Below are 72,089 nucleotides of genomic sequence, written 5' to 3'. Positions count from 1 at the left end.
TCAAATATGTCTTTTCTAATTATGTAAGTGCACCAATATGGACCAAAGTGGATGAAAAGGAAACAAATGGACCGAATTAGGCTAAACTGGATAAAATGGACCAAATAGAACCAAGTGGACCGAAGTGGACTGATTAGGACCAAAGTGGACAGAATAGGACCGAAGTGGACTGAATATGACCAAAGTGGACTAAATAACAGCATGGACCGAATAAAAATGAAGTGGACCAAATAAAACCGAATGGACTAAATATGACCAATGTGCACCGACTAGGACTGAATAGAACGAAAGTGGACTGAATAAGACCGAATAGGACCAAATTGGACTGTATACATTCTAGCTTCTGTGTGTAGCCCTTCTTTCTTTTACAATAATGTTTCTCAAATATTTCAAGAAAGAGTTTAGAGAGAATTTTAGTCAACACTTAGGGTACAATAGAAGTACCACAATCCCTAAGACACCATTTGTCAATTTTATAATTTCATTGGAGTTCTGGTATTTTGATAGTTTAGTATAAGCAGTGGAAGAATCTAATAAGGAAACATAATAGGCTAGTAGCTAAAATGCCCCAAGTGTTGCTTCATTAAAAACCCTCCTCATATTCCATTGGCATTAGTGTAGTGTAGCTATCAAACATAATGCAAAGTTATTCATAAATTATGGATAAAACCATAACCAAAATTGAAAGAATTAAAACAACACAATCTAATAAACAAATTATAAAATAACCCATGTCCTCACTAATTATATAAAAACCATAGAAGATACTCTAACTAGCTTACTTAAAATTTACATCCTTTAAAATGTTACAAAAATGACACAAAATTGAGATCAAGGCTGGTGACCAAGAAGATATGGTCTGTAAACAGCATGGGTTTGTGCAATCTCAATACGGTCCCGAGGATCATTCATGGTCTCATCCCTTAATGCCTGAAGAATTGCCTGACATGGAAATTCCCTGAAAATGCATATAAATGGGAAGCAGCAAATATCAGTTTGTAGAATTGGTATATAATGAGGGTTCAATTATATTATATCTGAAAAGCATCAAAATATGCTTTCAGGGTCTAGATAAATTAAACTCTATAAATTCATGAAGTACTGAACGAAATGCTTGAGCCTTACTAATTCATCAGTTAAAACCCAAGAAACAAACACACCCCTCTTAATAAAACCCATAACTAAGACCCAAAAGCCTTAGTCCCAAAACTATAACGCTGGCGTCATGGATCCTCAATAATATGTATTCTTCTCCACCATTCTATATTATCCGAATTCATACTGTCAGTCACCTCCTTAATTAACATGTCCTTTTCTACTAATTCAATTAGCCTATATATATATATATATATATACTCAGTATCAGAATAATTTCATGAAGCACTAAATGCAATGCTTGAACCTTACTAATTCATCAGTTAAAACCCAAGAAACAAACACACCCCACTTAATAAAACCCACAAACCAAGTTACCTTTTTAGTTTTCAGTTTTTACCTACTTGTTTTTCCCTCCACATTAACCAGAAAAAAAATCTAACCACAACCCAGAAACCAAAAAGGCCAGGGTGCAATAAGTTATAGCAAAGTACAAACACCCAACATTGTAAAAAAAATCAAAATCAAAATCTTTCACTTTTCTGACATTTTCTCAGCAACCACACAGCTCAAAACATCCAAAAAAAAAACCTTTCTTTTAAGTGAAAAATGGGAAATTTATGAAAATAGAGAACCCTAAAACCGTGAATTAATTTAGGGGTTTTGTAATGTAAAGAAAAAGATATAAAAATATAGGAGAAAAAAAATTGGAGAAATTACTGGTTGTGAGGATTGGGGTTTGGGAGTTGTTGAGGTTCGTCTTCGTCTTCTTCTTCGTGTTCTTCTTGTTGTTGTTCTTCTTCTGCAGATACATCGTCGTCTGATGAAGAAGCATAGTCTACTAGAGACATCTCTCTCTCTCTCTCTCTCTCTCTCTCTCTCTCTCTCTCCTCTCTCTGAACTTTTGCTCTTTTCTGCACAGCTACGCTGATTCCTGATGAGATGAAGCGATGTCGCTTGACTTGCTTCTCTCATCATGGCTCATACCAAACTATAAAGTCCAAACTACGAGGCCCAAAAATGTAGCAAACTTTTTTAATTGGGCCACACTAAAAAAAATAAAGGAAAAAATTAATTAGGCCACATTATCAAATTTTGAAAATTTTTAGATCCAGCTGATACTAGCCCAAATTTCAAGGAATTGTATTTACCACAAAAATAATAATAATGCTAGTACTTGTAATTTAAAAAAAAAAAATGCAAAAATGATAGTAATGTTAAATCTAAGAGCATCCACAGCACTGGAGCTAAAATTTAGCTTTTTAACTCCACCAAAAGTTATTTTTATCTATTTTACCTACATACATGCTACAGCAGTGGATCTATTTTAGCTTTCAACACAATAAAATAATAAAACATCACAATAAAATAATATAATCACTACAATAAAATAATATATTCCACTACCAAAAAACATCCATAGCCACAACCACCTCTACCATCAGCCACACCCACAACCACCACCACCACCGCAATAGTCCACAGCAGGCAAAAAAAAAAAAAAAAAAAAAAAAAACCCAAATCTCCAAGTCAGGTACCCAATATCCATGAGCAAGCACTCCGATCGACGGCGTGGGTCTAAGGTTGATTGGTGGCAACACCCACACCCACCACCACGAAACCCACCCGAGCCACCCACTGATGCCGATGAAATCAGCCACAGCCCACTGATGTCGACGAACTCGGCCACCCACCGATGCCGACCTACCCACACAACCACAACCACCACCACACCACAGCCCACAGTAGGAAAAAAAAAAAACACAACAACTAAGTAAGGACGAGGTCTGCGGCGTGGATTGGAGGGCGGGGTGGATCGAAAGGCGGGGTCTGCAGCGTGGATCAAAGGGCGAGGTCTACGGCGTGGATTGGAGGGCGGGGTTTGCGGCGTGAATCGACGGCGAAGTCTGCGGTATAAGCCGGCGGCAGGGTCTGCAGTGTAAGCCGACGGTGGATCTGCGGTGTGAGCCGGTGGCGTGGGGGTGGGCTAGTAGTTGTGAGAGGAAGTTGAGAGAGAGCTAAGAGAGTTGAGAGAGAGAAAGGTGAGAGTTGAGAGATGATCAGAGCTGAGAGAGAGGTAATATTTTAATGGGGGCAGGGAATAAAAAATTATTATTATTTTTAGCTCTCATGAACAGTGCACATCTATTTATAGATGTGCATTGTAGCAATGGAGCTAAAAAAAATAGATTTAGCTCCACTGCTACAGCTTGGTTTTAGTGTTTGAGGAGCTAAAATATTGCTATATAGCAATATAGCACTACTGCTGTGAGTGCTGGTGAAACTTGTACCAACCTTTCGTAAAAGTAATGATATATATTGCTTGGAGGTATAATTAAATTCATATATTTCATTTAAAAGTAATGACATTAAAATAAATGAATAATTGTCCCAAAAATTACAATTGTATATTCATAGGCTTCATGTTGAGAAAAACTTTTACTTAAATTTAGTCAAACCAAAGTGAATTGAAATTCTATATTAATGTGGCTTAACAAGAGTATAATAACAATAAATACTATGCATAAGATTTTAGATATTACGAGTTTGAGATCTATATATATATATATATTTTTTTTTTTTTAATAAATTTGGATTTAGAATAGGTGCTCTTAACTCAAATATGTCTTTTCTAATTATGTAAGTGCACCAATATGGACCAAAGTGGATGAAAAGGAAACAAATGAACCGAATTAGGCTAAACTGGATAAAATGGACCAAATAGAACCAAATGGACCGAAGTGGACTGAATAGGACCAAAGTGGACAGAATAGGACCGAAGTGGACTGAATATGACTAAAGTGGACTAAATAGGATCAAAGTGGACCGAATAAACTGAATATGACCAAAGTGGACTAAATAGGACCATATAGGTCAGTCCAATAGAATCAGCTGAATAGGACCTAAGTGGACCGAATAGGACTAAAGTGGACTGAATGGACCGAATATAACCAAATTGGACCGAAGTTAACAGCATGGACCGAATAAAAATGAAGTGGACCAAATAAAACCGAATGGACTAAATATGACCAATGTGCACCGACTAGGACCGAATAGAACGAAAGTGGACTGAATAAGACCGAATAGGACCAAATTGGACTGTATACATTCTAGCTTCTGTGTGTAGCCCTTCTTTCTTTTACAATAATGTTTCTCAAATATTTCAAGAAAGAGTTTAGAGAGAATTTTAGTCAACACTTAGGGTACAATAGAAGTACCACAATCCATAAGACACCATTTGTCAATTTTATAATTTCATTGGAGTTCTGGTATGTTGATAGTTTAGTATAAGCAGTGGAAGAATCTAATAAGGAAACATAATAGGCTAGTAGCTAAAATGCCCCAAGTGTTGCTTCATTAAAAACCCTCCTCATATTACATTGGCATTAGTGTAGTGTAGCTATCAAACATAATGCAAAGTTATTCATAAATTATGGATAAAACCATAACCAAAATTGAAAGAATAAAACAACACAATCTAATAAACAAATTATAAAATAACCCATGTCCTCACTAATTATATAAAAACCATAGAAGATACTCTATCTAGCTTACTTAAAATTTACATCCTTTAAAATGTTACAAAAATGACACAAAATTGAGATCAAGGCTGGTGACCAAGAAGATATGGTCTGTAAACAGCATGGGTTTGTGCAATCTCAATACGGTCCCGAGGATCATTCATGGTCTCATCCCTTAATGCCTGAAGAATTGCCTGACATGGAAATTCCCTGAAAATGCATATAAATGGGAAGCAGCAAATATCAGTTTGTAGAATTGGTATATAATGAGGGTTCAATTATATTATATCTGAAAAGCATCAAAATATGCTTTCAGGGTCTAGATAAATTAAACTCGTGGAAATAATTCATATGCACGTTCACATGCATAATGATAATGATGAAAAATAGTTGAATACCTTATTATCAGTATTTTATATAATGTCTTCAAAATGGGGCAAAGCTCAACAGGAGCAACATGCTTGTTTTCTTCAGGATGTAGAACACTTAAGCTTGATTGACAGAGCAGCTCGTAAAATGCCTTAACAGCAGAGACCCCCTGCAAAGTACAAAGCAGTGGCAAGATTTGGGAAAGTTAGGGAGATGAAGGAAAAAGTAAAAGTAATGTGTACACCCTAAATAAATTGCAAAACTTTCAAGTGGTTATCAATGACCAGAAAGAGTACTAGTTTTGGTATTATTCAATGGTCATTGACAGCAAAGAAAATATGAGACTCATATAGGGGCTTGTAAATCATATGTTTATGTAAGCTTAACATTATATTTTAGCAATGATGGGAAACAAACAGGATTATGCCCAGATGAAATTAAGGACATACTAGAAATCAGTTGGATTGATAAAGAGAAATAGTAAACTTATCACAAACATGTATGAACATGTATTTAGTCTTTTTGACTTTGTAGCTAAATCAGACCGACTTTCAATAAAATTCAAGATCATCTTTTGGAGTCTGTTTTTTATCCAGCCTGTCAAATTATTAAGATCCATACCTGAATCATCCCTTTGCCCTTGATGCTATCACCCATTTCAAGGCTCAGTTCTCCTTTGGCCAAATTTTGTCCATACCATGCATTACGGCCTTTTAAAAGTGTTACATAAGTGTCAGCCAACAAAGGCCCTGCAAGTCTCTCTGGTTCTTCGGACAAGAGATGAGTGATAAATATCATCTCTGATGTACAGTGTGCAAAGTATACTGATTTGCTGGTGGCACTCTCATTGGTTAGAGCTGCTACCATTCCTGTGGAATCCAGAGAGTAAAAGTTAAAAGAGAATAATTCATCAAACCATTATAATGTAAGAAAGTCACCATTTCCTTCAAATCAATAAAATACCATACCATCTTACCAGGAAAAAATGATATCAAACTTGAGTGCATATATGCTTTGAGTGTAATATTTTCATGAGCATAGATGTGTCCCATGTCTAGATTAAGAAGTTGCACGAACCCCCAATAGTTATATTGGAATTTTTTTTTTTTTTTGGGATAAGTTATATTGGTCAAGTTTTTGTCCAAACTACCAAGACCAAAGCAAACAAATTATATGGATAACACAAATCACACCCTCAATAATTAAGGACATTTTCCAAAGTTCTAAAATAAAACTGAATACCATTTAGAATTTCGTCTTTGTAGATAATGAACTAATCACAGCATAGATATAGAACGCATTCTTCCATTTTATACTTCATTTTATTATGCGCTATCAGGCATTTAAGAGCAAATGAGGTCAGATTCCTGAAATTTTCCTTCAGAGAAGTTTCCCATTACTCAAATCATAATAAATTTTTAACAATATTGTCACTATTTTGAAGCTGCATCCAACTTATACTCATCAAGCCTGAAGCCCAACTAGGAATGGTTGATATAAAAAGGGAATATATTAACATACATGGAAAAAAAAAATCAATAGTTGTGGCTCCTGATAAATACATTTTTTTTGTTTCCTATTGTCCAAGCACCATTAAGAAACTGAATCTTACCAGCTCCAATGGCATAGACATTCTTTAAGCCTCCCATAACTTCATGAGTAACAAGGTCACCATTGTCCCACACTATAAAGTGTGGCTGCCTCAAAAACATTGCCAATGGTCTCCTCCACTTTGCAGCTCCACATATTCGAGCATTAGCATATTCCTTGTTGTAGATCTCTGCCGCTATATTAGGTCCTCCCAGGTAAAGAATGTTCTCTACGGGAACACCAGCTGCAAAGCACCATATATTATCAGTGTGTCATAGGGAACAAAGCATTCATTATTAAGAGAGGGGAAAACCATGCAAATACCAAAAGAAACAAAGAAACACCATCAAATTCACTGCTTAGTGAGACAGGAAGTAGCAATATTGACAGCAAACCTAATTTTCCTTAATATGGGAGAGTCAATTCTACTTTTCTGTTTATCTTTTAGCTGTCCATGAGTTAGAATATTCCAAGAAAGCATGGGCATAGTTTTAGATAAAAAAGTGGAATAGGCAAGCAACTGGGAAACCCAGGTAGGAAGCTAATTTCCATTATACAAGGGAAAGACAGAGTGGTCAAATGAACTTGAATTGTATAAGGGACTTGCACAGAAACTACAGGTAAAGATCTGAAATGAAAAATATGCACACATACATTTGTCTATGTTGCAAACTTAAGAGCATAAGTAACGGAAGTGTGAAAGAAAGTCTGAGGATTGCTTGTGGGTACTTCAAAAAAGAATATGGAAAACATGATCCACACAAATTTTCATCAGATCCTTGAGAATTTCATGCTCAACAAGAGAGTAAAAATTTGATCCAAAATTCAATCTAAAGCAAAGAAGACAAGCTAAGAGCTAGATGACAAACAGAAACTAGAATATTGCCAAAAAGAACAGACTACCAGAAAAGGGGAAGCATTGCATGAAGGAAAATATTTATCAAAAAACTTTGCCGCTGCATCAATACTTTCAATCATATTCTTAATGATTTACTGTTGGTAGCATTCAACTGTGACCACGGATCACATTAACATGTTAAACATCTGTATTCCAACAACTACAATCATGGTAATCAAATTCTTAGCCTCAAGGCATGATACTTGAAAATATTGCAAACAAATAGGACCAATTGGTAGTAAGCCATTTTTCCAGAGAAAGAGAGAACTAAAATTGCTAAATAAAATGCAGATTCAACCAGGCATTCTTGTTTTAGAAAAGCAAATAACAATATTCAAGAAAAATGGAAGGAATCTTACTTGCTCGATTGATCATTTGAGTGGGAGTCACTATGCGTGGTTCAGGCTCCAATTCAGCCTCCACACCCTTTGCCAAAGAAATGATGACTGGTGCTGTTATTCTCTCTTTCCAATACCTACTAATTTCTTCAAATACAGCACGTGTTTCTGTTGATGGCAAGCCATTTACCACAATATCGGCATCCCACACAGCCTCCTGCAAGTTAGTGACAACCTTCAAAGGGCAGAGAGGGGTATCAATCATATTCAAACAAAACCCATCTTTCAAAATCTCATCAGCATTAAGTGTTCGATCGCCTAATCTTGCCTCGACATACTTCAAGTATGCACACCGCCTAATCAGTCTCCTCAGCACATCCTCCCTTGAATTGATCACCTCAAACAAGTGTTCAGCCGTGGCTCTATCAACAGTTCTACCAGCTCTTCTCCATATCCTAATCTGAACCTTCTCTCTCAAGTGACCATAGCCATCTTGCAACATAGCTGCAAAAACACTACCCCAAGCACCTGCCCCAACACCAACAATCCTCAATGGATCACCCTCAGCCTTTCCCATAAGGCGACGAAGCTCATCAACCTTCTCTTCAAAAACATCATTTGAATTATGAATTGCCCCATTGGAATCCTCATTATGGTTCATTACTTCAGTGGTTCCAACCATCTTCTTCTCCCAATAACACTAACCTCAAGCTATTCAACTTTCAAAGACAAATGCAATGGGTAAACAAAAACTAACGCTCACACAAACACACAAAACCTTTCTGGGAAATTTCTGTCAACCTTCAAACTCAAATTACAAGCCTTTAAACCTCTGATTCTTAAATCAATTTCTACAAATTCAGACACAACCCACTTCTGATTATCATATAAGTTTTGCACCCCAGCTACCACACAAGCTATAACCAACAAATCACCTGCTCAAAAACTACTAAAGAAACGATTTTGTAGGTGGGGTTTTCACCAAATTCAAAACCAGCCCCTCTATTTGAATTTCCAGCCACCAAAGACCCAACAAAACTGAAATTCTAGAACATAAAAAGAAGATCCAAAAGGGTCTTACTACATGGGTTTTAACCTTTTTCTATTCAATCAGCAAATATCTATCAAATATACAAACAAAAAAAAAGCATTGAAAACTCAAACTTTAACTTGGGTCATCTACCCCACCAAAACCAACAAAGTTTTAAATCAAAAAAAGCTAATAAAAGGAAGGGAAAGCAAAAACAAGCTGTACTGTACTTGTCGGCTGAGAGTCTTCAAACGCGGTGACAATAATAGATGTGGGATTTGTTTCCTTGTGCCCCTAAGATATTTCAAACATTGGTCATGAAATTCAAAGAATGTGTAACAAAAGAAAAAACAAAGAAATGGGTTTGTGTTGCGTGAACTGTAAGGGAAGGTTCAACTGTAACTTATGAGCTGCGTGTGCGGCTCTCTCTTGTATAGTTTAAGTAAGAATAAGAGGATCGGATAGGAAGAGGCGGTTCGTCAGTTTCAACGAGCAAGCACCTCGTTGTTAACGTTGTCATTTGTTACAACTCACACATTTCGTAAATCCCAATAACACTAACACAATGCTTTTTTTTTTTTACCTTCAAAAAAAAAAAAAAATTTTGTTTCCTTGTGCCCCTAAGATATTTCAAACATTGGTCATGAAATTCAAAGAATGTGTAACAAAAGAAAAAACAAAGAAATGGGTTTGTGTTGCGTGAACTGTAAGGGAAGGTTCAACTGTAACTTATGAGCTGCGTGTGCGGCTCTCTCTTGTATAGTTTAAGTAAGAATAAGAGGATCGGATAGGAAGAGGCGGTTCGTCAGTTTCGACGAGCAAGCACCTCGTTGTTAACGTTGTCATTTGTCACAACTCACACATTTCGTAAATCCCAATAACACTAACACAATGCTTTTTTTTTTTACCTTCAAAAAAAAAAAAACACACACACACACACACAACGCATTTTTTAAGCTATGGCCGAATTTTACACACAACATTTCCTTTTCATGGAATATTAGTAAGATATGCTTCTACGATTAAAAAAAACTGCAATAGATCAGTTTATAAAGTTTTTTTTTTTTTTTTTCAATCATCTTTACTAAAAGAAAAAATTGATATCTTTAGTTCAATAAATCAAATAATATAAGTTCAAATAGGGATTGACTCAAGATTTTAAGCTAGCGGGAATGGGAGTATAAAAAAAAAAAAACTTCAAATAGGCATCTATATAGTATTAGAAAATTATAAATATACAAAACCGTTATTTTTAAATACATTAAGATGCAATCATCTACCAATAAAAACAAAAACAAAAACAAAATTATAATTATAATGCTTTAAAAAAAACTAATTTATCTATTTTACCACCCCAGTTTACAAAACACCCAATACTAAGCGTTCTACTTTTTTTTTTATCACTTCATTTAAAATAATATATACAACTTATTAAAAGAATGAAAAAAGAGAGAATTTGAGTTTTTAAGTTGAAGGTAACAACTTGCTACAGTCAATTAGTATTTATACCAGTTTACTGTGATTACAAAAAATTTAGTTTTAACTTCTCCAATAACACATGACTTTTTGGTTCTTTGGTGGTAAAATACTTTTTTTACTAAAATATAATCAGTATTATGAATGTTTTTATTATTTTTGTTAAGTTTTTGAGTTTGATAGTTGCTATTTGGGTTAGGCTAGCTAAGCTGATTAGGAAGAATGGGAGCCTAAGGTTTTGGAAGGGGGACCCAAGTATAAAAAAGAAATATTTAATATCTATATAAAAAAAAAAAATTGGACCTAGGGGGGGTCAGGGACCCCTTGGGCCCCTACTTGGATCCATCCCTAAGTTCAAATCTATGTATCAACAATAGTTATCAATTTTGTTTTGGTAATCATTTCAGTTTATTGGAATAGAATATTATTTTTAGTACCCGGAACATTTTCAGAATTATCTGTGAAGTTATATTTTTTAATTCAAATATATATATATATATATATCTAGCTTATAGGGTTTTGAAGAAAAAAAAATTGAGAATATGAACATCACGGGAACAACATATGGAAGTATATCTAGTATGCTTTAATCATAAATCATCTCATATGTTCGTTGGTATAAGTTTTTGAACTAAATAAAACAATCAAACATGATTACACACTCAAAAGGACAAGAAATTCTACCTCTATGCACAAGGCCTGATGATTGATTTGGATTTGGTTGGGAATTCCTAACACTACAACTTTGTTAAAGAAATTTGGGCAGAGTTTTGTAGATTTTTGAGTTTCCAAGCTAGAGTCTAGAAGTGTGTTGCAATTAAAGACATGGTTGCGTTCTAAATGAAGGATCATTGACAACTTTATGACTCTGCTTTTGAAACTTCCTCTAAAGCTCTAGGGAACTGGTGTGCTTTGTGCTGTGAATCCCTCTTTATTTAAGAGGGAGGAAGCCTTATGATAGTATTAGGATGAGTTTTGGACTATCCAAAGCTATTAAATTGGATGATTTCTACCTCCATAAATTAACTATATAAGAATTGGAATAAGAAAATTTTGATTAAATAGTTGCATATTCAAGTTGACATGTTTAGTGTTTTGACCATTATTCTTTACTAAAAATGGGATTGAAGTGACGTTAGTGTCATTTGAAAGATCATTCGAACTGCAATGACTTTCACAAAAATGGAATTTTCAAAATTTACACATCTATAATGCCAAAATGGCACTCGCAGTGTGAATCTAAAAATTGTTTCTAGCTTTTTTTTTTTTTTTTTTTTTGCAAATATAGAAAATTTATTTAATTTAAAAATTATCTTTAAAATATTTAATTAAAATATAAAGCTGGGATTATTTATCCATTATATGTAACTAGAAGATCCTATGTTTGGCCTTAATCATTGTGATGCGTATTAATCGTTAAAATTTGAGTAAGATATAACTTTTAATTTTGTGGTCCAATTGAAGCATATGATATGTTGTTTAGATTGTTATAAATTCTATAGTTTTTTTTCGAAATTAGGATGTTATCATTAGGTTGTGAAATGACAATTTGGCCCTTGGTGAGGTTGAACAAATTAAAGTTACAATATGAGGTGTCTACAAAAACCAATTGTTTAGACATTTTAATCACATATTTAGTTGTCATTAATTGGACAATCACCAATATCTCTACAAGGAATGTAACTTCAACTTTGAATCTATCTAATAGAAAAACACATTTTGTAACAAAATAGTTGGAAAAAAAATGCTCTAACACTCCCTGAACTTTAAGTTGAAGGTAGTGGCCACTACACCTCTTGAACTTTTATTTTGGCCAATTCACTCTTAAAACTTCTCACATGTGCCAAATTAATACCTCAATTAGTCTTCTGTTACTATACTAACAGAAAATGCATGTGATACACACACATGAAGTTTAAATTAGCAAATTGAAGCCTATGAAACAGATGGAAAGAACAAAATAAATGTGAAAGAGACGATCTAAAAAAATCACAGCAACATCCCTTCCTTCACTGCTTGATTTCTTTGACTTGACATTGATCTCGCCATCCATGGTCTCGATGGTGCCCTTCTTGGTTCAACTGCATCATTCAATTGTGGACAAGAGAGGACATTTTGGTGAGGTGTTGAGTTTGTTTGATGGGTTTAAGGATCCTAATTATGTGACGACTCACTAGCGTTTGGCCTCTTTCTCTTATTGATTGTTTTGGCTTGGGTGTCCATTTGTGGAAAGGAAATTATACATCGTTGCTGGTAGGTTTTTAGATCTAGTTTGTGTGTTGTGGCAGTTGGTTCATTGATTAATGCCATTGTGATTTAGAGTCACAATTGGTTTATGCTTTTATGTTTCCCAATGTTTGGTTTATCCTTTTGATTTTGAGTTATAGGAACTAGGAAAGGCCATTGGGTTATTGTGTAACTTGTATTTGAATCTGGATAATTAGTTCAAGTTCTTCAACTTTTTGGATTTGATGGTTTCTGTATTTCACTATTTTATGCCAATCAAGTATAATTTAAAATTGGGGATGAACGATTTCTACCACTTGAATTTTGAACTAATTATCTGTTGTAGAAAAATGGGGTTGAACTCTCTTTCTCTAGACCCATGTTTTTCTTTCTTCCTTCCATCGGTTTAGAGGATTCAATTTGGTATTTTCAAATTTAAATGCATCTCATATGCCTTTTTTGTTAGTCTATTAATGGAAGACTAACTAGTTAAGGTATTAATATGGCACATGTGTGAAGTTCAAAGATTAAATTTGCCAAAACAAAAGTTCGGGGAGTATAATGTTCAACTACTCTAAAGTTCAAGGGTGTTAGGGCATTTTTCTCAAAATAGTTATCAAAATTCATATTAGAATTGTCTGAGTGTCCTTTTAATTTATGGTAAAGATATTAAGGTTCATGGTTTAGATGATTTCATCAACGTTATCCTAATTTTGGATATCCAATTAACAAAAAAAAAAAAAAAAATTTGATTTGGATTTGGTTGGGAATTCCTAACACTACAACTTTGTTAAAGAAATTTGGGCAGAGTTTTGTAGATTTTTGAGTTTCCAAGCTAGAGTCTAGAAGTGTGTTGCAATTAAAGACATGGTTGCGTTCTAAATGAAGGATCATTGACAACTTTATGACTCTGCTTTTGAAACTTCCTCTAAAGCTCTAGGGAACTGGTGTGCTTTGTGCTGTGAATCCCCTCTTTATTTAAGAGGGAGGGAAGGCCTTATGATAGTATTAGGATGAGTTTTGGACTATCCAAAGCTATTAAATTTGGATGATTTCTACCTCCATAAATTAACTATATAAGAATTGGAATAAGAAAATTTTGATTAAATAGCTGCATATTCAAGTTTGAACATGTTTTAGTGTTTTGATCATTATTTTTTACTAGAAAATGGGATTGAAGTGACGTTAGTGTCATTTGAAAGATCATTCGAACTACAATGACTTTCACAAAAATGGAATTTTCAAAATTTACACGTCTATAATGCCAAAATGGCACTCGCAGTGTGAATCTAAAAATTGTTTCTAGTTTTTTTTTTTTTTTTTACAAATATAGAATAAATTTATTTTAATTTAAAAATTATCTTTTAAAATATAAAGCTGGGATTATTTATCCATTATATGTAACTAGAAGATCCTGTGTCTGGCCTTAATCATTGTGATGCGTATTAATCGTTAAAATTTGAGTAAGATATAACTTTTAATTTTGTGGTCCAATTGAAGCATATGATATGTTGTTTAGATTGTTATAAATTCTATAGTTTTTTTTCGAAATTAGGATGTTATCATTAGGTTGTGAAATGACAATTTGGCCCTTGGTGAGGTTGAACAAATTAAAGTTACAATATGGGGTGTCTACAAAAACCAATTGTTTAGACATTTTAATCACATATTTAGTTGTCATTAACTGGAAAATCACCAATATCTCTACAAGGAATGTAACTTCAACTTTGAATCTATCTAATAGAAAAACACATTTTGTGACAAAATAGTTGGAAAAAAAATGCCCTAACACTCCCTAAACTTTAAGTTTAAGGTAGTGGCCACTACACCTCTTGAACTTTTATTTTGGCCAATTCACTCTTTAAACTTCTCACATGTGCCAAATTGATACCTCAATTAGTCTTCTGTTACTATACTAACGGAAAATGCATGTGATACACACATGAAGTTTAAATTAGCAAATTGAAGCCTATGAAACCGATGGAAAGAACAAAATAAATGTGAAAGAGACGATCTAAAAAAATCACAGCAACATCCCTTCCTTCATTGCTTGAGTTCTTTGACTTGACATTGATCTCGCCATCCATGGTCTCGATGGTGCCCTTCTTGGTTCAACTGCGTCATTCAATTGTGGACAAGAGAGGACATTTTGGTGAGGTGTTGAGTTTGTTTGATGGGTTTAAGGATCCTAATTATGTGACGACTCACTAGCGTTTGGCCTCTTTCTCTTATTGATTGTTTTGGCTTGGGTGTCCATTTGTGGAAAGGAAATAATACATCGTTGCTGGTAGGTTTTTAAATCTAGTTTGTGTGTTGTGGCAGTTGGTTCATTGATTAATGCCATTGTGATTTAGAGTCACAAATGGTTTATGCTTTTATGTTTCCCAATGTTTGGTTTATCCTTTTGATTTTGAGTTATAGGAACTAGGAAAGGCCATTGGGTTATTGTGTAACTTGTGTTTGAATCGGGATAATTAGTTCAAGTTCTTCAACTTTTTGGATTTGATGGTTTCTGTATTTCACTATTTTATGCCAATCAAGTATAATTTAAAATTGGGGTTGAACGATTTCTACCACTTGAATTTTGAACTAATTATCTGTTGTAGAAAAATGGGGCATGGTTCTCAGAACCGGACCGGACCAAAAGGTCAGACCGTGAGAACCAAGAACCGGAATAAAAACCGATTTTTTAAGCCTAAAGAACCGGATTTTTTGTTAATTCCGTGAACCCCTAAAACCGGAGTTGGACCACACGAACCAGTGAGAATCGTGCGGTCCAACCCCTTAGCAATTTTTTTTTAATAAAAACAACTTAACACAATTTTATTCTACTTAATTAAATTATCCATCTCTTACAAGGAATAAAAAAAATTATAATTAAAATCCTTCAAAGATATTCAACTTTACTTCAAAAATTAATCATAAATTTTAATACTTTCGTGGTTATTATTTTATTTTGTTAACTTTCTTATTTAATTATTAAATATATGCTTGAAAATCATTAAATTTCCCTTACATATATAGATATATTAGTCAATTTTGCTAGTTTTATAAATTTAATATCTATATTTAGGCTTTAATTTAACACAATTTTATTCTACTTAATTAAATTATCCATCTCTTACAAGGAATAAAAAAAATTATAATTAAAATCCTTCAAAGATATTCAACTTTACTTCAAAAATTAATCATAAATTTTAATACTTTCGTGGTTATTATTTTATTTTGTTAACTTTCTTATTTAATTATTAAATATATGCTTGAAAATCATTAAATTTCCCTTACATATATAGATATATTAGTCAATTTTGCTAGTTTTATAAATTTAATATCTATATTTAGGCTTTAATTAATTATTAAATTAATTATGACGTCATCACGGTTCGATCCCGGTTCGACCTCAAAAACCTTGAACCTCTCTCTTTTACGGTTCAATGAACGGTCTGGGTCTGAAAACCTTGAAATGGTGTTGAACTCTCTTTCTCTATACCCATGTTTTTCTTTCTTCCTTCCATCAGTTTAGAGGATTCAATTTGGTATTTTCAAATTTAAATGCATCTCACATGCCTTTTTTGTTAGTCTATTAACGGAAGACTAACTAGTTAAGGTATTAATATGGCACATGTGTGAAGTTTAAAGATTAAATTTGCCAAAACAAAAGTTCGGGGAGTATAATGTTCAACTACTCTAAAGTTCAAGGGTGTTAGGGCATTTTTCCCAAAATAGTTATTAATATTCATATTAGAATTGTCTGAGTGTCCTTTTAATTTATGGTAAAGATATTAAGGTTCATGGTTTAGATGATTTCATCAACGTTATCCAAATTTTGGATATCCAATTAACAAAAAAAAAAAGAAAAAAAGAAAAGAAAAGAAAGATTAGATTAGTAAAATATAAGAAAAATGGAACGGAAAAAAGAAAAGAAACACTTATTCAATTGTCATTATACTTTTTTTTGTACTTTTTATAATAGGGTCATTATAATTGTTGTTATTGTTCTTTATTTTATTATTTATTAAAGATGTTTATTAATATTGTTTATATAATGTTTATGTTATGTTCGTGTGGTAGTATTTATAGAAATGGTTGATAATTTTCCTTTTGACATGTGCATGTTTCAAATGATTGACACATCATCATTACTAATTTTGTAAGGGTTAAAGGATTACGATTTATGAGTCTACCATTTCACGTTTGCAAAGGTCATCCATAGTTTCAACAAAACATTCATAAATTTAAACCTACAACAATTAAGAAAAAATTTGGGCCAATATTTAACTCATGTCATTCACTTTAAATTTATCATTTACAAGATAATTAAAAATAATTTTACACATGAGAATGCACAAGTTTGTTGTCGTAGTTTCAAAAGTTTTGTCACATTCAAAACAACGTGATTTATGTGTGTTTACAGAAAAGTGGGTATTTCAAAAAATAAATGATAATATACTATCATTAGTTTAGATAAATTTCTTGTTGATTGATCATTCTCTAGATCTCTTAAAATTAAGAAAAGGCTAATTCTACAGGTCCTTTTGGAATCATTGACAATATTATACACCTACAACTTTGAAACTATTCAATAGAATACAAATATTGTTGAAAGATAGTGATTAAAATTAAAATTAGAATTGCTTGATTATCCTTTTAACTTTATGGTAAAAATATTAGGTTACATGGTTAAGATACTTTTATCAAGTTTATAGAATACTTGTGATATATTAATTTTCATATTGTTTTTATAAATTTTTTTTTGATAATTCGATAGTTACAAAACTTTGAATCTTGAACGACTCCGTTAAAAATACCAAGAGATACAGTTGAGTTATAAGGCTCTTGATGATTTTCGAAAATATTTATACTTTTGTTTACTGATATGTATAACCTTTTTGTGATATTTTTCATTCAAATTAAAGACAATCCACTGAGCAAAAAAAAAAGATATTAATTAAAATACAAGTTAATTCATGTAAATTTAGTAAAATGGTGGGAAAAAGAGAGAGAGAAGAGGCAAGGTTTTTACTGTCAATATTATTGTTGTTATTGTTATTATATGTTTATTTGTTAGTGATGATTATGTTTCATTATTATTGTGTTTACTATGTTTATGTTTATATTAGTTTATATTCTAAATAAAAAAAGATTAGATTAGTTTGTTTTGACAAAAGGATTAATTTACTATTCTCCCATCATAAGAGCTTAGTTTTGCATATTTATATCATTATTAGAAAGTAGTATTAATTCATCGAATTTATTAAAAAAAAAATTGGTCTTGCTCAATCATCTTCATAAAATAAAAAATAAAACCAAATGGTATCTTTTATTATCATAAAACAAATAACATAAATTCAAAGCTATGTAACATCAAAAGTAGTTAATTTTGTTTTGGTAGTCGCTTCAATTTATTTATTGGAAGTTTTGGAACATAATATTTTAGTACTAGTATATTATGACATAACATTTCGGAATTACTGCTAAAGTTATAATATATATAACCTATTATTGTTTCTTGAAAATGACCTATTATTGGATTTGGGGGTTTTATTTTGAATTTTAGCTTGATGGTTTGATCAATTTACTTTGTTGAGAGAAAATAAAATATAATTTGTATGAAATTACTATCAAGCCCTTATTAGCAATAATTTTTGCTTACTATAGAAGAAGTAAATTCTTACATTATTAGTTTCTCAAAAAACAAATTCTTACATTATTATATAAAAAATTATATTAATAAAATGACATCTCATAAAAGTGAAAAATAATATTTATTATATCAATTTATTTTCTTTATTCTTCCGGTTTATATATAATGAAAAAATACTTTGATTACTTGAATTAGTTAAATTGACACATGCTAAACACAAAATATTATTTGGATATGGTTTGGGTTCGCTTCTATGCATTGGACCCAATACAATGTAAACATATATCCAAAATTTGTCACAAGTCTACATCATGTCGAGTTTTGTGTACATAAATACAAGACCCAATCCTTGGTATTTATTATATTAGGGAGTGCAATAATCTTGAAGAGATAAAAGGCAATCTGATGTTAAAAAATTTTCTTAAATTCATAAGAAATCATTTTTAAAAACTATAATAAAAAAAAGCCATAACACATTTTTTGTCTCTTTTATTTTATTTTATTTTATTTTTTTAATTTTGGAAAAATTATATCTAAACCCACCCTTTTTCTTCCACACAACCAAATGGATGAAAGGCAATTCCATCCCAAAAATCACACTTATTAAGTTTTCATGAAGAAAACTCCATAATTAAGAATATTCTATAAAGAATTAGACATGTTTTTATTGTCTTAAAGAATGTTGAGATAATAATTGCAGACAGCCCAAAATCTCTCCCTCAAAAGTCTTGTACTCTACAAAGTACAAACAATCTACACAGAGTACCATCTGGCCTGCTAGGGCTTCTACTTCTGCATTATTCCAACACTGCCTAATCAATCTCCTCAACACATCCTCCCTTGAATTGATAACCTCAAACAACCTTTTCTCTCAAATGACCATAGCTATCTTGCAACATAGCTGCAAAAACACTACCCCAAGCACCTGCCACAACACCAACAATCCTCAATGGATCACCTTCAGCCTTTCCTATAAGGTGACGAAGCTTGTCAACCTTCTCTTCAAAAACACCATTTGAATTATGATGCGGGATACGAAAGTGTCAAGAAGCAGAACATGTCTACTTCTAGAAAACAAGAAACAAAACACATTTACTTCTGAAAATAACTTCAAATCCACAAGGGGTTCCTTGAATCCACAAGGAGAAAGGGTCTGGAATCCATTAGAAAATAGAAAGACAAAAGGCTGAATTTTATTGATTGAATAATTGTTTTAAAAAACGTGTACAGACTTAGAAGCCTATTTAAGGGCTTCGTAAAACTTGACAAACAAGAAAATATATTCTAAAATAACTCCTAATTAATATCTAACCATAACGGGAACCAAATTTGACCTAAAAAAACATTAAAATGGCCTAAAAACAAGGAAATACATCACCTAAACCTAAAATAACGTTTTTACATAAAAATATCAAAATTAAATAATTACAAAAATTAAATTGTAGATTATGTCCTACATCAGAACCCTCCACTTGAAACAAACTCATCCTCGAGTTCATCTTTGAAATTTGAAATCTTCCATGCCAAGAGAACAAATACTTTGAACACTTCATCTTTCTTGTCTTCTTGCCAAACTTGAAAGTCATCAACTGAGCAACTTGAACTTCTTGTCCCTTGAATATTCATCAAATAAGAGTCTATAATCAAATCAAATTTTTCCACCCCAATAAAATCAATATACTTTGTTTCAGTGCCTCCTACCAAAATAATAGGAGCTTGAACGTTGCAATCATCTAACTTGACTTCATCAAGATCGTTGACAATTTCTTCTACAATTTCTTTTTTAATGGTCTCTACTATCTCAACCTCAAGATCTTTCTCTATAATAGGGTCTTCATTAATCTCCTCGACAATCTTGATTTCAAGTTCTTCTAAAACAAGACCTTCACTAATTTTCTCAAAAATCTCTATATTTTCTTCTTTAATTTCTACATATTCTTCAATAAAAGTATTTTCTTCAACATGTAATTCTTCTCTTAGTGGTGGAATATATGGCTCTTTAAAATAATTTAAGTATGAACTTCTTGGCCAATAATAATCTTGTATTGTATACGACAAGATTTTTTCACAGTCCAAAGGATAAAATTTGATAGCAAGCATCTTTTTCATCATTGGTCATGAACGAATTTTGTCTTTACCTTGTCGGATTCTATCAAATTATACTCATTCCCACCAACATAAGGCATACTCACTATGTTTATACAAAGCAAGTCCACTTTTTCTCTCGTAACAAATATTCTCATAGTTAAATAAATCTTCTAGATCAAGTAACCAATTAAGAAAATCATTTTTTTTTTTTAAATAACCATTAAAACTTGCAATTTTCTTGTAATGCCTATATGAAATTTGCTTACCAATAGGTTGTCCATGAGTTATGTCTCCATGACAGTTATCCATATTATTTCCATGCTCCAACGACGGCATCCTAGCAAAGATATTTGTGAGTGCTAGCTGTACGTCACGTAATACTTGCTAAGTTTTGTGTCACCGGAATTGCTACTATCTCATACATCAGCCACCAGACCAAGATAGTCGCTAACTCATGCAATGCATGAAAAAACTATTGACTAAAAAAAAAAAAAAAAAAATCCAACAATGAGTAAATAGACATTTTGCTAGTTAATATTTTTAAAAAATGAAGAAGTATTTAACTTCTATACTTTTCCATAATTTAGAAGTGTTGTCTAACATAGAACGTTATTGAGTTGCAAGTGCATAGTTACCGGAACCTACAAAGTAATTTATAATTCTTAAATTAATAAAGCAAAACTCTCAATAGTTATATATATATACACACACACACACACACACACTCAAAACTAATATAAACTGCAAAGATATAAACAAAGACCATGATATGAGAAAGACACACCAAGCTTCAAATTTGAGTAGCAATATGACTTTTTCGTAGTAATAATAATATAAACAATTCAAAATATGGAACAATATCAAAATTATAATATCTAATTCCATTATCTTTTATGTTGAATCCCAATAGTTATATATATATATATATATATACACATATACATATACATATACGTGAGTCTTTTTTTTTTTTTTTTTTGAGTCCTATCAAAGTTTTTGTTTTCTTTTTATTTAAATAATGCTGATGTCTAAAAAAAGTCAAAGGCTTCGATTATATATAAGAAACAATTAAGCTCATCCTTTAAAAATTTATCTCTTGTAGTTTGTATGCTATGGTAATTTTCATTCAAACTTTAAAATAGATTATGTCTTACCTTACTGTTTTCCTTGTGGTGAGGACAAATAGAATGAAATAGGTGCTTCATGCTAAAAAACTTTCTTCTAGTCAAATACCAAACCTGATAAAATTTCAGTGAAAATGAAAAACTCATCAAGAGTAAGAGAGAAAGAAATTACTCAATGAAAAACCACAATGAATGAAGAAAAGATTTCAAATTTGAACTTCCAAAGAATAGCATAAATTTCAGCCATAGGTTCAAAATGCCAAGTTAAACTTGTTGCTGAAAACCTAGCAAATACAACCAAGAAATATAACTTTATTAATCTCAATGGTAGTGATCTAATTCATGAACCCTAAACTGCAATTTTTGAATTAGATCACAAACGAAATATATAACTTTATTATAACGAAATAAGATCACTACCTAGCAAATATAGCCAAGAAATATAACCTTATTAATCTCGATTAGTTGAATTTGAACACAAACGAAAACCTAGCAAATATATTTTCTTTTTCTTTTTTTCTTTCAAGGATCTAATAAGCAAAAGATGGATTGCAAAATACTTACCATGTGTATGAGGGTGTGTGGTAAATCTTGAAACCATAATTGGGTGATGCTACAGAGCGTTTTTCCTACGTTTGGAGAGAGAGTTTGCAGGAATGATCGGTTTATTTTTTGAGAGAGTAATAGGTTTGCTAGGGTTTTGAGGTGAGAAGAAAGGAGTTATAACGTGAGTCTCTCTCTCTCTCTTCTTTTTTGAATCCTAACGTAAGTCTTTTTAATGATTATAGTCTAATTGATGATTATTTGAGTTATTATTATTATTATTGTAGATTAATTTGTGAAACCAAGTCTAGCCATCAAATACAAGAGACTTGTAACTTGTAATAGAAGGAAAAAAAGAAGCAAAAAAAGAAGCAAAAAGAAGAGTTGTAGGGTAGTACCTCATGTGAGAATTAGTTTGGGCCGTTGGACTTGGGAGCAATGGAGTAAATATTAATGTTTGCTTGTACACAAGGCAGCTCCAAGCACCTAAAGCATATATGTAAGGCTTATTGCAAAAAAAAGATGAAAAACCAAATACAGTAAAATGGCAAACGTTCCTTCTTCTTCGTTTTTTTTTTTCTTCCCTGTCATGGGATGACATTTTGAGCCGCAAAGTTTAGTATTACAACCTAATTAAAGACCAAATAATTTATGTAAATTATATATTGAAGTGGCCTTTTTGTAATCATGTGTTAGGACAGAAAGCTGTAAAGGCAAAAACTATCACACATGGAAGAGGTGTTGAATTCAATCCCATGGAAGAATCGACATTTGATTAGAGGATTACAATAATCTTTGGATGGATAGATTATTATAATCACTAACCAATAGAAGGACAAAAAAAAAAAAAAAAAAAAAAAAAAAAAAAGGATATTCCATACTATCACACCATAGTGCTCTAGCGTGTGAAGTATGATAGCAATGTATTATGACTGTAAAATATAAATAAATCAATAAACAAAATGGTAGATGCGTACAACCCTTAAACTATTCCAATTTTATGGAAGTTGAAGCTTTGAAGCATATTTCTTTATGCTCAAATGTATACTTCCCATCCTTGGAAGCCAATTAATAGGACAACATAGGTTGCTTGAATCAAAAATCGCATGTTAATCATGACCAAGAAAGCACAGACGCGGCTGGGAGGGTGCCGCACCCGAGTTCGACGCGGCTTGATGCGGGACGTGGCATCCGACGCGGTTGACCGCGCGTCGGTGCCACGTCTAAGTTTTTTTCTTTTTTCTTTTTCTCGGATTTGTGCTAACTCGGCTCAATTGGTGCCGACGCGACTCAATTCGGCCAGAATCGGCTTCAATTCAGCCAGAATTGGGCCATATCGGGTCATATCAACAGGCGACTGATACTGCCGATACGGCCGAAACATGCTGGAAACGGCCGAAACAAGCCGATATCGGCCTTGAAACTTGCCGGAACAGACGAAATTTAGACCTCAAAGGCATAGTAATGTGTTTCTTGCCTTCTTCTTTCTTTGTTTTATGAATCAAGGCATAGCAATGTGTTTTTTAGGAATATTTTAATAGTAAAAATATATAGAAAATATAAATAAAAATATTTTAATAATTTTTTAATCGCCGAGTCCCGCTGCACCCGCACCCTACTTTTTCAAAAATTGCCGAGTCCTACACCCGAGTCCCGAAACGCACCTGTGCTTCATAGATCATGACACGAGGAATTATAAAACTGAAACTTTGTGAGAGATCAAATGGAAGAACCAAAAACCATTTAGAAATTCAAAGACAAACATCTTATTGGTTTTAACTCAAATTGCCTGTAAAAATGGAGAATGGAAAGAAGAGGCTAGCTGTTTTGGTAGGTTGCAATTACCCCCACACCCCACATGAGTTAAATGGATGCATAAACGATGTTTTGGCCATGAGAGATGTGCTTGTTAAACGGTTTGGGTTCGATCACAGCCATATTGAGCTCTTGACTGATGCACCTGGTTCATTAGTCATGCCCACTGGTGCTAACATTAGGAAGGCACTTGATCAGATGCTCAAGAAGGCTGAACCTGGAGATGTCCTATTCTTTCAGTATAGCGGACATGGAACAAGGATTCCATCAGCCAAACCTGGGCATCCCTTTAGGCAGGATGAAGCAATTGTGCCTTGTGATTTCAATCTAATCACTGGTATGTACCATCATGATCCCTTGTCTTTCTTTTTGTATATTATCCCCAGTACTAAATTTCCAGGCTTGTTTGCTGATAAAGCTTTTGGCACTTTCAATTAGTACACTTGGACATGATGCAATTAAAGATTTTCTCATAAAACATTACTCAACTTGTTAACAATGCTTTTGCAATTCTTTCGAACTTCTTATTATCACAAGAAAGTTTTCTCATTGTCAATTTGTCATACTAAACTAAATAAAAATTAATGCCACTAAATATGTAGATGTGGACTTCCGACAATTAGTGAATTGCCTGCCAAAGGGAGCAAGCTTCACAATTCTCTCAGACTCATGCCACAGTGGAGGCCTAATTGACAAAGAGAGAGCAAATTGGACCCTCTTCTGTCACCAACGATGGCACATTGCAGCAATCATGTGGCCCCAAGACCATTCCCTTTGAATCAATTCTACAACATCTAACATCACAGACAAGCATAAACACATCTAATATTGGCACTCATTTGTTAGAATTATTTGGAGACGATGCGAGCCATAAGTTTCATTTACATCCACATGAGCTGGACTTGTCTGAGTTATTGAAGACAGACGAAGGAATTCTTCTTAGTGGGTGCCAAGCCAATGAGACTTCTGCAGACATGAACCCAATGATGACTGGAGGAAAGGCGTATGGAGCATTCAGTAAGGCTGTCCAGATGGTATTGAAGGATCATTTAGGTTCACTCAGCAACAAAGAAATTGTGCTGCTAGCTAGGAAGTCTTTAGAGGCAGGAGGCTTTGCTCAAAACCCTTGCCTCTGCTGCAGTGATGAAAATGCTGACGCTCCTTAATTCCTTATGGCAACTTCAGGGCTCAGATTTATGAGGCATTGAGTGGTTTGTGCATGCTTAGTTTGGTATATGGTTACTAATATATTGTTTCTATTGAAATTTAATAAAAATGCAATAATTAAAGTGGTACCTAATAAGGGGCTTGGGAAAAAGAAATTACTTGTACCTAATAAGAGCCTTGAAAGTCAACTAGCATCTCTTGGCACTTTCAATAGAGACATCCCCAAGTTTAAAATTCCCCACCATAACTATGTAATATATATACCAAAAAACAAAAACAAAAATTAATGTTACTCTTCAAGTTCAAGAACAATTGGAGTAAACAGGAATTTCTAGTAGCAGTCAATCACTTATTCCACCTCAATTCATACCAAAGCACAATTATCAAGCACCGGCCATCTCAAATTACTGATTGTCCCTAAAGTATAAACTTAGGAATGTAGAATTTAATTATTTAATATGATTGTATAAAAACCTATCAACATAAAGGCCTTGTCTCGCCACTGGCCTCACTGTCCACTTCTATCATCTACAGAAAAGGGTAGGCCCTGACATGTGGGCACGTAAAAATTGTCCTAGTTATTTGACTTCTTTTCATATATAACCAAAATCAGAATAACACTACAGTTCATATGACTTATACCAAGAAACTGGAACACTTACTCGGCTGCATGTCATTCAAGAGGCACAAATCATTTTCCTATATTCGAGGGCCACAATTAGAGATTGCCTTCAAAATGGTGATTTAGTTTATAAATGGGTTGTGTCTTCACTAATATATACTAGAAATTAGCAACCCATTGAAGAGGATTCTTTATTTACTGTGAAGGAATGGCTAAGCATCAAATAATTAAGGTTTAATCTGTGCACGCAGCAGAAGTTTTCATGTTTCCTAATCATCACCACGATCTCCACATGGTACAAGTGCTTGTTAATATGTGAGAACCATAAGAACGAGCACCCAGACACCCATATAGCAAGACCCTGGGTTTCTCAGTTGTTGAGAATAAGCACACACAGAATTTGAGCAAAGAATAATGGTACATACTATGAACTGTATATGCTCAATATAATTTTCTGTACCTTGAAACATAGTAAGGCCTGATTATATTTATATAGGCCATAGAACAGGAAAATCCTTGATTGAGACTAAAACCACGGACACAATAATGATCCTTAGTTTTAGCTCAATATCCGTTACATACAGGGACGGAGCCAGAAGTTCAAGTTAGGGGGGGCCGAAATTTAAATTAAAAAAAGGCACACAACAACACTAGGCACATAGCATAACACTACAATCAACAAACTTTATTAAATATTAACAACTAACCATTAAAATTTCAAATCATCTCAACTAAAAAAAACACACTAAAAGACAAGCACCACCATTAATTATTTGTTGCTCCTTTATTCATTGATATTGTTGCTCCTTTATTCATACGGGCATATGTTATAAAAAAACAAAATCGCCCATTCTTTTTTTTTTTTATTAAAAGGAAATATTATTAAAAGAACTAACTGGGTACAGTGACCAACGTTGGGCTTATCCGCCTACAAAAAGACACACCATACGTATCCATGTACAGCAAAGGAAGCAAATTAAAGAGAGGGGGGTTGATCATAAAATCACCCATTCAGCATATGGGTAGTTCATAAAAAAAATTATAAAAATAAAAAACACCCAATGGGTCCAAACTCCAAACAGTAAAAGTTAGTTAAAGTATTGATATAGAAACAGTGATTCTTTCTTTAGCAACAAAACAGGAAAAAAAAAATTAAGAGAGTGCTCCATCGTTCATTGAGAGAGAGAGAGAGAGAGAGAGAAGAGGTTCTGCCTCTGCTCAGCTAAGATGAGAAAAGGAAATACCGTGCCGGTGCTTTCTTAGTCTCTCTCAGAAGCAGATCTACTACCGACGTCGACGTGCCATGCCGCTGCATTTTTGGTCTCAGTCTTCATTCCCTTTGCCTCACGTCTCAAAACTAGTGTCTCTCTCTGCGTTAAGGTTTTTTTTTTTTTTTTTTTTTTTGGGGGGGGGGGGGCAATTTGATGGAATGATTTGATGTCAGATTGGTTTTGTTTCAAATTTTTTAAGGGCTGGGCTAATGTTTTTGGTAAATTGTCTGATTGTACTCAATTTTCTTTAGCCTTTCCATTTTGGTGATTTTGTTGTAGGCCTAATTTTTGGGTTTACCCATTTGTTTTTCTTGTGATTTTAGATTTGTAAATTTTAGTGGGCTTTTTCTTTTTGTTTAAAAGATTTTTCTTAGGGGGCAAGTGTAATTGTTTTGGGCAAAATTGCTCAAATCTGTAATATATATACATACTCCTAGAATTTTTCCAAAATTTGCCCCCCAAGTCAAAGAATAGCTCCGTCCCTGGTTACATTACATACATCCTCCTCAAACTCGAGGTGGTGGGGAGGAAGCTCTCTTGAGTTTGGAGACATCCTCCCTTATTGGAGGTGCTATCGTATTTAGTGATAATTGATATCAATGTGCTTGGTGCGCTCACAAAAATTATCATTATGAGCAATGTGAATGGCACTTCAATTGTCATTATAAATGGGACGGCAAGTGTGTTGGTTACTATTTAAAACTAGTTGCGGACCCGCATGTTGCGCATAATAGATGGTCTCAACTTGTTTGGTGAGCCTTACCAATCAAAATAGGACACGTGTACCACCTTACTACCTTAAAGTACCATAATATGTGTCCTATTTTGATTAGAAGTACTCACCAAACAAGTTGCTGACATGGAGAGAGTGTCTCATAGGATACTTTCTCTATGGTTTAGATGGTTTCATCAACATTATCCTAATTTTGGATATCTAATTAACAACAACAACAACAAAAAAGAGAGAGATTAGATTAGTAAAATGATGAGAAAAATGGAAGGAATAGAAAAAGAAACAATTATTCAACTGTCATTATAAAATTTTATTTTGTATCTTTTCTAATATGGTCATTGTTGTTGTTATTATTCTTATTTTATTATTTATTAAAGATGTTTATTAATATTGTTTATATAATGTTTATGTTTATGTTTGTGCAGTAGTATTTATAGAAATGGTTGATAATTTGCCTTTTGACATGTGCATCTTTCAAATGATTGACACATCATCATTACTAATTATGTAAGGGTTAAAGGATTATGAGTCTACCATTTCACGGGTGCCTATAAACTGAGTTGGCTGTTTGTGAAAGGTTACTCTTCGTTAGTAAAGGTTTTCTCTTCGAAAACTCTCTGCTAGGAGGTAGTACTGTCGTCCCTTCCGTGGAAGGAGTTTTCTGTTCCTTCACTAACACTGTTAGTGATAGGCTAGTGGTGGTTTCTTCATTCGGGTTTGGGAAACACAGAGTGTCCCCAGCTTCTCCTTCCCTGCACGATGGAAGATCTTACAAAACACTGGAAATCCTTATCCCTCTCGGAGAAGGAAGGCCCAGGTCTATTCTTAAAAAAGGAACAAGCTATCTCGGAGCATGCTATCGCAGCTAGGTTCCTAACTAGACGTCCCCTTAATATCGATGCCATTGCCAAAACCTTCACTCCCCTGTGGAGATCAAAGTCAGGGTTCAGGGCAAAACTCATTGAAGATCATGTCGTTCTTTTCTCCTTCGACAACAAAGCTGACGTTGATCGGATTCTCTCATCGGAACCATGGAGCTTCGACAAACATGGCATGGTTCTAGCACGATTCGATAAGGAAACCTCGGTTAAGGCTCTAGCCCTCACAAAGGTCCCATTTTGGGTCCAAGTTTACGACATTCCGCTACGGTTCAGAAACAGAGAGGTGGCAATCCAAATTTGTGAAGCCACTGGGACCATCCTCTCATCAGAAGATTCTCTTGATATCGATGGGGGCAACTTCATCAGGGTGAGAGTCCAGGTCGATATTTCTCAACCATTGTGTCGTGGCAGGCTTATCAACCTCGAAGATGGGAAAGAACACTGGGTCTCTTTCAAGTACGAACGACTCCCTAACTTATGCTACTGGTGTGGCTGTCTCACTCACGACGACAGGATTGTGAACTTTGGAANTGTTTCTACAGCCACAGGTGTCCTAATTTTCGAATTGCTAACATCTTTTCTTAAAGAATGCATCAATTGTTTTTCGTTTGCTCATAATTCTTTTAACTTTAAGAATATGACTCAAAAATTTACCTAAAAAGAAGTTAAAAAAATAAATTTTAATTAGAAATTTTTACTTAGTTATATGGATGTTATTCATACTCAAGAAAAAACAAAATTTACACTATAATTTAAACATGCAACCCATTTTTATACGACTTTAATTAATAATAACCCCTTAAACAAAAACAAAAATTAAACACACAAGTATTGGTACACAACATAAACCAAACAATTTAACAACACCCACAGCCACATGATATCTAACTAATCAAAAATAGGTAATAAATCAAAACAATTTTACCCACAGAAACTTTGTCTTCCCTTCAAGATTCATCACAAACAATCTCTCCACGCCTTCAATCATGTATTTCTCTAAAAATTATGAAAATTAAAGAGCATGTGAATATTTAGGTGTAAATAGTTGAGAAAAAAAAAAACACTAAAAAGAGATGAATGTCTAATGCTTAAGAAAGAGAAGAAAACTCACCAGTTACCAAGTAGTCACCAAGTTTCAAAACTAAAACTGACGAAGATAGAAAAATTGGTCAGGATTTTTTTTTTTTTTTTTTTTTGGGACTATGAGTACAGAGGACTGGAGTTTTGGGGGCTGATAGGTAGGCAATGGTACCAGTGCAAATGAAAGTGTATCAAAGAAGACCAAACAAAAGAATAAGAAGTAAAGAAAGGGATTCCGTGGGTCAGTGGGTGGATTTTTTGAGATGAAGAGAAATGAAGTTTTGTTTTTAGTGTTTGGACTTGGGTAGGCCAGTTTATTTTATTTGGAGTACATAAGGTGATAAGACCTAAAACTAAAGCTAGGCTTGGGAGAATATTTGAACTGGCTTGAGAGAATAGTTGAGAATTGGGCATTGGGGGGGGGGGGGGGCGCTGTCCAATATTGGGGGGGCCAAATTTTTTTTTTCTACCTACTCTAATGGGAAAAAAAAAAAAATTGCAGGGGTCGGGGCCCCCCAAGCCACTATGTGGCTCTGCCCCTGGTTTTGCATATTTATATTATTATTATTAGAGAGTAATTAGCATCAAACTTATTGTGTTAATTCATGCAAATTATAATTTTTTTTTTTTTTTTTTTTTTTTTTGTCTTGCTCAATCATCTTCACACACACACACAAAACCCAAATGGTATCTTTAATTATCATAAAACAAATAACACAAGTTCAAATCTATGTAATAGCAAAAGTTGTCAATTTTGTTTAAGTATTCGCTTCAATTTATGTATTGGAATATAGTATTTCAGTACTAGTTTGTTATGACATAACATTTGGGATTACCGCTAAAGTTATAATATATATAACCTATTATTGTTTTTTATGTGACATATTATTGTTTCTTCAATATGAAATTTTCACTTCCACACAAAAGAAAGAGGGGGGGGGGGGATACTATTGATTTGGATTTGGGGGTTTTGTTTTGAATTTTGGCTTGATGGCTTGATCCATTTATTTTTGTTGACAGGAAATAAAATGTATTTGTATGAAATTACTATTATGCCCTTATTAGCAATAATTTTTGCTTACTATATAACAAGTAAATTCTTACATTATTGTATAAAAAATTATATTAGTAAAATGACATCTCATAAAAGTGAACAAATTATATTTATTATATCAATTTATTTTCTTTATTCTTTTGATTTATATATAAGGAAAAAAAATACTTTGATTAGTTTTTTTTAAAAGAGTTTCAATTTATAATGTCTGTTCTTGATGATAGAACTTTATCATCAAACCAAGACACTAATTGATTTTTGGTGTAGGTGGGGATTGAACCTCAAATCTGTTATTTAACTATCAGAGACTTTATCAGTTGAGTTAACTGAAATCGACAGATACTTTAATTAGTTGAATTAGTTAAATTGACACATGCTAAACACAAAATATTATATGGATATGGTTTGGGTCCACTTTTGTGCATTAGACCCAATACAATGTAAATATGTGTTCAAAACTTGTCACAAGTCTACATCATGTCGAGTTCTATGTACATAAATACCAGACCAAATCCTCGACATTTATTATATTATGGAGTGCAAAAATCTTGGAGAGATAACAAGCGACACGATGTCAAAAATTTTTCTTAAATTCATAAGAAATATTTTTAAAAACTATAAAAAAAAAAGAAAAAAAAAAAAGAAAAGCATAACACATTTTTCGTCTATTTTATATTATTTTTTAGTTTTGGAAAAATAATATCTAAAGCCACCCTTTTTCTTCCACACAACCAAATGGATGAAAGGCAATTTCATCCCAAAAATCACACTTATTAAGTTTTCATGAAGAAAACTCCACAATTAAGAATATTCTATAAAGAATTAGACATGTTTTTATTGTCTTTTTAAAAATTATTTTCAGAGTATAACACAAATAAAATATTTGTAATGGTTTTGTACTTTCGTTTTTTATTTTGATTCAAAAAAAAAAAAATTGTTTTTGAAGACAAAAAGAATGTTTGAGATAATAATTGCAGACAGCCCAAGATCTTGCAGGCCCAAAATCTCTTCCTCAAAAGTCTTGTACTTTACAAAGTACAGTCAGTCTACACAGAGTACCATCTGGCCCGCTCGGGCTGCTTCTTCTGCAATAATTTCGCTCAAATTGCTTTGTTTCACATTGCATATTCCAACACCTCAAATGGGTACACTTCACTTTTCTCACTTGCTTTACAAACTGCACCAAAACCAGAATGTACATTCACAGCCAAAAAAAAGAAAAAAAGAAAAACGACCTTTGTGGAAGTGTTTGATTCATTAGATGTTTTGAAAGGTGGGGTTTTCTTCAAAATTGGACCTTTTGTTCTCCAGGTACAATATCTCATGCTCTTGCTCTCACTCTGTTTCTTGGGGGTCAATATGTATATAGCTGCTAGTTTTGTGTTAATAAAAATTTGATTCATCCAAAAAACAAAGGAAATTTATTTGGGTCAATGTTGGATGAGAGCTATTACATGGAAAGTTTGGATGTAACTGGTGCTACAATGAATTTATTTTTATAAGCAGTGTTTGGTTATTAATAATGTCTCAATTCCTTTAAGAAATATAGAATGAATAGATTTTATTTTGTGGGCACCCCTATTTTTGGAGCATTAGCATTTATCTGCATTCCACTTCTATATATTGTACTGTTTGAGTGGAACCCATTGGTATGAATTGGTAAATATCAGTTTTTATTACATAGGTGATGAGAATCATGGAGTATTTTTGGATCTGAGGAGAAAAGTATCTTTATCTCACTAGGACAATGTTAACCATGGAGTTTCTAAAAGCAGAGAGGGTGGTGTTTTGAATCTTTAGCTGGAGTGTGATTTCTTTTTTAAACCACGACCTCACTATTCACGTATTTTTGTGGGAGGAGCAAGTGGCATTTGAACTGTAGTGCTCATTGGCTTTAGTTGGGAGTATGATGGAGTGCGCTGATTGGTTGTACTTTCTTAGAGGTGAAGTGGTATTCCAGTTCCACCATGGTGTTTGTGTAGAAGCAATTTTGAATGAAAAGACATGGTTTGTTGGTCCAAGAAAGCAGTGAAGGGAGATCATTGAGTGGGATACAAAAGGATATTTTTCATATTTAAGAGGTAGGTATGATATATACTACTCTCTTGGAAGTGGTAATGTTTCTTCAGTGCAATAACTTTGTTGTGGAACTCAATGGGATAAAATGGTCAACCTAAGCATTCTGGTCCACCTATCTGGTTGTCAACCAAGTAGTGAAGTGCTGAATTGGCTTAGGTGCATTGATACTGTGCACTGAAAGCAATGTTTATAATTATTCTACAATGCTTCTTATATTGCTTATAAGAAAGGGTGGAGGGTAAGATTGCTGGTTCAAACCCACTACTAGGTGCATTTGTAAACTCACCAATAATTTAAAAAAAAAAAAAAAAAGCTTTTATATTGCTAACTAAAAATGAATTTCATTTGTAAACTCACCAATAATTTAAAAAAAAAAAAAAAAAGCTTTTATATTGCTAACTAAAAATGAATTTGAATATATAGAGATATATATCTTTATTATTATTATTATTATTATTTGAGAAACTAGAGCACAAATATCTGATTGTTTTGAGCCATTACTAATAGATACAAGAGCAAAAAAATTTCTTTTCCCCATTTTTGTCTTTTCCTCTTGCAAATTTATTCATTCCTAAACACTATATAGATGCACATTATACATCCTTGCTAGAGTTCACAATTTTCCAGACTAGCTAAGTTAGAATCCTGGCCATATTATTTTTCAGTTTTACTTTTGCCTAAAACAGAATTGGCCGGTGGTGGGGTAGATGTTTGGGCTGAATAACCCCAAGTTGTCTTTTAATCAGGGTTGTGAGAAGGTCTTTCCCAGCATCATGTTAAATATAAACATAGGAAACATCAATCTGTTCTTAAAATGTTTTTTTGTTTCTTTCTTTTTGTAAGTCACAGCATCCTGTGGGGGTCATGAACCTACAGCCACGCCATCCTCCCAGTTTTTCCTGGGGATGAGTTAATATTTGAGCTAAAGCTAATTGGTTTAGGATACATGAATTTGTTCTAAAATTAGATCAATGAAATCCAGGGAAATGGGCAACTTTCAGCCTAAATGGAATGATTTCCCTGCCTAGAATATAGTGCTCTTGCAACTTGAATTTGGTTATTTTGCTTGCATGTATTTACACGTACTTACATATTATTACAATAACTGCTCCCCCCAATTTTCTTTACTTTCATTCTTCTGTGAGAAAATCTTTATTGTTAATAAGGCGTTTTCTGAATGTCTGTAGAATGTAAAAATCCAGTTGGAGTGCACTTGCAGCCAAGTTTAGTTAAGATCTGTTAAAAAAAAGTAGGTTAGATTTCGTATGGCTTGCACAAACTAATTAACCACAAACTGGACCTTTAGCTTGTCTTACGAGCCTCCAGAGAGGCTACCAGGGTCTCTCCAATAAATTCCAAACTCCAAGTTCTAGGGTACTGTTGATGGTGATTCTGAAGAGATGGCACTAGAGAGAGGAGTAGTTTTTGGGAGCACTCATTGATTTCTCTTGTTAAGAGGAGTTTTAACTTAGGGGGGAGTTATCTACATAATTGTCTCATCCATTACTTGACATTGCTTATCAAGTCATCCTTAGTTTAAATTCAAACTTTTCTTAGTATACTAATCCATGTGGACAATCCATGGGTCGTAGGTCGGGTCCTGTATCTAACAAGATCTAATTGTATTGTTTCTGAAATGGCATTTGGTATTGGCCTAGAATATTGTACACTTACATAAAGCATTCGTAATTCTCTTGTGACTGAGTGACATTATGAAGATTTGTTTCCTTGTATGGCACTAATCATTAAGCATAGCACTAATTGCCTTTTTGCCAACTATAACATTAATAGTTTGTGATACTCTCTAATGTCATATGTTATTTTTTCAAGAATTTTCAGTTTTAATTTTTTTTACAGAAAACTTCAAACGTATACCATACTTTTCTTCATTTAACACTGCAATAAGAGCACTGCAGAACAGTGTAGAAGGTGTATTTCTCCTTTGAATAAAAATGTGCGAACATAGCCTAAACTGTTGGTGTTATCAAGGCAATCTAATAAAAATATATACAGAATCAGTAGCATCTATCAATTTATCTCTACAGAATAGCATTCCTATGTTAAAATGTTCTGTTGATATTAATTTCTTTGTTAATTCTTTCCATTTGTTGATGTATTTAAACCATCACCATGTGAGGGGAAAGAGTCAGTTGGTAGCTATTTCATAGAAACACTTGTTTTATTTATATGTTATAAAATAATGGAATGATTTTGATTGAAATGCTTCGAGTTGGTGTGTCCTTAAAAAAAAGAAAAAGGAAAGAAGACCTTATTGGGTGGAATATGGAACAAAGTTTATAAACACGTTGAATGTTTTTGCAAACTATTATTTAGTATCAGTGAGAAAAGAAAATGACTAGGAAAGATGGTAGGCTGTAAGAAGCTTCCCCTCTGTGGTTAAAATCATTGGAGGAGTTTTTATTTTTGATAACTAGTCAAGCTCCGTTTGATCTCCCAGAAATGGAAGCTGAATTAGTTTAAAAAACGTGAGTGCCTAGCACAAGCCTTATTGAAAACTCAAGTGATAAGTTTTATTAAGAAATACACGTATGTAACCCAAGTACACAGGAAGTATACAATAGGTAACTCTAAAGGTTCAATGATCAATAAAATCTAATAAGTTGGAAAATGAAAATAATCCTGCCGCTGTCATTGGTCATCCATTCAATTGTGGTTCCTCAAAACACCAATCTCAAATCTAAAGTGATCGCTTCACACCTCTCAAAGCTTCTAAATTTCCTTTCTAGACAAATGCACTGCATTAAGCAATGAGGGATTGCCTTCCAAATATCAATGTTGCAATGTCGACCAAATCGACCTTGCCAACAAGCTATTAAGTTTATTACATCTTTAGGGATCTCCCACTTAACTGTATGTGCTACCAGGTGTATAAGATTTGGTGTTAAGGCATTCTATGGATTTCCTATTACAAATTCACGAGACTAAGCTACGCATATTGATAACTTTAAGTTAGAATGAGTAGTTGAGGTATCATCCAACTATCATAGGAATCTGGACTACATACAACTTGGTGTAGGCAACTTGAACATGTTATGCTCAGCACACTAGCCATTCATACTCCATTGACCTCTGGATTGTGATGTAAGTCATGAGGTATTTTTTGCTACTTGACCCCATTGAGGGTGCCGACAGGAGTTGTGAGAATTAGAGCTGCTTTTGCCTTGTAGATTCTCAACATCAATAATTATTTCCTAGTTATGAGTGCTATTTTAGTCGATTTGGAACTGATTAAATGTTTAAATTTAAGGTTCTTTTGACAACTGACAGAAATTGACCTTTGTTTTGGTGTCTGATGTCTAACAGGCTTTGCAATTGTCACCAGAGAACCAACATTGATCAGAAAATTAGCAATGTTTTTTACACAAGACACTGTATGCTTTCTAAGGTAAGTGCAGTTCTTGGTTATTTTTAGCTCAAGATTCTGGTGTTTACGTACAAAAATGTTGCCAATTCAATGTTTGTATTGATGGATGAATCCTTCCCTTAGAATGAGAACTTCGTAGTCCTATTTAATTTCATTGAGCAAGTGGTACTTATATCATAAAAGAATATTGTTGGCAACATGAATCTTTCTTTAATTTAGCAACTGGATTGCATTCATAACCACTTAAATGTTTCTTTTATTCAGCAACTGTCATTACCCCACATAAGGTAGGCCCTTTTCTTGTAAATATAGCCGACCAAAGGTTATCAGTGTTCAGTGGATAACTGGTGCTCTGCTTTATGACGTGTTAAGTTTAGTTTTCCAAGTGTCACTGGTAGTTTGAGCTTTTCAAAAACAGAGGCAAGTATCCAAAACAGTGCATTCTGGAAATTCTGAAGGTGGCAATGCATCACATAACTTTACACCGAAAGAACAGTACAGTGATAGAAAAGGATCATGCACTGTGTGAATAATTAACACTTTCTCTAACAGATCTGACACAGAGATGCCAATCTCTTCAACAGAAAAATATGCTCCTTTCTCATACTTCTTAATTGATTTTTTTCCTTTTTTGACTTTAAGTTTGATAAAAATGGAAAGATTCATTCCACATATGAATTATGATCTGTTACTTGGAAAGGCAATGATAAGAAAATCATGGAGAATTTTTTATTAGCACGACCAGTGAAACACAACAGACCTACTCATTCCTAGAAGACTCAAAATCAAATATATTGGTACTAGTCTGAGATCCTTGTTAGGTCCCAATAGACTTCTTATCTTGCAAGTTGCAACTTTTACAAATGAATGAAAGGAATAAATAATGAAAAGAAAATAAAAAGAAAATGAGGTTGCATCAGTTCCATTTTAGCTAGATGAATTGCACTATTTTAAAAAAAAAAAATTAAACAAAAAAAGAGAAAATGTACATGAAGTTGCTTCAATTCTGTTTTAACGAGATGATTCGAGTGATAACTCAATGCTACTGGCACCCTATGTGGTGCCCATTGTTAAGGGTTCACCCCAACCTTCACAATTCCTTTTTTTCTTTTTTGTTTAATGAACGTTTTTCTAATTTTTGCTACAAACTTCTGCAAAGTAGAGTAACAGATAACTCTAATAGCTTAATAATCACATAAAACCTATTTTTATATAATCTCATTACCCTCCAGAAGGATATATTCAAAATTTTCATAAACTATTTACTCTCTAAATGCTTATGTTAAGATTCCTACTTCAAATTGAATTTTGGCCTTTATTTGCACCTGACAAAAATGAATAGCAAGCATAATTACTTGGGTCTAAAAACACTGATATAATAAACGAAATCTGTCTTTTTGATATGATTTTTAATTATGTGATTGAAACTTTGATGTATCATTAGTACACTGCCTGTGCACTTGGGTTTTATTGTATTTTTTCTTTTTATTTTCAATGAAGCATAAACTTAATTAAAAAAAGGATTTTTAATTAGGCCAAGGAGATTTAACCCAAGTACACACAAGACTTGTCCCTCGGCTATTGTGCTTAATATGCCGTAGGCAATAAAACGAAAGATAGCTTAAGTGCAAATCTATTTAATGTTATTTCACCTTGTGTGTGATCACTTCAGAAGAAGTTAATATTGGAGGCCTCTGTTGATTTTCATTCCCTTTTGAACTGTTGGAGTTGCCAGTGATTTTTTGCCCCAGTATGGTACATTTGTGCTGCTTAGGTTAACCAAAAGGTGAAGTGAAAATATTAATTTCCACCTGTTGTTTACTTAAATTGTGACTGAATTATTTTATAACGGTATTATCCACAGTTACATTAACCTCATGTTGAATTTCATTAATTGCATCAAGTGATAATTCCTTGTTGAGGTTGGGGTAAGCCCATTTTTAATTGTGTCCTTAATTTCTTTCTTTTTGTGTTGCTCTTGAATTTATGTTGGTGTAGAATGAGCTAGTCCTACATTTGTTTTGAGTATGTCATATCTCTGTGCGGGAAAATAAAAATTCTGGTCTTTTGGGACTGTGTTTCACAGAGAAAGCAATTAGAGTTTACAAAATTGATATATACATTCTTTATATGACTAGTGATGTCCATTTCCTTTCACAATGCTCGCTAATAATTCATGTAGAAATATCTGACTGTTGAGAACTTTTCTACTAGCCCCTACAGCCTCCCTCCATGTTACACTTTAAATATGTGAAAAAGGCACATGAATATCTCTATTATCAAGATATTGCTTTTATGGCTGAGGCATTTTCCCACATGTTGTAAGGGCCTCTTAAAAAAAATAGTAATCATTTTGTGAGGCCACTCTCATGAGAAGGGTATTGCTTTTTGAAAAATTCTTTGTCCAGGAGCAAGTACTGCCAATGGGTCATAAGCAGATTTTCTCTGTACAAAAATTTCCCATCGTGGACCAAAGTGGGCCCGCCACTCTTCCTGTGTAGTGTAGTGGGGCAAATATTGCTTGACCCCTAGGTGAGCCTTTTCACAGTATTCTAGAATTCTTTTGTTCTGAGTTAATATATGTTCTAATCCATCAGTTCCTGTTGAAGAGGGAACTGCAGAGGTCAGGAATGCAACTAGATAGAAAGTATCTTCCTCTGGTGTAATGGCTGAAGTTCTGTTATCCCACCTGAAATCAGAAATAAATAAGTTACTCATTTACGAAATACATAAGAATCTACAAGGTGAACTGCTTGTGTTGCGAAAGTTACTTTGATTTGTTCACTGGATAGATTAGGACAGGACCGTTGCTTGTTTCTGTAAGGATATTTCCAAAGACTTCATCAGCAAAATTATGTATTTTGCTTCTAGGGATAAAAAGATTGAGCCATGGATGTGGAACTTCCCACAAGCCTTTTGACCTTAATTTGACCTCAGACACATGAACCCTGTCCAGGAATTCGATGTACGTAATTTCTGATAGGAAAAGTGTTGATGTAATATAGCCTAATTGAGACAACAAGTGTTCAATTTCCTGCATAAGTAAAACAAATAGATGTCAGAGCATTTATATAAATAAATATATATTTGTTGATAATTTATTAGTTCGTTTATTCTATTACTTAGGAAATCTACCCTGATGGTGGGCCATTACATGCCTCACCTGATGTACTACATCACTCTTGTCTTGGTTGAAGTATTTGGCCAATTCCAGACAGAAGAGAGTCCTTCCATCCGACTTGAAGTGGCTGGCTTGAACTGGGTCTTGCGGATTAAAGGATGACCTCCAGTTATTCAGCAGACCAGTCCTGTTTATTATCACAAAACCTTCAATGTAATCGAACGTCCTTCCCAAAGATATTAGATGCTCCTGGTCTCGGGCAAATGTGGCGAAATCCGAATATAGCACTCTTATCCATTTTACCTGTTCAAAATGTAGAATTGTGTCACGACAATATCTTTGATGTACCTGAGACATTGTTTAAATGATTTTTGTCTTTAGCTTAAATGATTTTTGTTTTTACCATATCCGGTGCTGGCTCCAGTGATATTCTTGCTCGGGTTATAATGCCAAACTGGCCAAGTCCTCCAAGAACACTGTGAAAGAGGTCACTGTTATGCTTCTCCGAACAAGTTACAACGTCACCTTTTCCTGCACATATTTGGGTCCAACTCTCAGTAAGAATCTATACTATGCTAATGATAAACATTTTTATTCGTGACTGATGGCTAAGTTTCTTCATAAAAGTCTGGTCAAGTGAAGACCAACATAGTGAAGTAACCTGGTCACCTACACTTTCAGTATCATATGATATTTAAACCAAACAAATAAAGCTAAAGTTAGTGTTATTATAATTTCCCATTTCTCATTTTGTCCTTTGACCCTGGTTTATTCTTTTAGGACATGGTTAATCTATTATCAAATGATTTTTAAAAATATTTTTTTTTTCGAACCTGTTACAACCTCCAGCTGGTTGACATTACTGATCTGGGGGCCATGCTGAAATGCCTGACCACTGACCCCTGCATTAGACAGGGTACCGCCAACAGTTAGATGTAGGTAGTCTGTCCATGATTTTGGTGTTAACCCATATTTCAGGCATTCATGCAGGATATTTATCCATAACTCGCCACCAGAGACATCCACATATGGAGAATTTCCAGTGTAAACCTGCATTTCTGGGCCTTGGAGAGACTCCATACTGATCACAACTCCACGGTGTGCTTGGGACTGGCCCTGGAGTGAGTGACCATGGCCTCTAGCTGCAACTGTGAGCTCTGAATGAGAACCTATCTGCCAAATATGCTTTATAGTATTGGCAATATCAGAAACTGACTTTGGATGCAGTATTGCTGCAGGGAGGAATTGGTACCTGTTACCAAAATCTTTGGCCGCAAAGTGAACTTCATCAAAGGTGAAATGACCATCAAGGGGAAGTGCTTTTAATGTAGAAGGGATGCTTGAAAGACAAAGGTTATTTCTAAAAGCTATACAGCTTAAGAATAGGATCATGAAGACTCTTATGAAAAGAATGTTGTTTTGTCTAACAAAGCTAACTTGTGGGTATCTCATTTTTTTTGTCAGAAGAGAGGGGAGGCAAAGGTGGAAGGAGTTTTAATGCTATAGCTTTTGTTTCTTTGTGAGCAAAAGCAAAGGAGAGGTTTGGAAGAGCCAAGGAAGTGAAGGGTTAAGGAGAGAATTTATAGGGGAAGGTTTGGGTGGCTAATAAGTCAACCTATCTTCAGTTGTTAGAATCCGTATGAAGACTGCCTACTTGGGTGGAAGAGTTTTAGGATTTTCTTTTAGTTCTCCCTTCAAAGCTGTTTTCTTTATAAGAGAAGCCATCACACATATGCCAAGTTGGAGAGGAAAGTCACAAGAAAGAAAGATTGCACGAATCTTTGCACTTTTTTTAACAGTTGCAAACATAACCCCACCTTTACCATCAAGGACAACACGTCTCAAAACATTTTTTTTTTTTCTTAAACCAAGTTAAGGATATTTTTCCCTTATTTAGAAAAAAGTAGCCCCTTTGTCATAAGGCGTATTTTCCTGCCTATAATGAACGTACACACCATATCCGTGTCTTACTCATGAATGATGAGTATGTTCTTCCTGAATCTATTGTTGTCGGAATTTTAACATCGCGTATCTTCTTTCAGATCAGATGAGAGAGACTAGCTGGGGCTAGTCTTGATTCATTTCAGAGGTATAGAGATGGACCAGTGGGGTTTTAAGGGTCCACAGGGCACGTGAACATTCCAATGGATGCGTGCTTTGTGGGGGGAAGGAAGATGATTGGTTATGTTGGGGACCTTTTGGGGCCACTGTGATGGGCTAAGGTGGAGAGAGTGAACATGGGGATGATAGCATAGAGGAAGCACCGAAAGATTTCTCGTTTGCCTATTTGCTGGTATTGTTTTGATGCCTTGGTTCCCATCAATCGGACAAGCTTGAAGGATTCTCTTTGTTTATATGTTTTGTATGCAATTAAATTTACTTTAGTGCATATTTTACTTTCCCACTTTTTGTTGCAAGTTGTCTAAGAGCACCCAATGGGAAATCTGCAAATCCAAAGGGAAGCATCTCCCCCATATCTCTTTTTATGGCTATATTAATCTCACCTCCAATGGTAGGCATCTATGTTTGTATAATTCTCGTGTTCTTGAAAGTAGAACAATGTCCTGTGTAGTTTTTGCATGTGGTCCTCAAGATAGTATAAATCACATGGCACTGTATCTTCTGTACAAAATCTTCTCTAGTAGCCAGCCTTTTATGATTGCAAGAAATGGATGATAATAATGGCATTTACACCCACCTCTCATTTTGAGAAACGCATTATTGGTTTATAAGAATCTATGTAGCAGACAAACTTCTTTCAAGCTGGAAGGGTGTTATGTTATATTCAGTCAATAGAAAAGAGCATCAAAATGGAATTAGAATGCTGTGTCCTGAATATTGATGCTATAAATAGCCTCAAAAAAAACCCAATTTTCTTCTTTCGGATAAATATATTCTCACACAAAAAGCTGCTGCTTCAAAGACCTCCTATGGTGTTTAATGGGGTTCGTGCTTGTAGGGTTGCTACAACTATGAAAATAATTCAACCTTAAAAACTTTCTTATAGCAGTACAAATGGCACTATTGGTTGCAATGCCATCGCACTTCTACACCTTTTAACATTTTTTTTTTTTGGGTGGATAAATTGTTTATAGACTATAGTAGTGTGAATACACATTATTAAAAGACCTACCTAGTAGCATTTGATGGCCTCCTTATAGGTTGTAGACTGTTGTTGGCCAAACAATGGTATAGATGATTACCGTTACCCTCCTCTAAGGAAGAAAGTGAAAAATTGTTAGAAGTTGTAGTCAAAGTAGACACAATATCTTTTGAAAGATTCATTGGAATGAAAACAACATATATAATTATGGTATAAAGGCCAATAACATGATCATTAAAACCTACAGTGTGGAACTCATGGTGACCTACATTGATCTTACAAGTCAATCTTTTCTAGGATTATAAAATTAAGATTGTTGTAATATGATGTAGATCTTGCACTCACTCCCTTCCTTTATGGGGTATGATCTTCCAAGTGTGAACTCTAGTAACATTGTCTTCTCAAATTGTGGTGAATAACCTAATCCTTGATTATTACACGCTTTCTAGAAGGAGACCGACCACTACTAATGAAATGAACGCTAAGCTATATTACTAGTGTGTTAATTATGTGGGAGAACCTTTTTCTTTTTTTTGAGGAAATTTTTTGTGGGAGAACCTATTTCACCTATTATAGGAGTCCATCGTGGGCCTCTTATGTCCATTTGATGCTTCATTTATGGAATGCAAAATCTCTTTATTAGTGATAAATGTTGAATTTTGTCATGAAATTAACATGTGTAATTTAGAGATGTAAAAGTCGGCAAGAGGGGGATCCATTGCACCTTCCATGATTGTGCTCTAGTAAAATCATTGCTTAACAAAATGACACGTGGACTGCCATGTCAACGCCATCTCAAGCGTTCGATTGGCTAGTTAGAGATTGAGGACGGGCGAATGATAATGAGGTAAGTGGGAGAAGTGGCCACTCTAGGCCGTAGAAGATAGGTGGGCTTGGCACGTTGGGGTCACAGCCTTCATCATCATGCCATTGACACTAAAGAAATGTGCTTAGGGGGTTGGTAGGACACAAATATGATTTAGGATGCTCAAAACCTATGAGATTACAAATAATTATTCTTATCATGTTCCCTATCCCACTTTGATTCCACTCTAATCAATGTCTCCTTGTGTCTTCCCCCCATTAGGTAAATTCCAAAAGCTAGAATATCTACTCACTCGTTTTTTGTCGTGACATTTGTTTCATCCACCTTTTCCTAGAGGTTAAAGAGAATTCTTATCTCTTGTGCACAACTCGAAAAAGATAGTAAAGCATCAACCTTTAAAGTTTAGGATTTAAAGGGAAAAAAAAAATTGAAATGGAGTGCAAATGATGTTTAAAATACTTGAATAGTGGCATGAAATTGAATTGCACCATGTATTTTTTATGTTTAATCTGACATTTATTTTCATAAGAAAAGTATTAAAAATACTATAAATTTTAATACACAACCATTACAAATCTATATATATAATAATAGGTGAAGCAGAGAGAAACTCAAATTGCAATTTCAAATTAGAACTCTAATTTTGTGCCATGTGTCTACATCTACGTGGCGATCAATTTATAATTATCCTTCCAATTGTTCAATTAGAATTTGAAATTAAACTCCAATTTTACTATACACATGTACAATCTAATTATTATTATTATTATTTTGAGGTAAAAGATAGAAGTGTTACTGATATAGTCAAAGCTTAGAGAAAATCTAATCAGATTTCAATTAGAGTCTGATTTTGCGCCACATGTTCCACCTAACCTAAGTTTTCAAATTTTTGTGCTAAATGAGTTAATTTAGTGTAAAAATTGGACTTCGATTAAAATTTAATTTTGCACCACGTATCCCCATTAGGTTTTTTAATTTTTATACCAAGTGAGTTAATTCAATGTAGAAAATGAAGAGCCCAATATAAATAAATCATAAAAAATCTAATAATATATCTAACTCTATATATAAAATTAGAGCAAGAAAGAATTTGATTGATTTTATATTTATGAGCCATTTTCTCTGTAACTAAAAATAATTCAAATTTATAAATCATTTATATAATATACTATGACAATGTATGGTCTATTCAATTTAGGAGATGCTATTGGATCAATTTATTCTTTTATTTTGTGTTGTATTTTGTAGAATTTTACAATATATGTAGTATCCAATAATAATTTTTAAAATTATATATGTAATAGCTAGTGTGTGTAATGAGAAACTTGGTATAATCAATCTCATGAAAATTGCAAGGAAAAACCGTTTTAGTACCTTCAAATATCCTGGTCGAATTAATGTCTTATATGTTTAATAACCAAAGCTAATATTAATAACACCACTATAATTTACTATTCTCATGCATAAGCATGAATTACATACTAGTTAATATAATAATGAATGTGATTGTGAAATTTCAAAATCATAATAAATATTTGAATTTGTTTTAGTAATTAGTAACACGTTAATTTACAAAAGTGTTGTAATAAAATTTATTGTATATCTAAAACCACTCTTTTCATGGTAAGGAAAATTAGTTACCATCATATCAAATGATTCTAGCACGTAAAATGATTCTATTTGCCAACAAAAAAGTCCCAACTTAATTAGTGAATTGTTACGAATCTGGATGACTATTCAAATCCACATATTTCCCATTATTATAGTAAGCTTTTTCTGTGCTTTATCTTCTTTTTATTAATTTAGTGCATAATTTTACTGGAAAGCTGTTAAGGGAAAAAAAAAAAAATCGGCAGTACTTTTGGTGTTGCAAAGTAAAAAGAGATGAACTGTGCAGCATTGCAAACATAATCTACATCTGCAACATTTTTCACTTGCAGACAATTTTTGAATGATGTTTTGCTTAGGAAGTAATTAATCTATGGGGTAATATTTTCTTCATGAATTACATGCAAAAAAATAAAACATATATAGGGTTTTTACCTTTTGTTATAGTTGAATCCAATTGCATACATTTTCCAATTATTTGCTTAGAAGAATAATTGTTAGACTTTGCATTAAAAAAAAAAAGTTCACCTACCTTTTATATATAATTGTCACATTTTTTTCATTTGGAAATTAACCATTCATTATAAACACTAAACTCTGTCCTCGTGAAAGTGCCTTCACTGTTTTGCATTAATTAGGCTCTTTTTTAGTTACAACACCTTCCTACTCATATGACTTTAACTAACAAATGCTAGGAGAGCTTTTCACTCAAAGTTTGGTTTTATTCTCCTCTAAGAAAGTTCATTACGTATGTATCTCATAGCTATTAATTGAAATATATGCTTTACTACAAAATTGGGAATCTGGTGCTCTCTGTTGGTTTAGTTATCATGAAATTTGATTACCATGCACACACGTAACCGTTGTGCAGGACTATCAACATTTTTCAAAAATGGTTGTAATCAAGTCCTAACATATTTCAACTTGAATCTACCATGTGCTTCCCATTGGATGTGATGTGTTCTTAATTACAAGAGTCCTATTAATTTCAGAGCACATGTTAAGCATGATTTGTGACATTTTTTTTTGTTTTCTTTTTTTTTGAGAGTTGTTCAATGCTTAGGTACCAGGGACTCTTGGTGTATGGAATGGTGATTGAAAAATTAAATTAAAAAGATATTTGGAGTTGGGTAATTATTATCATACATTGATTATTGCATATATTGTACACACTCTACTATGTGGGTTAAATATATGTTTTGAAAACATGATTTAAATTAAAACTATGAAATTGGTATCACAATTTTAATTAAAATTGTGTTTTCAAAACAAGATTTTATAAAGAGTTTGTATGGAGTGTGTGCTAAAATTAGCCTTTAAAGTTCAAAATTGATAAATATATTGATGAAGCTTAATTTAGTTTCATAGTTCAGATTAATATATATTTTTTCTTAATTAAATAATCATACACTTTTAGGTTTATAACATGCATTAATCCCAATCATGAGGACCTCAAGAAAAAAAATATATTAATCCAAACTATGAAACTAATTCAATATTTCAAATTGAGAGAATCTTTTATAGGCTCCTATAGCTCATTCAACTTTATGGTTTTGGTATTTTCTTGTTCAAACAAAAAAGGTGAAAAATGCTAGCAAAAAGCATGGATAACCTTTCAAAGAAGATAGATACCTTCAATTGATAAAGAAAGAACAAGGAATGAACCATTCGATCATCAATTTAGGATCAAGGCTAAGAAAAAAAAAAGCCGACACATAGGTTATCCTTTTCAGCCGAAGTGCTTATCATTCATTTTTCTTCTGCTACCACAGCAACAACTTGATCAATTGTATGAAATCGGTATCACAATTTTAATTGAAATCGTGTTTTCAAAACAAAATTTTATAAAGAGTTTGTATGGAGTGTGTGATAAAATTAGCCTTTAAAGTTCAAAATTGATAAAGATATTGATGAAGCTTAATTTAGTTTCATAGTTCAGATTAATATATATTTTTTCTTAATTAAATAATCATACACTTTCAGGTTTATAACATGCATTAATCCCAATCATGAGGACCTCAAGAAAAAAAAATATTAATCCAAACTATGAAACTAATTCAATATTTCAAATTGAGAGAATCTTTTATAGGCTCCTATAGCTCATTCGACTTTATGGTTTTGGTATTTTCTTGTTCAAACAAAAAAGGTGAAAAATGCGAGCAAAAAGCATGGATAACCTTTCAAAGAAGATAGATACCTTCAATTGATAAAGAAAGAACAAGGAATGAACCATTCGATCATCAATTTAGGATCAAGGCTAAGAAAAAAAATGCCGACACATAGGTTATCCTTTTCAGCCCAAGTGCTTCTCATTCATTTTTCTTCTGCTACCACAGCGACAACTTGATCAATTGTCTGATAAATTTTCGAATCTAGGCCTTAGTGCAGCTTTATTTCTAGTCCTTATCATGAAAAGAAAGTAACATTATACAGTCTCAACACCTACGTACATTTGCCAAGATGACAAAAAATATGTCGAAATGATCGAAGTAATATGACTAAACTGACAGAACAGTTGTTACAAAGGGCGTAGTGCTAGTATTATTGATTAGTTCGTGATGAACAATTTATACTTGCTGTTAATGACATATTTTTTAGTGGCAGAGCTAGAAGTTTTTATGGGGGAGGGGTTCAAGGCTAAGCTGATTAAATATAACAAAAAAATATTTAAGTAAGATGATTCATTATGTTAGTATATCAGATATAGTTAATTATACATCAAAATAATATTTCCATGACTCAAAACATAAAGTTATTCATAAAAGCTTTAACTTAATAAAGTTTTCTTTTTGCTCTTTCATAGTAACATAATAATCTATAATTGATTATTGATTATGTATTAATATTTTTAAAAACATTTGCACATCCAACTCTAAAAATCACTTATATTAGTTCATATAAACTTGTGTAAATTTAGATTGTTGTTACAATAATTATGCAAATACTATTCACATGAATTCTATTTTTTAATACTTCTTTACTCGTACACACACAGAGATGATTTGAAAGAGCAATAAAAAATAATTTGATTCAAAAAAAATATTTTAATAAGATATAGTATAAAATAAATAATTTAATGTAGCTGTTTTTAAAAAATGATTTTGTAAAATAGAAAAAATATGTTCTTATATTAAAATAGATAAAAACATTTGCACAAGTTGATGACTTTCCCATCATTTACTTTTATCTTGAAATATTAAATTTTATAAGCTAAATATATAGCCAACTTTAAGAAGTTGTGAAAAGTAATTTATGTCTAATATGCTTAATGTTATTCAAATACCTTAAATTAATCATGAATTTTTGTTAAATATTTAAAAGATTGTACAATTAGCATCTACTTTGTCAAAAGACTTGTAGTCCAACTAGCACCACATGGTGTTTCTAATGAAAATATTGGAGATCCAACCCTTTCTTTCTAATTGTAACTATTGAATTATCCAAATAAAAATAAAAATAATTTACTTTCTAATTTTAGTAAATTAAGATATACTTTCTAATTTAAGTACGAAAATAAGGGAGAATTTAAAAGGCCAAGGAGGCCATGGCAGCCCCCTACCCCTTCCTCTGTCATTTTTAAGGAATTAGATCGTGTGTAACAATTAACAGTACAATTATCGTGTGTTTGTGAGATGTAAAAGTTAGAAATTAAAGGTGAAAGGATAAAATGAAAAATAAATAAAAATTAAAAAATTATTTGATTTAAGGACTCTTTGATTTACTATTGTATGGTGCAATAGTCCTAACTATTACACCAGATTCAAATTCCATTTTCAATAATAATAATAGTAATAAAGTGAAAAATAAGGTTTTTTTTTGGCAGGGGAAAGATAAAGTTATGGACTCATGAGCTAATGTGTGCGTGTGTTATTATCACTAAAAAAAAAAAAAGAGATTCTGTGTCTCTACTTTCTTTTACTTCTTTTGGGTACAACTAAGGAAAATTCACTTGAGCACTAGAGGTAAAGAAAGAACACATATACGAGAGACCATTCATCAATGATGCTTTTTGGGGGGCTTAGTTATGAAGCTAGCTAAAGTATCATGCAATGACTGGCTGTAAGGACTCCAAATGTTTCATTGTTGCTTTTGATAGGTAAGCTAGATATAAGCTATATATACAGATCGAGACAGTGCGATAGCAACCCTAGTGGAATGCTGCATCATTAGAGTGCATGTGCTTCTTGAAGAACCTGTTGTTCTCTCTCAACAGAGACTGATGAATCAAATATAGATTTCTGCATTTTGAAAAGTCTAATCGACATGAAAATCTAGAAGCAAGGTCATACACAAAATTTGATGACTTGAAGTTTTTCCCATTGATATATATGTTTTTTTTTTTTCTCATTAAATTTGTTGCATGGATTCGCAGCTCATGCATGACGCAAGAACTTAGAATTTAGAGTTCCAATTGACTCGACTCACTTGGGCTGACCACAAGAACAATAAGACACCAAAAAAGCCAATCAAACTCATGGAAAATGGGGTCCACTTTACACTTACATATAGTTCAAAGTTTGACTGTCATTTTCTACTCCACAAAGAGGGCAAGTCATTTTCTAAATGATATAATAACAAGCGAGCGATTCCCACAAGCTTCAACTTGAAAATTGTCTCAAACTATAAACAATATCTAGTGTGAGAATGTTCTTAAATTGTTCTTTTCAACGTGTCAATTTGTTGAATAAATTCCTAAAGCTTAAGGTACATCCTCCCTCTCAACAAGACTCCATTGACCCATCATAGGTCTTTCTTTCAAGTCAATTTTTCTGGTTTTTATGTTTTATTTGTCGGCTGCGAATGGATGCTTCGTCAGGAAAACCATGTGCTGCAATTGGATTCGTTAGGTCTAAGTCCAATGACCAATCTTGGAAGTGAGCTATAGGCCAATCTTGAAAGTTACATATGCATTGGTAGCTAGACATCTCCACCTTTACGCAAGGAAAGTGTGGTACAGTCTAGTCTAGAATATGGGGCTTCAGATTTTTTTTTCCATAATGCATTATTTGCACCTTAACAATGAAAGAGACAACTCTCCCTAATAACTTCATTCACTTGTATAAGTTTTGTAGAGAAACATGTGTTCAACCTTCTAACTATTACCTGAGGTCCTAAGGAAACTAAGACAGCTCTTAGGCCTAGCTATTATGTAATCTTTTATTTTTTATTTGGATACTAAAGCTAATTAATCTGATTGATGCCAATATTATGTTATGTCTTATTAAAAAATGTAAATCCTATGCTTTGTAGATTAGATTATTTAGCTATGAATGACGGCCCAAAATTTCTGTACAGCTTAATTTGCCTTTTGAATTACATGACTTCACGACATTGTATTCTTCAATCTTCTCTCTTGTGGCATGTTTGAGAGAGAGAGAGAGAGAGAGAGGTTGCGGAAGCCCATTCATAAAATGTGTCAATTTTTCAATATCCAGTCAAAAGATTCCTTATCCAAAAAGGAATGTGTCACAAATTAGAAGAATTGGTTTGGTTTGGTTTGGTTTTGAATCAAATCTGAAATAATCCAGCTATTGTTCTATGTGTAGTTTGTTTGAAGCCAATTTGGAATTACTTTTGGTTTTGTCAAATATGTAGTTTGAAAAGAAAGTATAGAATTTAAATTTGTACCGACACAAAAATTTATATATATATATATATATATAGGTTGGGTTCAAGTTACACACTAGTTTTGAATCAAATATGAAATAATCCAGCAATTGTTCTATGTGTAGTTTGTTTGAAGCCAAGTTGGAATTACTTTTGGTTTTGTCAAATATGTAGTTTGAAAAGAAAGTATAGAATTTAAATTTGTACCGACACAAAAAATTATATATATATATATATATATATATAGGTTGGGTTTGTACAAATCTCCACTGCTAGGCCCTGTCACACAAAAATTTTATAGATCTCTACCGGTGTCCTTGCAAATTTGGGTTTTTTTTTCTTTTTGGTTTGTTTGCAAATCTGTGTTTATGGCTTTTTGCAGATCTGATTTTTTTTTTTTTTTTGGCAAATTGTGTCTTCNTATATATATATATATATATAGGTTGGGTTCAAGTTACACATGTTGTAACTCTAAATAATATTACACCACTCAATATTTTTTAATTGAATGTGAATTTTGACAAATACACCGTTGATTACATTATCTTCATATATTCTCTATGCTTGCAAATTTTCATGGTGATAAAAGATTAATAGTCATGTCATCAATCAATTGTTTAAATTCAAATTTTTGTAATTTAAAATAATGCATAAAATATGAATTTATGAATCGAATAGTAAATAATATCTAATTGACATGAAAATTGGCAAGAATGTTAAAAACATATAAAACATGTAATTCAATTGTGGGATTTTCAAAATATGAATTTTATAACAAGTTATTGGATGGTGTAATATTGCTTAGAATTACACTAAGTATAACTTGAACTTAACCCTATATATATATATATATCCAAGTATACTGTCCATGGTTGGTTGTTGATTCTAAACCTCACTAAACATCCTTTTAATTAGCTTAAATATCAAATTAAATGTAAATGTAAACATCCTAAGGAAACAAGATCATCAGAGCTGTTTCTTTCTATATCAATTTTTTTTCTTCTTCTTGTTTCTATTTTTAAATGTGTCAGCTAAAGTTTTGAATCTTCTCTCTCCCATTGTTCCTTCTTTTCCGGCATTCCTTCACGATATTGCCTCCCTCTAATGACATTTTTTTATTATCCACTTAAGCATCGTTCCTCTTAGATCTCGACATTCTATGTATCTATTCGGAGTTTTTTAGCACAACACTTGAAAAATCTAAAGCCAATTTGCAAAATGGTGCAAACAATTAGCCCAAAAAGATGTCACACATGCCCTCAACACATGTGAGGATATCACATGCAAATTTCTTTTGGCAAATATTGCTCCTAGTTTTGCCATTCTCTAGTTACCGTATGTTCGCCAATCACTACTACAACTAAAATTTGTTCACTTTTGTCATCCTCGAGCAACCATGCCTCTACCAAAGTTCCTTAGGACACCAATGATGCCATCACTTAGTCTTAGTATGCAATCACTCTCTAGTCATTGGTGTTGCCATTCTTCAATCCTAGTAGCTGTTTTTTGGCCTTCATTGTCATAGACCAGCCATTGTTGTCAACGTTTGTGCATGTTTTATTCCATGATGTACTATTTTACACATGATATAATTCTTTTCATTAACAAGCTTTCATTCCAGGCTTGACTTGTTAAGCCTCTACAATGGGTTTGAGGAGAGGTGTTAGAATATATTAGAATCATATTGTAAATATGCATATCATGGTTTTCTAAAATGCCATGGATTACTATGGGAAAAATGGATTTTTTTTTTTTTTTTTTTTTCATTTTACCTTGAAACAAACACTTGTAAATTAATTTTCAAATACGCAACCAAACACCATAAAATGAAAATATGCCCATGTTTTGAAACTATTTAGCAAAGTCCTCATATTTTTTAAACTCGATTTTAACAAAATCAAGTTCTATATAAAACTCGATATCCTCAAAATCGAGTTCTATATATATTTTTAAGTGAAACTCAACATTAGCAATTTCGAGTTCCACTTAAATTTTCAAAAAAAATTTAAGTAACAAAATATGTATAGAACTCGAAATTGTTAATGTCGAGTTTCATCTATAACTCAATTTTGTTAAAATCGAGTTTCAAAAACAGTGGTATTTTGTTAAATAGTTTCTAAATAGAAGCATTTTGCTATATAGTTTGTAAATTAAGAGTAAATGCTCATTTTTTCCTGATTACTATAAATTTGTATAACCATGGACTAACTAACATGATTAATGGGTTACCAAACTTTAGCTTAATTTACTACTATGTTTACCCTACGTACTCTTGGTTTTTTAAAGATATAATTAATATGATGTAATTGTTATGGGCTTTCAATTATGAATGCAGTCCGTAAGGTCAAACTGTGTTTATATTGTATTTCCGCTTTGTCTCTTTACGTCCTTCTATTTTTCTTCTTTCTATTTGAACAATTTGAAATTATTTTGTTTAATAGGAAGACGATGGAAAAAAATATAATTAAGATGAAATGGTTATTATAATTATAATATCTTATTGGATGAAAGGATATATTAATTATAGAGCTTATTCCGTCTAACTTGTAGAATATTTAGCCACTCTCAATAGGCTTGCTTGCTTGGCTAACATATTAACAAATATTACTATATTTCTTCAAATGACGTGTCGTATGTTGTTTGAGCTCTCTTTTGATATAAATTACATCTTCTACGTACTAAGATCTAAAATAAAAACAGAGCACTTTGTGTTGGTAAAAAGTGCACCAAACACAGACAATGAGTTTCCTTGCAATTGCAAAGAAATGACCTAAATCTTTTGCTAATTGATTACCCTTCTTTTACTATCATATTTGAAATTCTAATTCTATCTAACCAAACATTCATTATCATATAGCTTTCACTTTCTTCCTAGCTATAATTGTTTAAGCTCTCCTTTACAATCTCGCAGGATACTTTATTATTTCTTACATAAAGATTGTCGTTAGAGATTGTCCCATTCACATTCACTTTTAAAAACCCACTGCAAATGAAGCTTTTTCTTTTTTAACTAGCTCTGTTCTACTTTAATGGTTTTGACATTCCCACCTCTTGACACAGCTTGATAAGCTTGAAGATTATAATGGGTGCTTTTTTTTTTTTTTTTTCATATGAATCAGCTAGGGTACCCCACGTACGATCCCAACTTTAACATGTTTTTGTCTTGGGCAGGCGGATTGAGACCTCTTCTTTCTTTTTCACTTTTTGTGTGTGTGTGTGTGTTCGATCTGTTCTTGTGGTTTGTGTGTGTCTGCGTGCATTGACGCGTGGGCTTCTGCGTGCATGCATGTGCATGTATTCGGGTGTGCAAGTGTGTATGATTGAGTGGAACCAATAATTATCCCATGGTTTTTTTTTCCCTCTTTTTTATAGGAAAAAAAATATGCACATATATTCACTGTTTTCAAACCACTTAAACTTAAACTTAATTATGCAGTGACATACTATGAAGAAGTTAGAATTTCAAATAACGGGGCAAAATTAAAGACCAAATTGAAAACAACGTTAATTAAACAATTAACTACTTAAACTCAATTACATGTGGCATGTTGTGGCAAAATCAGAATTTTAAATAGCAGGACAAAATTGAAAACAACATTAATTCAACAATTATTAATGGAAACTATAATAAAAATAAATAATCAGTTATAAAATCATGTAATCGTCATAAAAAATGTAATTTAAATCTAAACTATTATATATTGTTTATACATGGGTTAATTTACTTAGTTGCCTTCAACAATTTTTCATATTTTAAAAACGGTTTCATGATTTATTTTTTTTCCAATAGTTTTGAATATATCTTTTTTAATGCATGTGACCAAGTAATTATTCATTTATTGATCTTCCATTCCATTGAGTTTAGAAATTTTCAATATGATGAAAGAGCCCTTTCATAAGTATCTACTGCAATTGATTGCTTTTGCTTTTAAAAAAAACTAGGTAAAATTCAACTTTATTTTTACACTTCTAATTATTTAAAGTTTAATTTTATATGAAAATTGTAAAGTATAAAAATGTGAAATAATCAAAATATTAAACAGAAAATGATTAGTGAATAGATGGAGGAATTATGGATTACTAAACAATCATATGTTTCTTTAGTCATTTTCGAGCCTCTACGTTGAGTTTAAGGAGAGACGTTAAAATATATTAGAATATTATTGTAAATACGCATATCATGGTTTTGTATAAATTCCATGAATTACTATGAATTTATATTACCATGGACTAACATGGTTTTAGAGTTACCACGCATTTAGCTAAACGTACTCCTATATGTACTACACTTAGTTTTTGTAACATATAATTTATATGATATAATTGCTTTGGACTTTTCATTGTGAATGTAGTTTGTAAGGTCTAACTATGTTAATCTTGTATTTCCACTTTCTCTCTTTACGTCCTTTTATTTTCTTCTTTTTATTTTATCAATTTGAAATTATTTTTTTTAAAAGGAAGATGATAAAAACATATATAATTAACATGGATTGGTTATTAAATTATTATAATATCTTATTGAATGAATGGGTATATTAATTATAGAAGTAATTATTCCGTCTAGTTTGCACAATATTTAGCCACTCTCAAATTACATTCCGTCTAGCTTGCACATATTAGCAAATATTACTATATTTCTTCACATGAAGTATCATGTGTTGTTTGAACTCTCTTTTGATATAGATTACATCTTCTACGTACTAAGATCCAAAAAAGATAAAAACAGGGCTCTTTGTGTTGTAAAAAGTACACCCATCACGGACAATGAGTTTCCTTGCTATTGCTAAGAAATGACCTAAACCTTTTGATAATTGATTACCCTTCTTTTACTATCATAGATAAATTTCCAATTCTATCTAACCAAACATTCATTATCATATAGCTTTCACTTTCTTCGTAGCTATAATTGTTATAAGATCTCCTTTACAATCTCGCAGGATACTTTACTATTCTTACATAAAGAATGACTTGATTAGGGTTGATAGAAGCACCCTAAGTGATGTGTTTGCAAGCTTGAATCAACTAGAAGTTTGGACATAGATGAGGAAGAGACTATCTTTCAACCAAAAGGATGGATTAAGATCAATCGAGTACTCAACCTTTCTACCCTTCTAGCCTTGAACTCTAGGTTTAAGTATTTCGAGGGGATTTTGGCAGAGTTTCTTTAGGGTAAAAAGTTTGACCTTTTGGATATTGAAAATGGTGGTATTTATAGGGGAAATGGGTGTCTAGGGTTTGATGGGATGTTTGGGCAACTAATTGATTAGGTTGATTGCCCTAAATCTCATCAAAATAAAAATGGAGTGATATAAAGCTTTTTGTCTAGAGAGTGCATACACATCATATACCCGTCATACGCACTCTTTGTCAGCCTTGGCCAAATTAGGTTAAAATGGTTTTTTTGGGCTTTGGGCTTCTTTCCTACTTCACAGTTGGCCTTGGCCTTTGACTATATGGATCACTCATAGGATTTTCATCCTCGTTGGGCTCTACACACAATGCTGATTATTTTGGTAGAGATTTGATTTCTTGTCATTAAGACCAGTTAGGACCAAGGGGTTTGGATATAGATTGGAATGAAATGGGGTGTCTACAGTAACAAAAAGTACCAAAACTAGATAAGAAAACCAATGGAAAATTTTTTTTAAAAAAATGAAAAAAAAAAAATTGAACTCATTTGAATGTTCTAGAGGAAGGCGTTTTGGTCCAGCAAATAGCCCCTTTTGTGTTGAATTTTTCTCTCTAGTTTTTTCCCCAATTTAGGGAGAAAACATCTGTAACCTAGCAGTTTTGCCTCCGAATCTCTCCATCCAAACATCTACAAAAACTATCTTCTCTCCCTTTTCCATCCCCCCAAAATTACCCTCACTAAATGAACCCTTACGGGCTTTAATTTCTCCTTTCTTCGTATCTTACTCCTCATCTCCACTTTAGTCTTCTTTTGTTTTAAGAACACTCTCACACTCTTACTATATTCTCTCATCTTTGGTGCAAAATTCAAACTAAAAGATCGGTGAGATAAAATTGAAGATACTAAAGGTAATCAACCTTAAAAAATATTCAAGGATCACATTTTATCTTTAGCACACTCCCTTTCAGTCTTTGTGCAAACAAGATATAATTATTGTGATTTTATTGGGGCACAATTCCCTTGACCAAAACATTTGGTTCTAGTTAAAGTTGCTTTTTCACCTATTTCTGATTTTCAATGATAATCGGATTGGATTGTGCCTGGTTCACGCTTAAATTGGTTGAACTAGCTGGTTTGGTCTAATTTTTAAAACTATGATATTGGGAGAAAGCCAAATCCGATCAGTATACCAGTGAACGGCTCTAAGGTTGGACTGCATTTCATGAGGTTTAAAGATATTGCCAAACATTTGAAAAAATTTTAGTTAGAATAATTTTAACACCATTAGAGTACTTTTAAAAAGATTTAACGCCATTTAATCCACATTTCCTTAAAAGTAAAACTTAATAGACCATTAGCTGCTTGTTTCTAACAATCCAACCAAAAATGCAATTCATTTGGAAAAAAAAAAAAAAAAAAAAAGGAGGAGGAGTGGGTGGGGGAGGGGGATGGAGACCATCTATTAGACCATTAGCTGCTTGTTTCTAACAATCCAACCAAAAATGCAATTCATTTGGAAAAAAAAAAAAAAAAAAAAAGGAGGAGGAGTGGGTGGGGGAGGGGGATGGAGACCATCTAGATCCTAGTGGATTAATGCAATATAATTAAAGTTAAATAGTAATTATTTTATACATCTAAAACATACATTATTTCTCTCACAACGTATAGATCCCACAACTTTCTCAATAAAATCAGGTGGGTCCACTTGTGTGGTAGATGGAACAATTTTTATATGGTGGATAAGTTAGTCATCATTGATGATATAAATAGTTTAATCAATCTTTTTCCCCTACCTATTCATCAAATAACATTACCATTGGTTTACACAAATTAATCCCTCTTAAATTCCCCCCACCCCAAATTTTATTGTAGTTTTTTGGTTCAAGGAGTCAAAATTCTCGAGCATTCCTATGTTTGATTACAAAAAGGCTACATTTGATTACAAAAAGAGTAGTTCTAAGACCACAAATTATTCATCTTTTTTTTTTAATTTAATAAAGAAAGGATTCTTGAGAGTGTAAAGGGAAATTGAACGGTATAATTATAAACACAAGATCAATGGAATTGGTTGGTTCTCCAACCGCAAGGAGCTGGTTAAAACATAGGTGTGATTAGTTGAATTTATGGAAGTCCAAAATCCATGAGAGATAGAAATTCAAATTCCTCTTATGGAAAATTGCATGGGATATTATTCTCACCATTGCTAATTTGCATCTTCAGATTATTTGGGAGGATTCTTCATTGTAGTCCTGGGCATGTTTTATTCGGCGTTTCCATTTGAATTCAATGCCCATCATTCTTCCAGTACCCAATGGATCAATTTGATTTTTAACCCCACACAATAACTCAACTTGGATGCGAAGCAAGCCCAATACTGCTATCATGTGTGATCATATTTCACTCTCTTGAAACAAAGTTTGTTTCCATGCTAGTATTAAAAACATTTTCTCTAGTCATTTAAAAACCTGTTTGATGGGTTGGGGTAAATTAAACTTTGATATAAGCCTACAGCCATCAAAGGTCTAGTGTTGTGATATCCATTACATGAAAAGTTAAAAGAAGAAATTTTTATAATTTTGTGGACTGATGTCATTGTTCTTTGAAAGGCTTTTATAGGTTGGATGCAAATGCAACTTTATTTGCTGTTCTTTGAGAGGTTTTATGGGTCATTGCGTTTTGACTTATTAGGCTTGGCATTATAACTCATTGTGGTCTAATCAAAAAAAAAAAAAACTCATTGTGGTTTTAAAAATTGCGATGGCTCAGACTAAAGAGAACATTGTTTGATTAAATGCCTCACACAAAAACTTATCCAAGAAATTCATTAGGCACAATATTAAGATTAATCAAAACAACAACAGTCTGACAACCCAACAAAAGAAGATGAACAAATAATAATAATAATAATAATAATAATAATAATAAAGGGCACACAATTACATTTAAGCATGCATATGGTTTCAAAGGTATGCAATTTTGAGTAAGTTGTACCACAAACTAACAATAAGTAAAAGTTAAAACAAAATTTCCCTTCACTTGACCTTACTCATTACCAGTTAAAAACTGGGCAAAATTTGCTGAATGGCACGTTTTTAGAAAAAATTTAGGAGAATAGCACACAAACAAAGTTATTTAGTTATGTAGCACATTTTTTGGAGCTCAAGTTTGGGATAGAACTCAAATTTGAGTTGAAATTTAACAAATTCGAGTTCCAAAAATGTGCTACATAACTAAATAATTTTGTTAGTGTGCTATTCTCCTAAAATTTTTCTAAAATCGTCCTATAGTGCAAATTTTGCCAGTTAAACCGTATATTTAGGGGAAAAAAAAAGTTTCACTAAGATATGCCAAGAGAAACTCACCCTCCAAAGACAGAGTACATCAAGATTTTAGCCTACTGTCCACAAACACAGGCAGCCCATTGTTTGATAACATACACAGGCAGCCCATTGTTTGATAAATTGCTTCACATTGTTTTACAAAATGCCTCGTCAACAACTATTCGCACAATGCAAATGTCTTATTTGTACCTTGCGCTTAAAACAAGTTGCAGCCTAACCCAAAACCAAAAACCCAAAAAGGGTAGACAGATTTATCATTTATCATTTATCATTTATCAATTTAACACAACTCACAAACAGCAAAGTGTTCGACAAAATGCCACAAACAACAACTGTTTGATGAAATGCCTAAAACAAAAGTAAAGGTGCCCACTTAGATCTGCCTACCAGCAGCATCAGCAACAAAAGGCAAGTAGGGGGTCCTCCCAAGAACACAACACCCCACACTATAAACAAAGCACAAAACAGCAAAGATAAACAGCAAATTATGGAACCAAACCATGACCTTGAACCAAAACCCAGCACGAGCGGGGCTGAAAACCCGTTGAAGCAAAACAGGTAGCACAAGAAGCACGTCAAGAGTGACAGCCTGCATGGAGTTGAACCTAACAAAGTGGGAAAAACTTGGGTTTCTAACAACACCCAAGTAGAGAGCAAAGAAGGCAACAAAGGAAGAGTAAGGGATGGACCTGTAGAGAGAAAGGAGAGGGAGGAGAGGGTTGAAGAGAGAGGCAAGAGGTGGGTATTGGTGGAAGAGGAAGCGGCCGTATTGGAGGGAGTTGAAGAAAGGGAGAGTGTAGGCTATGGTGGAGATCAAGCGATCTGTGGCTGGTGTTGGGTTGTAGGACATGCGAGTTATAGTGAGTTTTCGTGGGTGTGGTGGGGAGTATGTGGGTTTGATGATACGAAGGGAAGGGAGTGAGGGGGGTTTGAGGTTGAAGGTGGTGGTGGTGGGTGAGATGCGGAGGAAAGGGATGGAAGCCATCTTTTTGAGGTTTGAGAGAGAGAGAGAGAGAGTGAAAGAGGGAAATGGGGTTTTCAGTTTTTTAGTTTTGATGTTAATTGTTACTAGTCACTAAATGCACAGGATAGTTTTAGAAAAATTATTTTAAAGGCATATGTTAATAAGCATCTCTTTGCAGTGGATCACTTCTTCTTTTTTTGAGAAGATGCAGTGGATCACTTCTTTTTTTTTTGAGAAGATGCAGTGGATCACTTTAAATTTGATATACTTCACCTAATACCTGCAAACATAAAAAATAATGAATGAACTTGGACTTCAAAGAAAAAACTCTTTGTGAGGTTTTAATATTGGCAACAAAGTTCTATGGGAAGAAGCACTGAGAAAGGAAAAAAAAACATGACTTTGTTACTCCGATTCATTTAAAATGAGGTACGTGCCTGGCAAAATTAAAAAAGGGAGATCATGTTTTGTTCCCAATAATAATTACACATATTAGGCAGTAAATTTCAAGCAATAGATGACAGAGAAAAACACTTTGCATCAAGCATATGAACTTTTAATTCTACTTTAAATAACATCTAAAAAGCAATTTTTGGAGTTCCATTCAAGCAAATTTATCATAATTTACACCAAGAGCCATTCATCATATATTTTTGAAGGGCGATTGTTCTGTTATGATCAATTTGGTCCCACTGATCATAAGAGTCTAGTCAAGCTATTTGCAAGGCACCTTAACTAACAGTTCATAAGCACTATTCACCACGTTATAAGCTCATGAATGTTAAACACAATTTATACATTATAAAAGAAATGAAACTCACCAGTATTTTACTTTCCACACTGAAAAACAAATCTGCATCAGCCACTGCAATTGGCTTTAAATGCTCCAACAGCCTTGATAGCCCCTGGACGTCATTCCAAATTTAGTACAAATGGCTAATTACTTACAAACGGGGTAGAACAATTTAATTAATTCATATAGGTCTATTAAAAAATAAATAAATAAAAACAAAAGAGCATGGCCATTATGATTGATAACTCACTTGAACGTGCTCCAGTTAAACAGAGTGAAAGTCACTGCATACAAATTCAAGCATAACTTCAGTGTTATTTGTTGCTAATAACCCACAGCCTCCTATTCTTCTTTTTTTATCTCTCTCTCTAGCCTAAGGTTTATACTGGCACTTGATAATTAGGAAAGGAAAATAAAAAGGTATAGAAAAAATGAAGCATTTTAAAATAAAGGAAGCCAAAAGTCTTGTAGCTTAATTAGCACTTCCACTACCTTATAAGTTGTGGAAGCTCACCACTGCTACATAAAAGAATCTCAAAGCACCGTCCTAAAACTTCCAATCTAATGCAAGCCTAGCAAATAAAAATTTCGGATATCCTATAATACGATTTTTATGTAGTCTTCAAAATTTATCCATTAACCTTGACTAATTTTTTAACTTCAAGTTCAAACCTAAAAATACGCAATTCAATCTGATTCGAAAGTGAGAAGATCCTCCCGGGGAAAATCTATTTGTTTTTAAATCAAAGACCGCAAATCTAAAAAGTGTATAACGTAAACTGCACACACACACACACAAAAAGAGCTTTGAATGAAGGTGTAAAATATATGCCTTTTGATTTCTAATGAATAATGCCATAAGAAACTGTAAATACATCCAACCCATATACCAATAATCACTTTCTCATATGCTTTGGCACCAAAATGGGTATTAATTGTAACTACTTTTCACATCACAAATCCAATGCAGTTCACCAAAGACCACAAAATATATATATTACATTAAGAGACAAAAACAGAAGCAACAACTCAATAAGCCCAGAAAATAACAACAATAGATTTATTGATTATATTGACAACAATTTATATCTGGGTTTTCCCAAATACCATCTACCTGGACTCTACTTGATGAAACTTTGACATCTCAGTTTTCAATTTTTCTCACTATTTTTTAAAGATAAATTCATAGAGAAAAGCAGAACTACCTCAAAGAACAGACCCCACTGGTAAACAAAGAAGACCGGCAAACGTGCAAGCTTTGGAGACAGAGACTGGATGGAGAGAGAAGAAAAGCAATTGATGCGTTAGCTATGGGTTCAATAGGGTTTTTCAGTTTGGGTTTTTCTTTTACGCTAATGAGTGTTTTTTCAAGAGTGTTAGGGGAGATGCTCACGTTTTTGAAAGATGAGTTTTTGGGGAAGCAGAGTTTTTTTTAATATTATCCGGTTCTAGTTTTAGTTAATAGAAGAAGTGTCAGGTGGATAAATAGTGAAAAAGACCTCTCTTTTTTTTTCTTTTTTCTTTTTTTTGTGGTCAAATGTTAACAAGCACTTTGTTAAAGTTAGACTAATGTGGGTTTTATTTAATAAAAAAATTAAATAAATAAAAGAAAAAGATATAAAACGTGTCCTAGAGTTTATTTTAATATTTATTTTCTCTTTATGAAGTTGGTCCAACAGTTTATAAAGCTGAAAAATATTAATATAAAGCTGAAAAAAAAAAGATAAAAAACTGTAAAAAGAAAGTCAAAAATCTATTGTTAACGCAATAAACTGTTGTTAACGGTGCCCATTAACACAACCATTTTATTTTGTTTTTTGTTTTAAATAGTGTTGACGTAGAAAAATATGAGAGTCTCAGGTAAGCTTTAAAGAAGTTCAAAAAAAAGTCAGAAACTTCAATTTTATAGTATAAATAGATATATAGATTATTAGGTTCTAGTTTTATTTTTATTATTTAGAAGTATTAGGTGGATAAATAGTGAAAAATAGGTTTTTTTTTTTTAAATAGTGATGATGTGAAAAAAATGTGAGAGTTTAAAACTTACGTGGTAAGCTCTAAATAAGTCCAAAAGAAAAGAAAAAATCCAACACCAATAATAATTTGTTATACCTAAAATTTATGCTAAAGATGACATTAATTAATAATTATTCCCAATACCTAAAAATCATATGCAGTATGAACAATATTTTTTTAAAAGATTAAAGAAATTGTTAACATACTTGGAGTAGCAGTAATTAAGTTTGTAGCTCTTTATCTAACGTTGAAAGTAGGGTCTAGAAAATAAGTATTATAAGTTATAACTCAGCCTATTTTATAATTAAAAAAAAAAAATTCAATCAATAAGTACCGTTGAAGAGAAAGTGACATGAGGGTGGGAAATTACATGGTAGAAAGAAGTTTTAAATTCCTAAGATTATCCATATTGGTAGTGTGAAATTACTAAAATGCTATTTTTAACATCACAATATACAAAAAGTATGCTATATTGGTGGTGCTATAAGTAAAAAATTTAACTCATTAGCTACAGTACACAACCATCTATAATTGTGCATTGTAGCTCAAATGTTAAAGCAACGTAATATATTTTACATGTAATTGTAGTTGTGGTTATTGTTTATTATAGTGAATATATTATTTTATATTATTTTTTTAAGGCATTATTTTATATTATGTTGTTTATATAATTTTAAGTGGTTAAATACTAAAATAAAATCATTGATGTTGGATGTCTTATAAAATAACGTAATAAAATAGATAAAATAGCTATTTATATTGCCAAAAACTTTAAAAGTCCAATCCTTTTTTTCCTTTCTCCACAGTTTTTTTTTTCTTTTTTTTTTTATTCTCTCTGCCTTATCTCTTCTTTGTAATTTTTATTTTTTTTTACTATTATCTTGAACTGTTCTCATCCACTCATTTAAATTATTTTTACTTTTCCAATCCGACTTAGCTATGCCTACACGTTCAGATCTCTTCTTCATTTTCATCCTACAAATCTCTTCCTCTCCCTCCTTCTCAGCCCCTTCATTCTCTTTCTCACAAATGTTTTTTTTAGGTAGTTTCAACTTATGACGTCCGTTCATGATAACAGTTCTTTGTTATCAAATCAAGACACCAATCAGTTTTTTGTATAGGCAAAAATTGAACCCTAAATTTCTTATTCAACCATAAAAAACTTTACCAGTTAAGCTAACTGGAATCCATGACTTCCTCACAAATCAATCTTAGTCACAAAAACAATAAAAATGCAAAAATATTTTATTGTATATCATTTTTTGATTTAACGTAGACTTCATGCACATTAAACACATAATACAAATTAATTGACTAATTTTGTCTCGTGCAAAATCAAATTTTTTTTGATAAGCATGCAAAATCAATTAAATTCATAAAATTGCCTTTAGAAAATTAATTCTTATATTTTTATTACTAAATCTTCCGACTAAAAGTATCATTCATATGTGTTTTAGTTGAATTATAATATAAGATTGTTATCCTAGTTTCTCTGTTTTTCTGATTAAACCGAATAGAAATGAAAACTATTCATTTAAGTTGTAATGGGCCAGAAGACCCCCAGCTCGAGCCCATACACTCAGAAGTCACACGTTGGACTCCACCTCAAAATTCCCAGCTCAAAGTTAATTATGATGGAGCTGTTTCAATGACTTTCAGCAGGCAGGGGTGGGTGTCGTGGTCAGAGATGGAGCTGGTGTGGTTCGTGGGGCACTCTCAGACAGGTTTAATCACCCTATGAATGTTGAAGACGTTAAGGCTTTGGCCTGTAGGTCAACAGTTGCATTCGCCTTGGAACTTGGCCTGCGCGAAGTGGTGTTTGAAGGTGACTCAGGGACAATTACTAAGGCACTTAATTCGGCTTTACCATGCCTAAGCTCCTTTGGTCATATAATTGATGATGTTAAAACTTTAGCTCTGAACTTTGTATCAACTAGTTTTGTCCATGTAAAAAGGCAGGGGAATACTGTGGCAGACATATTGGCTAAAACAGCAAAATGTATACCTTGTCCACACATTTGGTCAGTTGATCTACCATCTAATGTGCAACAACTTGTAACTGATGACAGTATTTCGGTTGATTAATAAAACTTGCAGACTTGATTCTCCAAAAAAAAAAAAAAAATGTTGTAATGGGCCGTAGCACCATAAAGCAGCAATCACTAGAGTACTAGGCATGAAGCCCTTTTTTTTATAGTGACAACAATCCAAATTTTGACCATATAAAGAAAATAAAGGGCCCAAATCCTCAAGAGCCTTGCGCAATATTGGCCTTATGTTTGGGGTAATTCTGTCGTATTTTTCTTCTTTTCCAAATCTTTATAAGAAGAATATTATTTTGGTGCTCTTAGCAAGAAGATTTGGGCTCCTCTCAAAGCCGTAGAAATTGAAGCGAAGGCAGTGGAGATTGGTCTGCAATTTGCAAAAGACCTCCTTATACAAGACTTTGTTCTTGAAGGTGATTCCCTTTTGGTGATCAATGCTCTGAAGGAACTTTATCCCCCTCCATCGTCTGTGGCTGCCATCATTTCTAGCTCTCCGTTAGTTTCTCAAGAGTTTAGACTGGTTGTTTTTTCACATGTCTGGCGGCAAGGCAATAAGCTAACTCATTTATTAGCTAAATATGCTTCAGGCATAGATGATTTTTCAGTTTGGTTAGAAGAGGATCCTTATTTCCTTAACCAAGCTCTTATACAAGATGTAAACTACTCTTCTTCATTTTAATAAAGTTTTCATTATTTCCCATAAATATATATATATATATATATATATATATATATATATATATATATATATATATATAATTTTGATGCCAACGGAAATGGTTCAGTTGGTAAGGCTCGGACAATTCGTCTAACTCACCTAAATTTTAGTCCCACTATTAACAGCCTTTTGTTGGTGGACATCCTTAAGAGTTGGCCTGCGAGTCTAAACTTGAGCACCCTGCCCGGGAGCTGGTGTAGCTTACCTAACTCCCATTTTTCAGTAGCAAAAAATATATATTATTTTGGTCCCTACATTTGGGATTAGTGATAATTTGATCTATGCATTTTGGTAGTAATCAATTTGACCCAACAGTTATTTTCAAATTATAATAAATTTGGTTCATATTATTTTTAATTTGCAGTCATTCTAGGTCCAAATTTGGGTTTCTTTTAATGGCTAAGTTAATATGTGTTTACTAGAGTTAGAAATTGGTAAATTTGATTTGTATAGAAAGTGTGAGAAAATGTGAGAAATTTTGTAATTTGATAGTAGTGATCAAATTAGTTGTAAATTAAAAATAATAGGAATCAAATTGACAACTATTAAAATTCAAAAAAAAAAAATTTATATTTTACCCTTCTTAAGAAGACCAAAATCCAAAAAGGAAAAAAAATCCATTTATTCTCCACTACTAATTAAAAAAAAAAAAAAAAAAAAAAAAAAAAAAAAAAAAAAAACGGATTTCTAACTTTCTAAGTTATCCGGTTGAGTCCGGTCCTAATTTTTTAAAATTCAATTTTCGGTCCCAGACTGAACAATAATTATATATAATTTTTAATATCTTTAAAAAAAAAGAAAAAAAAAAAAGAAAAGAAAAAAGAGGAAGAGGTTAAAACTCTCTTATTCTGTCTTGGCCAGGCTGTTTAAGAACTCTTCTTTCTTTTTTACTATTTGTGTGTTCTGTTTGTGTAGTTTGTGTGTATTCAAGTGGGCAAGTGAGTGTAAACATGAGCGTGTGGGGAAAAATTCTCATCAATCATATTTCGAATGTTTTATTCTATATTCCATCAATTATAATTCGTTATGTATTTTTTTTCTTTTTTAATAAAATAATGAAAGTTTTTTTAATTAAAAAAATAGACACATGACATATTACGTTGAATAGGGATTAATAAAGTGAAATACTAAAAGTGAGATAAAAGATTTATCTTCATGTATAGTAATGTGAAATACAACATTTATTACACAAAGTGTGCGATTGGATATCACTTATTTTGTTGAAAACTGAAAACAATAAAAAAATAATTTTCGATTATTGTTCACACAAAAAAAAATACTATTTATTTACCTTAATGCACTGTTTATGGAGGCAGACGCCCAATCCAAATGGAGCTAAATGAAGGACATTATTTCTGAGGGTGATTTCTGCTCAAGAAGCATTATTAGGCATAGTAGATGGGCTTAGGCCCAAAATTGAGAATTAGGCTTTGTACGCTTATATTGCTATTACATTTTTCCTCACTGTAGTTATAATTTCTTCCTTTCCTGAATTGAAAAGCAGAATGAAAGAACCTATACAATTCTCTTCAAAAAAAAAACCTATACAATTAGGCTTCAATTGGCTTCAACGGTTCAAACTTTTATTTAGTCCTTAAATTATATGTAATTAAAACATAAACTATTATCATTGAAATCACTCAATAAAATAGATTCAGAAAAGAAAATTTATCTTATGATATGTGACGAAAATACTAAGTTTTTATTGAAGCTAAAAATTATTTAAATAATGTAAAACAACAATAGAACTTATTTCATTTTATTTTATTTTAAATATTGTGTTAATAAAATTTTTAATTAAAGTTTTTTTATTTTTTTGAGAATCAATTTTTAATTAAAGTTAAATCTTGAACATACTGAGTATTGTATGACATGTAACACTTACTTTGAGTCATGATATAACATTGCCAAATAAAAAGTCATGTTAGACTATTAAAATAATTTAAAATAAATAATAAAAATTCTTTTGTAACATTTTGACAACAAAATTTTAATTAGAGTAGTATTTTAAACTTTGTGAAAGTTTAATAATAAAATTTTAGCTAGAACAAACTATTTTGAAAACTTTAATATACTATGGTGAGTCACATACCAAAAACAAGATTTTTTTTTCTTTTTTTAATAATTTGATATTAGTTATAATTAAGGAGGGGAGATTTGAACCATAAACATTATTAATACACTAGAAGGTGTCAACCAATTAAAGTACAAGGCTTTTGACACAAAAGCATGATGTACAATAATCTTAAGTGAATAAAGTAAAATGATACAAGAATTGTCCATGCATATGGAGACAACATTTACTTGTCCCAATCAAAGTGGACACTACATTTATTATTTATTATAGGCTAAATATATATATATATATATTTTTTTTTTTTTTGTTTAAGATTTTTCGAATAGGGCTAAATACTATTTAACCCTCTAAGGTTGGGGTCTCTTCTATATATTCTGTGTATAAATAGTACAAGAGCAAGCCTTTATATAGGCACAAATCACAATATGTGTGTAGTACAGATAATATAAGTGTTGGACAAGTACAACAAGAAATGGGCCTAAGCCCAATGTGCTAATAAACTAACTTATATACTAAGAGTGACTTTGTGTGTTGTGTGCATACTTATTTTGAAATAAAAAACAAAACATAAAAGAGACAACTCGTAACATACAAGAAAATAAACAAACAAAAGGAGTTTAGAAAATCATATAAGGAAGAGGACAAATATTATGACAAGATCATTCCCTCTTTTCTTAGCAGTTGTGTGATCGATTGATAAGCCCCTCATTTGATTGCTACTGCAGTTTGATATGCAAACTAGAGATGGTGTATAGATGATCTAGCATGATTCAAGATGAAATGGTTAATGATTTCAAGAAAGATAATATGGAATATAAATGGTGTGCCTTCTGTGAGAGAGAGAGAGAGACTGCTTTTTTTTTTTTTTTCCTAATGATGGAATGTAAAGAATCCCCCTCAGAAGGCCTTTCTTAACTATTATCTTAGGAAGAATGAACTCAAAACAAGGGAAACAATAAGTGTGTATGTATGTGGGTGGATGTATGGAATTTCTAGCTAAGCTGAATTCTTGGGGGGTGGGGGGGGGGGGGGGTGGTGTAAGTGGGAGGTGGAGTGATATTAGGGTTCTTGTCCCTAAGTGGCCTCTTCACTTTGTTCAAGCAATTAGGGAGTGGGCTTGAGTCTTTGTAAATACACCGTTGCGCTTGACATTGAGGTAAAGTAATTTTAGTAAATAAAATAACTCTATGTCAATGGAATCAAGGACTTTAGATACAGGTTGGTACAAGATAAGGTGTCTTCACACCAAGCAAAAAAAAAAAAAAAAAACTAGTTTATAATGCCAATTTTGAATATCCAATTTAAAAAAAAAAAAATGAAAACAAAAAAGAGGTTGATTATGTAAATTTAGTAAAATGGTGGGAAACAAGAAATAAGAAACAATGTTGTCATTATTGGTGTTATTTTTTTTATGTTTACCTTTCATTAGTGATGATTATGTCTTGTTATTATTATTTTTATTATGTTTATGTTTATGCTTTTCTTATATATTATTTGAAGAAAGGGTTGAAAATTTACCATTTGGAATGTGCCAAGTGACTAATGATGTATACGTTATCATTAATAATTTTGTAAGGATTGAAAAGGATTAAGAGTTTACCATTTGATATGTTCAAAGGTCATTGACAATTTTCACATAAAATCCATAATTTTGCACCAAACATTAGTTTGGAAAAAATGTGGGTCAATAATTAATTCATATTTAATTTGTCATTGACTTGAAATTTGCTATTTATTATATAGTTAAATAATTTACAAGTTTGTTTTTAATGTGTATAATAATACTTCTATGAACTACAAAACAATGTGATTTAAACGCCTTTCAAAATAATGTTATTTTATTCACAGTAAAAATATTTAATTTGTTAACCTTTACGTTCCTATGTTAATGGAAAACTCTTCAATACACGTACGAATAATGTAACTGAAGCTTTGTTATAATTAAATACATAACGAACCTTGTACCATGACAGTTATCAAGAATCTTGTGACAAAATAGTTATCAAAATTTAAATAAGAATTTTTTTTTAAGTGTCATTTAAGGTGTATGATTAAGATGCTTTCATAAATTTATAAAATATTTTACATTAATTTCTTGTTCATATTAGTTTGTATCATAATTTCAGAATCTTTACACTTATGTTTGATGCTATGTAAAATATTTTTGCAATATTTTAAATAAAATAGTTCATTATCCTGATTTTGGATATCAATTAAGGAAAAACATGGTAATATTTATGTGAGTTCAGTAAAATAATGTGAGTTAAGAGCCTTACATTTTAATTGGCATAGTTCAATTGACACCTCTTGATGTTTAATAGAGACATCTAAGGTTTAATTCTTCCCTTACCCATTATAACTATGGAAGTATAAAAAATAAAATAAAAAGTAAAAAGTAAAATGGTGTGGAACAAAGAAAGAAGAAACAATGTTTCAACTATCATTATTATTATTGTTATTTGTTTTTCATGTTTATGTATATTAGTTATGTTGTTTCAAAATTATTGTTTTTAATATGTTTAGGTTTATATTTGTGTTTAAATTAGAGTGTCCTAACAAAAAGATTATTATTTCCCACTTTCTTTTATTGTTCTTAAAACCCATGGACAGTACTTCATAGTTCATATGTTATTCTTCCAATATTAAGTGCTTGTTTGGCTTCAGATTAAAAGGTCAACTTATTTTAGAATTCAGCTAATTTTTGCTACTATTTATGGGCCCCATTGCACTTTTTGGTACGATTTATGGGTCCCACTATACTATTTCAACTAACTTTTATTTTTATTTACAATACTTTTAACAAAAAAATTTTCGTTTCAGCAAAATAAGCGGATCCCAAACAAACTCTAAATACATTATCTTGTTCTTAGTTCTTAGTATATTGTCTTAATGGTTGAATATTCCATGGCTTTATATCTTTTTATACATCTTTATTGTGGTCAAATGTGTACTATCTTAAAAATAATGCGAGAGATTTGTCATGATTTATGACTTTATATCCTGCGGAAGAGAGGAAATAATCTGTGATTAATAACCTTCTTAAATACACAATTAATTTAGATTATGGGTTTGCAACAATCCGCAATGGGAAGTTTGAATAAGGACCAAGAATTTATCTTACTCTTATACAAGTTCATAAAGGGAAAATTTTCTTATTTTTCTTCTTTCTTTTAGTTACAATTTTCACTCCTCATGTTTCACACACCCTTGTTGCTTGTCTTCTTTCATTTTTATATCTTTTCTTCTCCTTTTTCCTCATACTTAGCCTATGCGTGGCTCTTCTTATTTTCTTCTTCCCCTTGTGTCACAGTAGGTGCTGTCTTGACATGGTTGGGCTTTTCTGTCCCATCAGGCTCTTCTTTTGTTGAGGTTATAATGAATGAAGACTTTTGAGGTTTATTTGTTTTATTTTGATAAGTTATTTGTTGCATTGAATGCAATTATGACAAGTGGATAGCTGTGGATTCAACAGGAAGATTTGGAGGGCATCCTTAGACATTATGTGTACCTCGATGGTATGTCTTAGGTATTTCGGTTATCCTCGGATAGCACACGTACCTCGGTGATGTGTCTTAGGTCTTTGGGCATCCTCAGGTAGTACATGTAACTTGGTGGAGTGTCTTAGGCTTTTGGGCATCCTCGGATGTAGTTCGTACTTTGGTAGGATGCCTTTATGTCCGTGTACATTTATCTTGATTGGTTCAAATGGTTTAGTCATGCCTAGTCCAAGGGTTAGGGGCCCTATAAGGTCAGCAATGTTGTTTCCTTAAGTTTGGGATTCCACGTCCCTACATATCCTTTGTGCCAATCATTATTGTGTTCAAATGTGTACAATCTTAAAAATAATGTGGGAGATTTGTCATATATATGTACCTATTAGGAACCAAATGCATTAATTTTTTGGAAGATTTATGTGTTTGTCTAAATTTTAATTTGAACAACTGAATCCGGTTTAGGGTTAATATAATTGGGTTCTCAATCTTGTGCATTTTTTTCCCAACGTTAATATTAATAGAATTTTTAAGCTCGAAGGAAAGCTATCCATTATTAATGAAAAATAATAAAATATGCCTAAATTTTTTTTTTTGGTACTTAACTTTATGTATTTGGTTTAATGATCTTTTTTATAGGATGACAAATAATCCTTTCAAAACTTTGGATCCCAAAATTTGGTATGTAGTTTTTTATTTTATTTATATTTTTTTAGGGATATTTTCAACTTATGAAATCCACTCTTAATGATGGCTTTGGGTTTCAAAGTTTGGTATGTAATATTTTTTTAGAGATATTTTCAAGCTATGGCATCCACTGTTAGGGTCTATTTGGTTGGGAAGATAAAAAAAGTAGGAGGATTATGGTTTTAAAAACTAGACCGGACCAACCGATTCAACTGGAAATCAGGCACCATTTCGGTTAGAAAACTCCTAAAATCAGCCAAAATTGGTCAAAAACCGAGTTAAATTGGAAATTGAAGGCAAAAATGGTTTTGCCCCCAGTCCGGTTTTTAAAACCATGAGACGAATAAAAAAATGGGAAAGGGATGGAAAAGTGGGAGGATAGAAAAAATTTTAATTTCCCACTTTTATGTTTGGTTGGGAGTGGAAAAAGTGAGTTTGTATAAATTTACTCATACATCATTAATTGTTTAAAAAATGATGTCCAATTGAAAAAAAAAAAATGGCAAAAAAAAGGCAACCACCCAAATTTATT

At 32.6% G+C, this 72,089-nt stretch overlaps 5 protein-coding genes and 1 long non-coding RNA gene across 12 annotated transcripts; 3 read left to right on the top strand and 3 right to left on the bottom strand.

Annotated features, from left to right (window-relative positions):
- Positions 1 to 4,421: 4,421 nt before the first annotated feature.
- Positions 4,422 to 9,261, bottom strand: LOC112009075 (probable glycerol-3-phosphate dehydrogenase [NAD(+)] 1, cytosolic). The gene is made up of 5 exons (XM_065769758.1): positions 7,833 to 9,261; positions 6,598 to 6,819; positions 5,607 to 5,854; positions 5,015 to 5,154; positions 4,422 to 4,826 (listed from the first exon to the last, which is right to left on the bottom strand). Exons 1-5 carry the CDS (start codon positions 8,491 to 8,493, stop codon positions 4,700 to 4,702), a joined length of 1,398 nt encoding a protein of 465 aa, XP_065625830.1. The 5' UTR covers positions 8,494 to 9,261; the 3' UTR covers positions 4,422 to 4,699.
- Positions 9,262 to 23,638: 14,377 nt separating this feature from the next.
- On the top strand, positions 23,639 to 25,176 carry LOC112009048 (metacaspase-9-like). The gene is given in 3 exon segments (XM_065770020.1): positions 23,639 to 24,094; positions 24,360 to 24,456; positions 24,458 to 25,176. Coding segments are annotated over 3 exon segments (918 nt in total). The 5' UTR covers positions 23,639 to 23,739; the 3' UTR covers positions 24,924 to 25,176.
- Positions 25,177 to 28,309: 3,133 nt separating this feature from the next.
- LOC112009046 (uncharacterized protein At4g02000-like) lies at positions 28,310 to 30,843 on the top strand. Its single transcript, XM_024041393.2, has 2 exons — positions 28,310 to 28,979; positions 30,833 to 30,843. The coding sequence occupies exons 1-2, from the start codon at positions 28,310 to 28,312 to the stop codon at positions 30,841 to 30,843; spliced, it is 681 nt and encodes a 226-aa protein (XP_023897161.2).
- A 662-nt stretch (positions 30,844 to 31,505) lies between these two features.
- On the top strand, positions 31,506 to 41,847 carry LOC112009081 (uncharacterized). Of its 5 annotated transcripts, none has more exons than XR_010627507.1 (4): positions 31,506 to 31,876; positions 35,969 to 36,050; positions 39,156 to 39,707; positions 40,129 to 41,847. It is a non-coding gene; the product is annotated as an uncharacterized LOC112009081 (long non-coding RNA). The 5 variants fall into 5 exon arrangements; XR_010627506.1 differs by having other exon boundaries at positions 35,969 to 38,773; XR_010627510.1 differs by having other exon boundaries at positions 35,969 to 39,707; positions 40,129 to 40,503; positions 40,618 to 41,847.
- On the bottom strand, positions 38,079 to 40,602 carry LOC112009080 (cytokinin dehydrogenase 6). Its single transcript, XM_024041430.2, has 5 exons — positions 39,984 to 40,602; positions 39,554 to 39,681; positions 39,193 to 39,453; positions 38,801 to 39,063; positions 38,079 to 38,718 (listed from the first exon to the last, which is right to left on the bottom strand). The coding sequence occupies exons 1-5, from the start codon at positions 40,600 to 40,602 to the stop codon at positions 38,397 to 38,399; spliced, it is 1,593 nt and encodes a 530-aa protein (XP_023897198.2). The 3' UTR covers positions 38,079 to 38,396.
- A 16,976-nt stretch (positions 41,848 to 58,823) lies between the features above and the next one.
- On the bottom strand, positions 58,824 to 61,969 carry LOC112006713 (protein TIC 20-II, chloroplastic). 3 transcript variants are annotated; one of them, XM_024039015.2, is made up of 4 exons: positions 61,729 to 61,969; positions 60,774 to 60,807; positions 60,552 to 60,635; positions 58,824 to 60,010 (listed from the first exon to the last, which is right to left on the bottom strand). In XM_024039015.2, the coding sequence occupies exon 4, from the start codon at positions 59,749 to 59,751 to the stop codon at positions 59,140 to 59,142; it is 612 nt and encodes a 203-aa protein (XP_023894783.1). In that variant the 5' UTR covers positions 59,752 to 60,010; positions 60,552 to 60,635; positions 60,774 to 60,807; positions 61,729 to 61,969; the 3' UTR covers positions 58,824 to 59,139. The 3 variants fall into 3 exon arrangements, with proteins under 3 accessions (XP_023894783.1, XP_065625812.1, XP_023894784.1); XM_065769740.1 differs by lacking the exon at positions 61,729 to 61,969 and adding an exon at positions 61,016 to 61,260; XM_024039016.2 differs by lacking the exon at positions 60,774 to 60,807.
- Positions 61,970 to 72,089: the final 10,120 nt, after the last annotated feature.

Source organism: Quercus suber, unplaced genomic scaffold (assembly GCF_002906115.3).
Source record: "Quercus suber isolate HL8 unplaced genomic scaffold, Cork oak 2.0 scaffold_28, whole genome shotgun sequence".
Taxonomy (NCBI): domain Eukaryota; kingdom Viridiplantae; phylum Streptophyta; class Magnoliopsida; order Fagales; family Fagaceae; genus Quercus; species Quercus suber.
Note: the sequence above shows the minus strand (reverse complement) of the source record. Positions and strands in the feature narration are given on the sequence as shown.

Coding starts and splice junctions, on each gene's coding strand:
- LOC112009075 (XM_065769758.1), bottom strand. CDS start 8,493: ATGGTTGGAACCACTGAAGTAATGAACCATAATGAGGATTCCAATGGG. Junction 5,855..6,597: donor TGTCTATGCCATTGGAGCTG/GTAAGATTCAGT, acceptor TGGATTCCACAG/GAATGGTAGCAGCTCTAACC. Junction 4,827..5,014: donor TATAAAATACTGATAATAAG/GTATTCAACTAT, acceptor ATGCATTTTCAG/GGAATTTCCATGTCAGGCAA.
- LOC112009080 (XM_024041430.2), bottom strand. CDS start 40,602: ATGAGATACCCACAAGTTAGCTTTGTTAGACAAAACAACATTCTTTTC. Junction 39,682..39,983: donor CCAGCTGGAGGTTGTAACAG/GTTCGAAAAAAA, acceptor AAATATGTGCAG/GAAAAGGTGACGTTGTAACT. Junction 38,719..38,800: donor TATCCAGTGAACAAATCAAA/GTAACTTTCGCA, acceptor TTCTGATTTCAG/GTGGGATAACAGAACTTCAG.
- LOC112006713 (XM_024039015.2), bottom strand. CDS start 59,751: ATGGCTTCCATCCCTTTCCTCCGCATCTCACCCACCACCACCACCTTC.